Source organism: Tenrec ecaudatus, chromosome 16, assembly GCF_050624435.1.
Source record: "Tenrec ecaudatus isolate mTenEca1 chromosome 16, mTenEca1.hap1, whole genome shotgun sequence".
Classification (NCBI taxonomy): Eukaryota; Metazoa; Chordata; class Mammalia; order Afrosoricida; family Tenrecidae; genus Tenrec; species Tenrec ecaudatus.
In genome coordinates, this window is record NC_134545.1 from 7,584,011 (window position 1) to 7,655,099 (window position 71,089).

Sequence of the window (71,089 nt, forward strand, 5' to 3'; positions counted from 1 at the left end):
TTAAAGATAAGAAGGATGGGGGGATGGCTCAGGACCCGGCAGTGTTTTGTTCGGTGATGTAAGGGGGCCGGTGTCATCATGAGTTGGGTTTGGCTGGACAACAACCCAACAGCTGCCTCCATCGTTGTCAGATCTTTCCATCTTTCAAGGGCAGCAGATATGGGCGTGGAAGTCTCAATCCTCATATTCATTCATGGCCCACCCCCACACAGGGTTTACTCTGTGCAGACACTGTCCCAAATACCTTAAGTACCGCCGTAACATTCCGAGTGGGCTGATGTTCGGTGGTACAAGTTACAGCTCATCTGGGATAAGTGTGTCCCACTTGGAGGCAAAGATGCTGCCCTCTGATATCCCTCCCACACCAGTTACAGCTGAGGCTACCTAGAAGCGGTCGAGAGGAAGCGCACGCAGCTCCTCCACTGTTCGCTTGTGTGGGAGAGACGGTTGTTCATGGCAGCTGAGCTGATTCTGACTCATAGCAACCTCTTGTGATGAATGGGGTCCAGCTGCCCCACAGGGTTTTCTCAGCAGCACTCTGCTGAAGCAAATCGTCCTCCTGCAGATCCACTGCGAGCGTTCAAAGCACCAAGAGGTGTCCAGGCACATGCCATTCGCATCGAAGCCCACCGATGCGGGCAGAGAGTCGGTAAAGGGGCTCCAGGGGGTCCAGGCAGAGTATCAGCAGTGCTCACAGCACCTCATCAGTCCGCCTCGCAGGCTAGCGGTGTCACGTGGCTGTTCATGTCTGCACGGGGTGCTTGGGAATGGAGCCTCTTGATTTATTTTAACTGGGGGTGGGGGTGTAGATTTCAGAGATGAGCACTCAGTAAATCGCCATGCTCAATAAAAATAGGAAAAGGCCTGGAGGAAGGAGAGAGAGGGGACGTCAGGGAGGCAGACGGCAGAACCTGCCATGCCAACATTTCAATGTCCCCTTGAAGCAGAGGCCAGACAGAGATGGTCTTGCTTCAGAGCGCCGAGCGGCCTGGCGGGTACATAGCCTGCTCCGGGCACCGGGTCTCTGCTGCTGCCTCCAGATGGGCTGCCATTTGTCTTCAGGGCCTCCGGGGTCATGCCGTGACCTGTGCAGTCTGGCGTGCAAGGCCTGGACTGGAGAGGTCAGCTCCTTCCTTCCTCCTTCTCTCCCCCCCTGCCCTGCTCCCTGTGGTCCCCCTGCTCTGGCCTCCCCCAGCAGGGTGGGCCTGGGCCAGGGGGTAGTCGGTGTACAGGGAGACAGGCCTCTAGCTATGTTCTTTTTCCAGAAGATGGAACCGTTTGGCGCACCTCCTGGTGCTAAATTGAAATGAATGCTGGCTGCACTCCCAGGCTGCTCTCCCTCACCCCTCACAAAGGACAGTCTCTGCACCTCTGAACCCAGGAAGGTCACTTAGTTGTCAGCAGGAGGTTGTGACAGGCAAGACCCCAGAAGGCAACTAGCATCCAACTCAGATGGGTCAAGGAACTTTAAAGAAAGGACTCTGAACGGAGGTCTGGGCAGGGCATAGGAACAAAGAAGGGAGGTTGAGGCACCGAGAGAGTAGCAACAAGGTAAGTCACTGCCACATTTGTAGACGAGGCAGGTCTGGTAGCAGCTAGAGTTGGGGTGTATGACCACCTAGACAGGAACTGCAATGGTGGAGGTACCACCAGACACCCCGTCTTCATTACCTAGTGCTGCCACAACAATTAATACCACGAGTGAGTGGCTTTAAAGAACAGTTATGTTCTTAGTTCATAACACTAACAATACTTCCCTCTTATTTATGGCAACCTCATGTGTGCGCCACAGAGTTTTCAGTGACACCCACCCCCTTTTTTTTTTTTAGATTACCTGTCTTCCAAGATGCCTTTGGGTATAGATTTCAAGATCTAAGGAAACATACTGACTTAGATTACAGGCAATGCAGAACTAGTGTGGGTTTCAGGCATGGTATCATCAGGGTGTTAGCTTCATTGTTCTACATGTCTCTCTAAGCTCTTCCCTCCGTCATTGATTCTTCATGGTTACCAGGAGGCTGCCAACAGGAACAAGACAGCACATTTTCTTTCTCATAAGCAGGAAGCCAGTGACCATATCTCTCCTCTAACCCTAGATGTTAAATCCTACCTCTTTGTCTGGTTAGGCCACTATCCATTTTGTGTCTATTCCTGGACCAGTTTCAGTCTCTAAGAAAACAGCATCCCTGCATTGAGTTAAACCTCAGTGCTCAGTTCAGTCATTGACAAGGAGGTAGATGGCTATGAGTGGCTAAGACTAGTCAAGATCCACTTTAAAGGGTGTGTGATGTGGTCCTGGTCATTTTGACTAATGGAGGAGGGATGGTTCCTGAACAAATTGGGATAGGTGAAGCAGTGCTCAAGCTCTCCAGTGGTAATTGAAAGTCTGTGGGTTCAAACCCACTGACAGCTCTGAGGGAGAAAGACCTATCTATGATTTGCTTCCATAAAGATTACAGTATAGAAAACACTCTGGGACAGTTCTAATCTGTCACATGGGATCTGCATGCATCAAAATTGAGTCGTCATTCAAAGCTGCCAGTGGTGGGATAAGGTTCATATCCATATGCTTATAAAGAAGACTTCATAGCTGGACCGACAGACAGCATCCTGATTAACAGAACAGACTGATGTTGTCAAGGATTTCATTTTGCTTGGACCCATCATCAGTGCTCATGGAAGCAGCAGTCAACCATGGGACTGAGCAAATTTGCTGCACAAGACCTCTTGGAAGTGCTGAAGAACAGAAGGAGCACTTTGAGGGTCCAGGTGCATCTGACCCAAGCCATGGCCTTTTCCATGGCCTCATGTGCATATGCAAGGTAGACCATAACAAAGGGAGACAAGAAGAACCGACACAGCTGAATCACAGTTTTGGCGAAGAATATTGGCCAAAAGAACAAGCACATCTAAGTTGGAAGAAGTACAGCCAGAGGGCTGCTTAGAAGTAAAGATAAGGAGACTTAATCTCATATACGTTGGACACGTTATCAGGAGAGACAGTCCATGGCCAAGGCCATCATGCTAGAGGGTCAATGCAAAAGAGGAAGACCATCAAGGACATGAATGGACCCAGTACCTGCAACAATGTCGGTTCAAGTATAACAGGAATTTCAAGCATGGTGCCGGACCGGACAATGTTCTCTTCTGTTGTGCATCCCCTCATGATGAGTAGAAACCAACCCAACCAAACCTAATAGCAACCCGAAGACCAGTAAAAACAGACAGACTCGACAGCACGGAACAACGAGAGGCATGAGGAAGAGGAACAGATGCTGGGAAGGCAAATTATAAATAATAACAACATTGTATTCATCTGGGTGGGTTTCTGATCCTTACAACCACAGAGGCTCTTGGACAAGCAGCCTCCTGGGTCTGTGTCCAAATGCCTTCGCCCAACTCCTGTGCAGTGTGCCTCTGACTTCTGCCTGTTTCATAAGCTCTTCTTGCCAAAATTTCTCACGGATGGCTCATCACTTTGGCAAGCTAGCATCTCCCTCTGCGCCAAGCCCCACTGGTGGAAGCTGATGATCCCGTTAGCAGAACTGATTCTGGCATGTTCTAATGAAAAAACCTTGTGCTTCTCTGCTTGGGGGCTGCTGAGGTCTGCATCCCTAAAGGCAGAGGGAGTGAATTCTTCTGCGGAAGGTCTATTTTTAACAAGTCCTGAACTTAATTGTACTTAATCATTTTCCAGTCGTTGACACTTGAAATGTGTGAGTCACTGGGCTATGTAGGGAGCTGACTGCGGCAGCGTCCCTTTAAATTTCAAAGAGATGGCAGAAATCAGCTCCCAGAAGAGCAGCCGGCTTGCAGCTCTGATTTCATTCTGGATTGAGAAAAAAGCATGCCATTCTAGAGCCAGCCAGCCCTGTGCCCAGACCCTGGCTCGCCCGCTTTCTAGTTGGGTGATCCTACGATAATCACTGTTTCTCAAAAACCTCAGTTTCCTCATCTGTGGCATGGGGTGGTAATATTTGTCCCAAAGAGCTTTGTGTGGATTCTTTGGATCGAAGCCCTGATGTGAGACTGTTCACAATCCCATTCCCACTTGGCATGACTCTTGGTGTGTTTCTGCTCAGTGAGATTAGTGTGCTTGACTTTGATGTGTGGCCCAGGTGCCACGTGTTACAAATAGACTTGGATCGCACTCTGACTTCCCTTGAGGCTACACCAACATCAGGAGCAGCACAGGCTTCTGTTCTTCTCAGTGGTAGTGTGGTGGGTATCAGGTGCCGCAAGTCGATTCCAACTCATAGCCTACCCAACACACAATAGAATAAAACACTGCCTGGTCCTGGACCATCATCACCATTTCTGGTGTCTAGGAGCCCACTGTTGCCGCGACCGTGCCAATCCACCTGCTTGTCGGTCTTCCTGGTCTTCGCTGACCCTCCACTTTACCAAGCATGCTGTCCTTTTCCATGCCGACAATGGGTCCCAAAGTCTTGACATCCTCACTTCTAAAGACCCTTCTGGCTACACTTTCTTCCAAGAGAGATCTGTTTGTTCTTCCGGCCGACCACGGTACTTTCAATGTTCTTCGGCAACACCGTATTTCAATCATGGTGTTTATATGTAGGGTGCACCACATGACCGTCCTAACATGAGGCATCTGGTAAGTTTCACAGCTTGGGAATCAGGGGTTAGAATTCAGAGCTAGTCGGTAAAAACAGAGATGGCATGGAGTCAAAATTACTCCAGATGAATGTTTCTAGAATCATTCTCTTTCAGCCTTGGAATGAATGTGTATGTTTCTTCAATTTAGCCCTTCATCGGAGGAAGGCGAATGGGCTGGTGTTTGGGGGTCATTTGTATGAAAAATGTTGAGTTTTAAACCACCAAAATCGGTAGAGCCAGGATTCAGAGAGAGGATGATGGGTCATCTCTACATTGCTAATGGTACTCTCCCCCCTCTCCCCTCCCTGCTCCCCTTCTTTCTTTCCCCCACAGCACAAAGACCTGGGCTCCTTTGAATTAAACACGTAGTAGCTGTGTACCCAGTGGGGTTGTGGTGAGGAAGGCTGAGTGGGTGTGAGTGAGGGGTGAGGAGAGAGATGCTGGAGGGGACTGTGAGTGGAGAGTGAGCAGAGAGGAGGCCAGGGGCTGAATGGCCTCGAGAGCGTTGTCTGAGTGGGTAAATGACTCAGTTTTAAAAGAGGTCCAAGAGTGAGGTCAAGAGGCTGTTTGCTTAGCAGACTGGGAGTTCCTCGCAGCTGCTCCCCTCCTTTCTGCGGCCCTCCAAGAGAGAACTCTTTGTCTGTTGGGGTCATAAGGCCACTGTTCCGGGGGTTCTAGAAGGTCGGGGCGAGGCGCTCCGCGGCCGGCCGCACCGTGTGCAGCCCCCCCCCCCCTGGCCCCGCCGACTCCCCCTACTCCGTTGGAGCAGCGTGCTGCGCGGCCTGGTAAGTCTCGCTCTTGGCTGCTGCTCCACAGCGCCCCTGCCACGGAGGACCATGTGGGCAAAACCCGAGTGGGGTTGCTGCTTCCACTCCATCCGTGCCTTTAGCCCGAAAATACCATAGTTCCCCTCCGTCAAACATGAACAAATGGCAGAGTATAAAATGATGCAAAGAAATCCAACACGCTAAAAAAAAATTCCCTATCACAATTCCAATTTTATTATTTTTTGAAATTGGGATTGTTATGGAGTGGGGGTGGGGGTAGGATTCTGATTTGAGCTAAGCAGTTATTTACCACCAGGCTGCGCACCCCAGCTTCAACTTTTACAGCTCCTACCCCAGCTGGATTTGACATTTTTTAATACATTGCTGCCTGCCAGAGTGGCCTTTGCACAGTGCTTCCTGTTGGAGCTTTTCTGTCAAAATTTAGCAGCAGAGGATGCTAATTCAGTATTAGCCTGTAAAAGTAATCTCTGTGGGAGGAAAGCTTAGTCAATCGATCACTATCTGTCAAAAGTTTACCACGTGCCCTATGCTGTCCATGCTGGGGTGGCTACACTGAGGCACAGGGCCAGGCCGGGCGGGCAGTTCCCCACTGGTCCTGACCCGGGCCTCTGGATGTCTCAGAAACACAACTCATTTGCTTGCAAGGGATAGAAAATTCACCTTAGATGGTTTTACTGGAATATATGAAGGGACTGCAAAAATCTCGTGGGAAAGATAATGGAACATTTCCATAAACTCTTTGAAGCACCTTCCTATGGATTCATGTAAATGCATATAACTCGGATGTCTCTTCAGGCATGGCTTGATCCAGGCAGTGGATGATGTCCCCAAGATTCAGTCACTATTCCTCTGTTCCTTGATCTTGATTGGCTGTCTTCTCGGGCTTAGTGCAAGATGGCTGCCAGCTACTGCCAGCCTCATTCATCCAAATTCAACGGTATCAGAAAGAAGGGTCCGAGTGTTCAGGGTTAAATCCCTCCAGTTGTTTTGCTGGACTTGGAACGGGCCGAGTTCTGTCCTCATTGTGGTGGCATAGTGGTTCCGTGTCGGGCTGCTGCGTGAGACAGGGTTCTCTAGCGAAAAAAACCCAGAACACTAATAATTTTATATATATTTATATAGATAGATATATAACATAAGAAATAAACAGTAAATTAAATTATAAAGCAGTACAAATTGCTCAGTGCATTTCACTCCCATGAAACAGTTGTGAGACACTGGCAGTCTTTCAAGTCTTGAGGGCCACCGGGTAGTCCTCTGTAGAGCAATTCAGGCTATTTGGGCACAGCCAGCAAACAGCAAGGCAGGTCAGCCAGATGACAGGGTCTGACAGTCCCCAGCTCAAGAGATGTAAATTCCAATAGTGTGGCAAAGCAGGTCTTGAAGGAACCTCAAAATACAGCGACACAGTCCACGGGTTAGGCATCCCACAGGTAGTGCAGCTTGCAAACTGAGGCAAAGAACAAGCAAGGCAGCCGCACACTGGTCTGACAAGAAAGGCGAGGCTCACTGAGCCATTTATCTCTCTGCCCTTCAATTAATCCCACATGTGTTATCGGCCAGGTTGGCACAATAAACTAACTACCTCAGCTGCTAAGGTCAGCAGTTTGAAAGCACCAGCCGGCTCCTTGAGAAAACTGGAATTCTCTACCCCTGTAAAAGGTTACAGTCTTGGAAGCTCACAATTCTACCCTGCCTTACAGGGTTGCCAGTCCAAATTGACTCCAAGGTAGGTGAGTTTAGCTTGGAGTTTTGTCCACACCTCAGAACTTGTTAATTCAATGCAGGGGCGGGATTATGCAGATTAGCCAGGGACGTGACATTCTGATTGGCCCACTAGGGTCACATGCTCAGATCCAAGCTTTCCAGGAGCGGGGGAGGCGGTGCTGCCCCAAGGAAATTCTGCATAGAGAAATACTGGGTTACCTGTCACACCTTCATAAACATTCCTATGCTCACCTGTCAGCAAGTGGAATATAACATACCGCACTGACGATTGTTTACTGAACACTTCGTATGCGCTAGGCACCTTACACCTGAGGAAATCAGGCCCTCAGAACTGAAGGGATTTGCTCGAGGTTAGTCAGTTGTTGGTGAGATATTTGAGCAGAGAGCAAGTGATTTCCACACTCAATGTTTCTGGGTTGTTGTTGTTGTTTTAAGCCGCGTACAGCAGGACCTCTGAGTGGGTTGCAAAGTGGGGTGCAGTGGGTCCCCTCTGAGTACACACGGCCAGATGAAGGCATGTTATGAGGGTATAAAAATGCCCCCCAGGACCACGGGCTCCAGCCTTAAATGGGGGAGCCCACCCGCAACTGAAACCGAAATTGGGCAAGTTTTGCTTTCGCCCCATTTTGGGAACCGGGAGAAAGAGGAACCTTGCTACTCAGGTTAACGGTTACAGTCTTGGAAATGAACAGGGGGAACTCTACGCTCTTCGATTGGGTCAACTCGATGGCAGTGAGTTTGGTTTAGGTTGTATTTGGGAACACAGGGAGCAGAAGGGTAACTGGCACTCCAGAACAATCTGCCCAGTTCCTATTAATAAATCAGACAAACATTGCTGCTTAAAAAAAAAAAGTGCCTCTTTTCCCACCCGGGCAGCCATCTGCCATGTCCTCCTCATGTGCCAAGCTGAGGGAGGAAGAAAGGAATCCGAGAAGGTGGAGGAGGGAGGACGTGACATAGGACAGCACACAAGTTCTCTTCCTTTGACCCCCGTGGACAGGACATTGCAGAGAGAAAGAAGCAGTCACAGAGAAAGAAGCTTTCACTGAGCAGAACACGAGTCCGTCAAGATGCCGACGGTAATAATAGCTCCAGTGTAAGGGGCGCGGCAGTGGGTCCAAGTCGTATTGCCTCACTCAATCCTCACGACACGTCTAGGCATACCCATTTCTCTTTTTTTTAATCAGTTTATTAGGGGCTCATACAACTCTTATCACAATCCATACGTACATCAGTTGTGTAAAGCACAGCTGTACATTCATTGCCCTCATCATTCTCAAAACATTTGCTCTCCACTTAAGCCCCTGGTATCAGCTCCTCATTTTCCCCCTCCCTCCCTGCTTCCCCCGCATACCCATTTTTAAGGGACAGGAGACACAGCGATGGGATGGTAGGTGGCTTGCCCAAAGTCACAGTTCCCATAAACGGCAGAGCCTGTACTTGAACCCAGGACTCCAAAGAATACCCTCTTACCTCACCTAGCAAGGCTGCCTCTTCAGTACACGAAATGGGGCCCAGCTTCCTCCCACTGGGGCCACCCTGTGGGATAGCTTTTCTATGTAACAGAGTTGATCTTACTCAAGGGTGCTCTCCCACCTTCTCGCCCCTGGAGCTGACATGTGGCTTTCCTCAGTCACCTAACCAATAGCCTTTTGTCTCTCTCAACCAAAGAAGCACCGGAGAAAAGGCTCAGATGATGCCCAGGAAGTTTCAGAGAAGGCCAGAGAGCAACAGGTGGAGATGGAGCTTAAGAAACTAAGGCAGCAGTTCCGGAAAATGGTGGACAGCCGGAAGGCCTTTAACTTCCGCTCCCAGCAGAAGATCATGAACCAGTGGTAGGTGACGGCCAGAATTTTGTCCTGAGTGAACTGGGGGGACATTTTGGGTTTGGGGTCATGGTGCTTGCCTTCCCCTGTGGGGCCACCTCTTCCCTGATTTATTTTTAAATTGTATTGTGGTAACAATACCTAACTCTTGCCAGTGCATATGCCAGCGCCATCGTTTCCATGTTGTGCAGCCTTCATCACTGTGTATTTCCATCACCCCAAACTAGAGCTGGGTGTACATTGAGCCATAATTTACCTGTGCTCCCTCGGCACCCCTGGTGACCTGCTCTCCTTTCTGTGTCTGTGTGCCTGCCTCTTCTAGATGGTTCATGTGAGCAGAGTCGCCTGGCTTCTTTCACTTAGCGTAATGGTTTAAGATTCATCTATGTTGTAACATGTATCAGAATTTGTTCCTCTTTATAGGCTGACGAACATGCTGTGGTTTGGATAGACTGCATTTCGTTGCTCTTGCGCCTCAGTGGACAGTAACCAGCTGAGTTGACAGCTGCTCATGGCAATCCCATGTGTGTCAGAGGAGAGCTGGGCTCTCATGGCTGGACTTCTCAGACTATTATCTAAGGGGCCTCTTGACGGCCAACCTTACAGTTCACAAGGGAGCATGCCACCCATTCGCACCACCCAGTGACATCACACCATCAACCTCAGTTTACAAGTATCTGAGGCTCAGTCTTCACTTCTTTGGAGGAAGGAAGTTCTGAACCCAATCTGGGGACCTGTGGTCTTCTGTCTAAAGACATTGGTTTCAAGAGAAGGACACTTCAGATCAGATGCCTTGCATCTGAAGTTCTCTGCCCTTCAAAGCTTGGAACATTTGGGTTCTAGCCCTTTACAGGGAAAAGTTTGCCAGGGCCTACCGCTTTCTGCCTCCACTCCCAACCCCCACCCCCAGGATGTTCATGGCCATTCATTCTAGAGTGGTCCTTCTAACACATGATTGTGCATTCAAGTCTTTTGACCGTATTAAAAAGCAGGTCCTGAGTCAATAGGACCTGAGACTTTGCATTTCTAGAAGCTTTCAGAGGATGCTAGTGGCTGGTGGGCAAAGGGCACTGAACTGTGGGGCTGTTTCCTGCCGTTCAATTGTGCAGGCTCTCAAGCCTTTTCTTCACAATCCTCCTCTTTGCCCACCGTTCCCCTTTCTTGCCCATTCCCTCCTCATCTCTTTTCCAGAAGAGATTGGGGAAGAGGAAAGAGGAGACTCCTGCCAGTCATTTGAGCAAACAACGGGTGGAGGCGCCAGGGGACCTCACCGCCACCCAGGTTTCTGCAAACTTGAAAAAAAATCCTGTCTGATATGTGTTCCCCCTCATTCCCAGAGCTAATTGGCTGTCCGGTCTGGAGGGAGGTCCGCAGAGGCAGAGGCTGGGGGGGCTCCAGCCACATCTAGGGAATGGGTTTTGACAGGCCCCGTTGCAAATTGTTCCTCAGGAAAGCAGGCCCTCTCAGAGAAGGGTGGAGCTGTGGAAACGGTCCCAAACTAGGCCTCGGGTGGGGTTGTGGTTGTGTTGGCCTGCTTACCCCCATATCGAAACCACCGGCCACTCAATGGGAGAAAGGTGAGGCTTTCTACTCCGGTAAAGAGTGACAGCCTCTGAGACCCACAGAGGCAGTTCTACCCGGTCCTGTAGGGGCGTCGCTATGAGTTGACATTGACTCAATGGCAGTGTGTTGGTTTTGTTGGGTTTTGTGTGTGTTCTTTTGCAGGCAGTTGTAGTTTCAGGGATCAAAGGCTTGCCCTCCATGAAGGAGCCCTGGTGGGTAACAAATTGGGCTGCTCTGTTGGAGAAAGACAAGGTTGTCTGAAGGAGAAAGATTATAGTCGTAGAAACCTGACACAGGGTCACAATGAGTCGCATCCAATTGATGGCAGTGAGTTTGTTTGTTTGTTTGTTTGTTTGTTTATGCAGGACACCAGAGGTTCTTTTCCTAACCAATGCACTTCAGGTGCAGATCCCATCTGTTCGTGGAGGCTTGTGGATTTCTATGAGGCCAAATAGGCTTGAGTGGAGCTTCCAGATTAAGAGGGACTAGGAAGACAGGATGGAGCCTCAGTGGCATCGTGAGTGGCCAGCTGGGTTGCAAACCACAGGTCAAGCAGTTCAAAATGACCAACTGCTCTGTGGGACCAATATGAGGCTTTCTACTCTTCTAAAGATGTACAGTGTCAGGGTGGTTCTCTTCTGGCCTGTGTCTGTATGAGTTAGAACTGACTCCCTGGCAGTACAACTGAGAGGGTTTAAAAAAAAAATCATTTTATCGGGGGATCATACAACTGTTATCACAATCCATCCATCCATCCATCCATCCATCCATTGTGTCAAGCACATTTGTACATATGTTGCCATCATCATTCTCAAAACATTTGCTTTCTACTTGAGCCCTTGGTAGCAGCGCCTCATTTTTCCCCTCCCTCCCGCTTCCCCTCCTCATGAACCCTTGATAATTTATAAATTATTATTATTTTGTCATATCTTACACCATCTGACATCTCCCTTCAACCACTTCTCTGTTGTCCGTCCCCCAGGGAGGAGGTTACATGTAGATCCTTGTAATCTGTTCCCCCTTTCTCCCTCACCTTCCCTCCACCCTCCTGCAATTGAGAGTTTTGGTTTGTTTGAAGAAAGTGTGGAGGTCTGGTGGTGTAGTGGGTTATGCATATGATATTCTCACCCCAATATCCGCCGTTTGAAACCATCAGCCGATCCACAGGAGAAAGCTAGGGCAGTTGGCTTTCTGTACAGCCTTAGAAACCCTATGAGAAGGTTCTACACTGTCCTATTGGGTCTCTGCGAGTCGGAATCAACTTGGTGGCGTTATTTTTTGAGCTTCATTTCCCACCAGCTCTTTGAAGTCCCCTCATCAACTTGGCTCCTTGCCGCTCTTCTGTCTTCCTCCCCGAATCTCCTTGCTTGATCTGCTCTTTTACGCCAGAAAGGATCATGAGCTTGAAAGCGCTCTCAGGAACCACACAAAGCAAGCCTAGTTCCCAGTGGGGCCATAGCAGCAGGCAGAGGGATCTGGGTTTATGACACAGATTTTGGGGGCTGGGGGAGAGACAAGGAAGACTGGAGGAGGAGGCTCACCTCAGGGCACTGCTTCTCCCCCTCTGCCCTCCCCATCCCCCTCTGCCCTCCCCATCCCCCTCTGCCCTCCCCATCCCCCTCTGCCCTCCCCATCCCCCTCTGCCCTCCCCATCCCCCTCTGCCCTCCCCATCCCCCCAGCAAGAAGATCAAGACCTTGCAGGAGGAGCATGATGAGATCAACCTGCTTCTGGGGCTCATCAAATCCTCTAAGAACCTGAATCTGAATGAGAAGAACTACATGGAGCTGCGCTTCCTGCAGCAAACCCAGGAGGACTACGAGACCCTGAATCAGTCCCTGAAGACGCTGCTGGCGGAGCTGGAGGAGAAGGTGGGGCGAGTCTGTTCCCGCTCCGGCAGCCCTGTAGGACTGAGTAGAGCTGCCCCATGGGATTCCGGGGCTGTCATCTTTAGGGGAGCTCGTGAGTTCAAACAGCTGACCCTTTAATTAGCAGCCACCGGCTTTAATCGTGGTGCCACCAAGGCGCCTCAACACCCACAAGGCCTGTACGATGAAGTAGCTTCCGAAAGTCCAGGGGAAAATGGAACTAAACTATAATGGAATATAGATAGAAACACATATTTATATAGATATAAATGTTCCCATGGGCTTCCGGAAGCCCCTCTCCTACGTGAATTGGCATGCGTGCAGTGGAGTTGATTCTGACCCACCGCGACTGCCACGTCAGAGTAGAACTGCGCCCTTGACCGGGAGGAGCCAGTCACGTTTCCCTTCTGCAGAGCCACCGGTGGGTTCACTCCTTTTGGTCGGCAGCTGAGCGCTTAACCACTGCACTACCAGGACTCCTTATCTATAATTACCCCCCCCCCCCAATAGCAAACCAGCCCAAAGAACACCCAGTGGTGTTTTGATAAAGGCCAACTCCCCAGGAGCCTTGCCCACTCCCTCCTCTCCCCTCTCCACCTGCTCCCCTGCCCCTCCCTCTCCATGCTATGTCCTCCTCACTGGCGGCCTCCTCCTCCTTGGGGCCCACTGTGCTGTCTCTGGAAGTCCTGCCTGTGCACCTGCCCCGCCCTCAGTCTGGGATGTTCCTCTCCCTAGTTATCCTTCAAGGTCTCATCTCAAATGTCCCAGCATGTGTCCAGAATGCCTTCTCTCTCCTCTCCCCTAAGACTCACCCCACTTTATGAACTTCAGACCTAGTCCTGCACCCTCCCCTTTCCTTGCCCCAAGTCCTAGAGAGTCAGCTTTCTGAGGGTGGGGACCGTCTCCGTCCTGATGACTGTCACACTCTTGTCTTCTGGCACAGAGAGGGTGTTTAAGAAACATTGGGGCATGAGGGATGGGATGAATAATTGGTTGATGAATACAGGCATGAATGAGAAAGGAGGTGATCCAGGAAAATTGAATAAAGGATGGGATACAAGTCCTTAGAAGCATGCGGAAAAGGTCCCTAATTTGGAGTCCTCAAAAGAATCTCCACATCAAACCCTCTTCATCCCGATTTAATTCCAAAATGGGCAGATTCCAGAACCTCTCCCCTGACTCCAGGCCCAATACAGTGTCCACAGCCCCACCCTTGCAAGAGGTCACTGAAGGCTGGGACATCCTCACCAGGCCCCACCTGGCTTTACAAAGTAATCAAGAAGCCAACGGGGAAAACGGCAAGGTGCTTGGGCAAGACAGTTTTCTGCCAGCTGCCGCCTTTCAGCCAAATTACTCTCCGCATCATGGAAGCGGTGTTGACACCCAGACACCCAGGGAATCTGGATCTGAATGTACTCCCGGGAGTCATGGTGGACACGCTGATGCTACAGCTCTGCTTGGACACGGAACTGATTGATGCCTGAGGACTTGGGTCAGTTGTAGCCTGGTGGGGACACTGCCCTTGGTAAAATGAGGACCCGTCACAAGTCGAGTCCATCATTGAGCCTGTGGGGGTTGTGTTGAGGCTGCCTAGGAAGAATGGGGAGCTTGACTTTGTATATCAGGGCTAATGAAGCTCTTTATCCTAACCTTGAGGGAATTTGGGGCCTGGGGTGTTCTGGCTAATGTCCAAACCCTGGCTCCTAGCAGTTGTAAATGAAATCCATTTCCCTCTCCAGTTGGGTGCTACTCGCCCATTTCCACACCGCCTGGCAGTCAGAGCGGCCTCAGTCTTTGTTGGAGAACGCGTTTGGCTGCAAGTAACGGAATTTTTTGACTAAAAGCAGCTGAGGGAATGAAAGTTCTCACGGCATAAGAGATCTCTCTGGAACTCGGCCATGCCAGGGATGACTTAGCCGCTCTAAAAAGATGGGCTGGTCTTTTTCTGAAAGAGTCTCTTGGCCCTCCCCTCCTGATCACGAAGTGGCTGTCAAAGCTCCGTTGGCATCCATGCCTCACAGAATCGCGTTCAAGGATACGAACAAGGGCAACGTTACACGGTAGTGTCTTATTAGGAGGAGAGAATATTTCACAAACGACCTCAGCAGGTTTCCCCGCGTTGGAAAGTTACACGTAAGAGCAGACACTCTATATTGATTGCGCCATGTTTATCCTAACTAGCTCAGATGATGTCGAATCAAACAGACGTACCAGACAGAAATGCAAACTTCATGTCTAGGAAAAGAAAGGACATAGCAGTTTGGGGTTTGAATACACTTCAGTGAGTAAACTGTAGGATCGCACCCACACAGTTGTTAAGACAGCTGAGGTTATTTTAGTTTTTCATTACCCCCTCTCTCTTTCCAGATTTCTCAGGTAGAACAAAAAGTTATAAACCAAAAGCAGATCTTCACCAAAATGCAAGAGGCCAATAACCCCCGGAAACTGCAAAAACAGATCCACATTCTGGAAACCCGTTTGAATCTTGTACGTATGCTGTTCTCCCCAGCTTCGCAAGCAGCTGAGTTGCTGGGGGTGAAGAACGATGCCATCCCAGCCAGGGACAGAACATGCTCATTTCATGGGTCGGCTCCAGAAAAAGGCAGGATTGACTATTGGTGTGCACACACAGCCCAGGCAGCGGTCTAGAATTTACCACCTGCTCTGCTCTATCCAAGGAATTCTGATGGCCGTGTGGGTTAGGCGTTTTGCTGCTGACCACAAGGTCAGCAGTTCCAACCCACCAGCTTGATCAGAGGGGAAAAGATGAGGCTGTCTACTCCTGTAAAGATGCCCAGCCTCTGAAACCCTGTATCGGGGGTCTCTGAATCAGAGTGCTCTCCCCACTCTGGATGGCTCGTCGTTGTCACTCAGCTTGCCTTTCTTTTCCTTATTTTCTGGAACCGCAGAACAGTGTGTTGTCCCACCTCCCCAACATGCTCTGCGTTAGTTCCCTCTCCCCAAACTCCTGCTGGTTTTCAGAAGCGGAGGAAAAACAGCCCTCTGAGAAAGGATTCCTTGCCCTGCCGCTCGCCCTGTGGAACCTGCTCACACTTCTGCTGGGACGGACCCATTTGCCAGGGGGCGGATTCTGATTCCTAGCGCCCCTAGAGGACGGAGTAGAACTGCCCCATGAGGTTTCAGAAGCTGTCCCTCTGAGCAGGGCCAAACAGCCTCCTCTTGTGGTGTGGCTCACGCTCTGCCCTCCAAGCGACTCCCCTGTGCGGTTTCAAGACGGTAACTGTTCTCAGGAGTAGACGGCCCCATCTTTCTCCCAAGGAGCGGCTGATGGTTTCGAACTGCCGGCCCCGAGCATGACAGACCAGTGCATAAGCACTGCACAGGTGGGTCTGAACACCTAACTCACAGTGCCACCAGGACTTTGCTCCTCTGCTAAAATGAGACCCTCTTTGGTGGTTGTGATGTTGCCTCTCAGAAAACTTCAGACATATATGCACGTGTATATTTCCTGATGACCCTCCATCCACGGTGACTTTTGCGTGAAGCAGCATTCTCTAAATTAAGAACTGGCTTAAAACAAACAAAAAAAACAAACAAACAAAAAGGATTTTGTTGGTCATAAACAAGACAAAACACCCCACTGCCATAAAGTTCCTCTTGCCCCTTAGCAACTTCCTACAGAGTTTCGAAGATGATAACCTTTTCTGAGAGCAGACTCATTTTTCTCCCACAGAGTGACTGGTAGGTTTGAACAGGCAACCTTGCAGTTATCAGCCCAATATCTCATGCAAATTCAGGGGTGAAAATGGGACCTTAAAGGCATAGCTGGATTTAGGTGGTCTAGGTATGTCTTTAGGACATTTTTTCTATCCATGTCACCTCTGAGTGGATTTCATTTGGGGGCAGTACCCATGGGAAGGTGGGCTAAATAGCTCTAGTCTTCCATCTTTACAAACATTAGGTGTGTGTGTGGGAGGGGGGGAAGCTAATAATGAGTACAAGAATGAAGAAAATTTCTAAAAGTAATTGTGGCGATTTCACAACTGTTTTTAATATATTCAAACCATTGAATATATGTTTAATACACATTTTGATCCACCCAGTTACAACCTCTAGGCGGGCGAAGGCCCAGGATCCTGCTCTGCAATTAGTTACCCCGGTGGGGTCAGGAGTCCCCTCAGTTAGAAACTGAGCCTCCGAGTTGGTGCTCAGCAAACTCCTGTGAGTCCAGTGATTGAAGCAATGAATGCAGGTATGGATGGCTGCTGTTTGAGGTTTGCTGCTTGGCTCTAGTTCTGTTCAGAGTCCCTCTTTCTTGCGTGCCCTCAGCAGTCTGTGTCTCCCCTGGAAGCTCGCCATTCCATGCTAACTTGTCGTTGTGCCATTATTCCTGTTGTTGGCGGTGCCATCTGGTCTCGTCCCACTCCTAGCGGCCCTCTGCACAACGGAACGAAGCACTGGCTGGCCCTGCACCATCCCCACAACCGTCCATTTCCTCTTTGACTTTGAAAATTTATTATGAATTGGAAGTTAATACCTGTGTCATTCCACAGTTCAGTCACATACAGCAGAATTGTACCATTGCTACCACAGTCAGTTTCCAAGCATTTGTTTTCTTTCTGGATTCCTTGACTCGTCTCCCTTTAACCCCACGGAAGAACTTGTTCTTACGTTGGAGCCAATTGTGGCAGCCACTGGGTCCATCTCTCTCGTCAAGGGCCTTCCTCTTTTTTGCTGCCCCTCCACCTTACCAAGAATGGTGTCCTTCTGCAGGGACTGGTCTCTCCTTTTAAGAGTCATAGTTTTGCCATCCTTGCCTCTAAGGATCATTCTGGCTGTACGTTTTCCAAGACGGATCTGTTTGTTCTTTTGGCAGTCCATGATAGTTTGAATATTCTTTCTCAGCACCATAGTTGAATGCATCGATTTTTCTTCTGCTTCCTTATTCAATGTCCAACTTAGAAAAAATTGAAATGGTTTTATGAGCACTTCATCCACCTGTCGTACAATTCACTGATTCAATTGTATCACGTAGAGTTGTACAATTATCACCACATTCTGTTCTAGAACATATTCTTCTTCCTGTACACATAGTTATTAATGTCTTCTTTTCTACCTTCACACACACACTCCGATCTTGTGTGTGATTGAGTTGAACTTCCCCACAGGGACTTTTCCTAGGCTGTAATCTTTCAGGAAGCAGATCACCAGGACTTTTCCCGCAGAACTGCTGATGGGTTTAAAGCGCTGACCCTTTAATCAGCCAAGCACTCAGCCATTGTACCCTCAGGGGTTACCTGAGGGTACCCCCAGTCTTAGCCCAGCAGAAGCCCAGATTGCAATGCAGCTTGAAAACCTTGGCTCAAATTGAAGCCTATAATCTTAGGATTGTGTGTGTAGTTATTTCTTTTAAGTGTATGAGAGGTGGCAGAAAATCACCTTTCATTTTTTTAAAAAACTAAGACAAATTTATTAAGACATGCAGAAAAAAGTAGAGGGAATAAAAGGAACTCCCACATACCCATCACTTAGATGTAGCAATTGTTAATGTTTTTCTATAACTGTATCACTCTTCCCCCAAAGGTATTTTAAGGCAAATCACAGACATCATGACATGGCACCCCTAAATACTTCAGTTTGCATCATTAAAAAAAAATCTGCCCTAACGACATGATCTTACAAAATTAACAGCACAGTCTGTCCCGCAGGTCACCGTCCACTTTGACAATATGTTGACCACCAATGCCAAGCTCCGGAAAGAGATTGAGGACCTCCGGTTCGAGAAAGCCGCTTATGACCATGTCTACCAGGAGCTGCACAGACGCCTGTCCGTGCAGAAGAAAACCATGAATGTGGCCATCGAGCAGTCTGCTCAGGCTTACGAGCAGAGGTGGGGTAGGGGAGAGACACCCCACCCCAAAGATACTGCTGGACCCCTGGCTGAGTGTCTAGTTTCTTAGCCTGAGGCACCTCTGCCCTTGTGCTTAAGTGGTGAAGGCATGCCAGTACCACCGCAATATTCCTGAGCTCCACCTAAGTACCAGCCTTGGTGTGCTAAGCATTATTTTAAAACACTTGATTGTGGTACATACGAAAACACGCTCCCTTCTTTAAAAAAAATCTTTGAAGAAGATACCCAAGTCTTTCTTTTGAGGCGCCTCTGGGTGAGTGCAAACGATCACACTTTTGGTTAGTTATGCTAAACTTATTCTCCCGGCTTCCCAGAGGCCACGAGTCTCCGTGAAAGTAAAAAAGTAAAGCATTTTTTAGTGGCAAAAAGGGGAAACCAGAGTCAAGAAGCTCTTGACAACTCGCTCCTTGCTCATTTAGGAAGGCTTGTAAAGACAAGCAGAAGGGCACAGTTAAAATGCCCGTGATTGGTTGGTATTGACAGAGACTAGAGGTGGGCTAGAACATGGTTACGGAAAAGCACAGGGCTTTGTAAGGGCCCAGGCACAGGTTACAAAAACACCGGAACAAAGAGGGCATTTCCTGAGACTCAGTTGACCATAAAATCATGTGTTTTATAACTGCACTAGTTGAATACCTTTTTTTTTTTGGCATTAACCATTCTTAACTATGAACTCAATTTCTTAGAACTTGTGGATCAGCAGAATAGGGTGAGGAAAACTGCATTTTCTGTCAACTTGCTTGTTTACAGGTCATAAGTACATTGTACATTTTACGGAAGCGATAGGCTCCATTGTGTGACAAAAGGGAACCGATGACAAGGATCTCCCCATGACCTCCTCCCTGGGGGACGGACAACAGAAAAGTGGGCGAAGGGAGACATTGGACAGTGTAAGACATGACTAAATAATAATAACTTATAAATTATCAGGGTTCATGAGGGAGGGGGGAACGGGGAAAGTGGGGGGAAATGAGGAGCTGATACCAAGGGCTCAAGTAGAAAGCAAATGTATTGAGAATGATGATGGCAACAAATACAAATGTGCTTGACACAATGGATGGATGTATGGATTGTGATAAGAGTTGTATGAATCCCTAATAAAATGTTTAAATAAATAACTAAAAGGATTAAATCCATTAATTAAAATGCAAAATGAAGCCTCTAAAGACAAAAGAGAGAATTAGCGTAGACCTTAGATGTCTCAGTCATGACGAGAGTCATTGTTTTAACATGTCGCCCCCCCCTTTGATTTAGAATTTGATGATCACACTTCAGAGTATCATAATTTGGTTGATCTTGGCTTCGCTTTGCCAAGCTTAGTTCCATTTGCAGAGTGGGTGGCTTTTTAGATTCATTTTTCTATGAAGGAATATATCTTCCCTGCAGGATTTGGTTGTGTAAGGCGCCCTTTCCTGCTCTGCCTCAGTGATCATGTGCGGTGAGGAGACACACAGAGCAAGACTGGGGGACACGAACACCTTGACCAAGCGAGGCTCCTAACTAGAGCACAAAACCAGACTGCTCTGGGCAGGTGACCTTCCAACTACAGCATCGGCTGCTTAATAGGAGACATGGTTTGGGTGAAGAGTCTAGAAGTACACTGAATTGTGCATTTTATAATTCCGAATATAGTGATAAAAGAAGAATTAACACTGATTCATCACAGACTATAGAGGATAGCCAAGTGATAATATTCTTTAGGAAATAGTTGCTGAAAATATTTAAGGAATTGAGGGAAGAGGAACTTGTTTCAGGATATTCATGTGCAATCAGGTGGCCTTCTGGTGCATATAAATAAATAAATAGGTATATATATATATATATATATATATATATATATATATATATATATCCTGTTCTAGCTCTAGCAATTAGGTGAATGTATTTGCTGGCTGTTTTTTGAGTGATTAAAAAAAAGAAGAAGAAATTATTTTATCGGGGGCTCTTACAGATATTATAACAAACCATAAATCAACTATATCAAGCAAACTTGTACATATGTTGCCGTCATCATTTTCAAAACATTCTCTTTCTACTTGAGCCCTTGGTATCAGCTCCTCCTTTTTCCCTGACCCCCGCTCCCACCCTCGTGAACCCTTGATAAGTTATATATTATTATTATTTCATATCTTACACCGCTGTGTCTATTCACCCATGTTTCTGTTGTTCATCCTCCTTGGGGGGAGGCGGTGGGCTATACCTCCATCATTGCTATCGACTCCCCCTTTCTCCCTCCCCACTCTACCCCCCCTATACCCTCATGATGTTGCTATTCCCGTTACTGTTTCTGAGGGGTTTATCTGTTCTGGCTTCTGTGTGTCGAAAGCTCTTATCTGTACCAATGTATATACTCTGGTCTAGCAGGATTTGTGAGGTAAGAACTGGGGTGTTTGAGTGACTTTGACAAAGGTGTTTTATACACACACTGCACCACCAGGACTTCTGACAGTCTACTCTCACTGCCATCGAGTGGATTCAGATCACGGCAATTCTACAGGGCAGAGTGGAGCTGCCCCTTTGAGTTTCCAAATCTGTCAATCTTTACGGGAGCAGGGAACCTCATCTTTCTCCCTCGGTGTGGCTAGTAGGTTTGAACTGCTGACCTTGCAGTTAGCAGCCAAACACAAAATGCGAACAGGGCTACTTTGGGTGGTAGTAAGGATTAAGCACTACTAGCTTATGTGAGGGCGTGCCTGGGACCTGGTAATGGACAAGTGGTGCTGATGATGTTGATGGGAGAGCAATTTCCTGGGTATGGTCTAGTGCTTGTAGCTGGTGGTGTTTAGGTAAGCAGAATTCTTGCCCACCGTGAATGTCCATGGTCTTAAAAGGTGATGGTAGTGGTAGAAGTGCCCACCAACAGAAGAATGGATAAGCAAAATGTGGTCTAGCCATGCAATGGAATATTACTCAACCATTCATAGAATAGAGGTTCTAATACATGCGAAGACCTGGATGAACCGTGAAGCGACGTTGAGTGAAGTTATTGTTGTTGTTACTTGCAACAAGTGAATTCAGACTCCTGGTGGCGCCATGTGTACAGAGTGGAAGTGTGATCCTTAGAGTCTCCTTTGGGCAGCAGAACGCAGGCTTCTCTTCCGAGATGCTCTGAGTAGGTTCAAAAAACCAACCTCCCAGTCAAGTGCTTAGCTGTTTGCACAACCCAGGGGCTCTCAAGTGAAATTAATTAGACACGAGTGGATAAATATTGTGTGATCTGGCTGCCAGGAACTATCCAAAGAGGCAAACTCATTGAGATTCAGGGTCACCTTGGGGGAGGAGGAATGAGAAAGGAGGATCAAAAAGAAGGAAGTGGCAGTCTTTGGTTGGGCAGGGAGAAAGGTGGACAGAGGAGACCCGTGGACGCTCAGACACTGCTGTGTCCCTCCTGCCCAGGCTGGAAGCCATGGCTCGGATGGCCGCCATGAAGGACCGCCAGCAGAAGGACATCTCTCAGTACAACCTGGAGATCCGGGAGTTGGAGCGCGTCTACGCCCATGAGAACAAGCTCAAGTCCTTCCTGCTTGTCAAGCTGAATGACCGCACCGAGTTCGAGGAGCAGGCCAGAAAGGAAGAAGGTACCCTCTCTGGGCTCTGGTGGCATAGTGTTTGTGAGTTGGGCATTTCACAATTAGCAGCTGCTCCTCAGGAGAAAGATGAAGCTTTCTACTCCAATGAAGAGCAACAGCCTGAGAAACCCAAAGGGGCATTCTAGCCTGTCCGACAGGGCCTCTGTGAGTCGAAATCGACTTGGTGACAGTGAACTTGGCTTTGCGTCTGGGTGCCACCAGTCTATTTTGATGCATCACAATCCCATGTGAGATAACAGAACCAACACATAGGGTTTTCTTTCTATTTTTTTAAATCATTTTATTGGGAGCTTATACAAGTCTTATCACCATCCATCCATCCATCCATCCATCCATCCATCCATCCATCCATCCATCCATCCATCCATCCATTGTGTCAAGCACACTTGTACATTTGATGCCCTCATCATTCTCAAAGCATTTGCTTTCTACTTGAGCCCTTGGTATCAGCTCCTCATTCCCCCCCTCCCTTCCTGCTCCCCCTCCCTCATGAACCCTTGATAGTTTATGAATTCTCATTATTTTGTCATATCTTACACTGTCCAACGTCTCCCTTCACCCACTTTTCTGTTGCCCATTCCCCAGGGAGGAGGCTATATGTAGATCCTTGTAATCGGTTGCCCATTTCTATCCCACCTTCCCTCCACCCTCCCAGTATCGCCACTCTCACCACTGGTCCTGAAGGGATCATCTGTCCTGGATTCCTTGTGTTTCCAGTTCCTATCTGTATCAGTGTACAGTCTCTGGTCTAGCCAGATTTGTAAGGTACAATTGGGATCATGATAGTTGGGTCAGGAGGAGAAGCATTTAGGAACTAGAGGAAAGCTGTGTTTCATCATTGCTACACTGCACCCTGACTGGCCCCTCTCCTCCCTATGATGCTTCTGTAAGGGGATGTCCAGTTGCCTACAGATGGGTCTTGGGTCCCCAGTCTGCACTCTCCCTCATTCACGATGATATGATTTTAACACATAGGGTTTTCTCAGCTGTGATCTTTATGGAAAGGGATCCTAGTTAGGGGTGCACTCAATCACTCACTGAAAGCTTGGTGGTTCAAATGTACCAGCTGCTCCATGGAGAAACCTGTGGCAGTGAAAAAGCACAGAGAGTTGTGCACACCCAGTCTTGGAAGCCCTCTGGGGACCATTCTGTGAGGTCACTCTAAGTCATGGCCATGGGTTTCGGTTGGAATCTTTGTGAGAGCAGATCATCAGGTCTTGAACCACCCACCTTTCAGTGAGTAGCCAAGGGCAAAGCCACTGCACCACCAGGATTGCTACCAGGAATATAAGAAATGGGTAATGACGGGATCAAGGGAACAACAAGTGATCCACATCAGTGCCAAGGAGGGTGTAAGAGGTCTGGCAGGGCTGGATCAAGGGCAGTGTAACTGAGAGGAATTCCTAAAACCCAAATGAAGGCAGAACATGATAGTGGGACAAGAGGAAAGTACAAAGAAACAGAGGAAAGAACTAGGAGGCAAAGGATAGTCATAGAGATTTAAATATAGGCATATACAGATGTAAATATATTTATATACAAGGAGGGACTAGATCTATGTACTTATATTTATATACAAGGAGGGAATAGATCTATATACTTATATGGACAGTGGCCCCCTGCTCAAGTACTCCCTCAACACAAGAACACTTTTTTCTAACAATTTGGCAGCCTGAGATGCTCACCTTCCTGGCATGATCGCTGAAGACCATGGATGCACAAGCAAATGTGGTGAAGAAAGCTGATGGTGCCGGCTATCAAAAGATATAGCGTCTGGGGTCTTAAAGGCTTGAAGATAAGCAGGCGGCCATCTAGCTAAGAAACCACAAAGCCCACATGGAAAAAGCACACCAGCCTACCCCAACATGATAGCTGAAGACATAGCGGGTACATAAGCAAATGCGGTGAAGAAAGCTGATGGTGCCCAGCTGTTAAAAGATATAGAATCTGGGGTCTTCTAGGTGGGAAGATAAACAAGGGTCCATCTAACTAAGAAACAACAAAGCCCACATGGAAGAAGCACACCAGCCTGTGAGATCACAAGGCATCGAAGGGATCAGGTATCCTGCATCAAAGACAAAAAAATAATAATAATAAAATCATAGCATTGTGAATGAGGGGGAGTGTGGAGTGGGGACCCAGGGGCCATCTGTGGGAAAGTGGACATCCCCTTGCAGAGGGCTGCGGGGAGGTGATGAGCCAGTCAGGGTTTAGTGTAGCAATGATGAAATATACAATTTTCCTGTAGTTCTTGAATGCTTCCTCCCCCCACTATCATGATCCCAATTCTACCTTACAAATCTGGCTGGACCAGAGGATGTACACTGGTACAGACAGGAACTAGAAATACAGGGAATCTAGGACAGGCAAACACCACAGGACCAGTGTGAGAGTGGCAATACTGGGAGGGTAGAGAGAAAGTGAGGGAGATAGGGGGAACAGATTACAAGGTCTACATATAACCTCCTCCCCGGGGGAAGTGGATGAAGGGAGACGTCGGATGGTGTAAGATATGACAAAACGATAATAATTTATAAATTATCAAGGGTTCATGGGGGAGAGGGGAAGCAGGGAGGGAGGGGAAACATGAGGAGCTGATACCAAGGGCTCAAGTAGAAAGCAAATGTTTTGAGAATGATGATGGCAACATATGTACAAATATGTTTGACACAATGGATGTATGTATGGATTGTGATGAGTTGTATGAGCCTCTAATAAAAAAGAAAGAAAAAGAAATGGGTAATGAAATGTTTGTGCCATGCAGAGCTAGGCAAAGTTTCCATCTCATGGAAGATTCCAGCTCCCTGCCCGAGGCATGAACTGTCTGCCTGGTGCTGCTCTGCATGGCGGTGTCCTGCTCACTGTGGCTGGGTGTTCCCTTTCTAGCCCTCAAGGCCAAGAAGCATGGGAAGAAGCACAAAGGGGAGAGTTTCGAGAGCTACGAGGTGGCCCACCTCCGGCTGCTGAAGCTGTCTGAGAACGGGAACCTGGACCAGCTCATTGCCGAGTTCCTGGCCAAGGAGGAGAAGAACTTTGCCCGGTTCACCTATGTCACAGAGCTCAACAATGACATGGAGATGATGCACAAGAAGACCGAGAGGATCCAGGTCTGCATTCCCCTGGGCTCCTTGGGCCGGGGATGCCCACCCCTGTGCCCCTAAACCGTCTTTCCACAACATCCCTGCCCCAAGTGGCAGCCTTGGGATGCTCCATCAGGTGCGCCACCGAAAAGGGTGTCAAGGTCGAGTCTGTTTGAGAAACTCAGCTGTATTCCCCAGTGTCTCCTGACATTGTAGCTTTTCTGAAATTGATGCATATGTTGAAGGTGGCCATGCCTCCACCACCCCCCAAAGTGGCATTTAAGCCATGGCAAGTGTATTATTTATACAGTGAGCTCTGGTGGTGGAGTGGATTATGTGTTGGGCTGCTAACTGGAAGGTCAGCCGTTCGAGCCACCAGCTGTTCTGGGGGAGAAAGATGAGGCTTTCTATTTCAGTCAAGACTCACATAGTCAGAAACCCATGGGGACAGCTCTACTATGTCCTAGAGCAGGGCTCCTCAAACTTTTTCAACAGGGGGCCAGTTCACTGTCCTTCAAACCCGTTGGAGGGCTGGACTATAGTTTTAAAAGAACTATGAACAAATTCCTATGCACACTGCACATATCTTATTTTGAAGTAAAAAAAACCCAAATAGGGTAAAACCACCCGGCGGGCTGGAAAATGTCCTGGGCAGGCCGCATGTGGCCCTGCAGGCCATAGTTTGAGGATGCCTGTATAGGGTTACTATGAGTTGGAATGTACTCAATGGTAGTGAGTTTGGTTTAGGAGTTTTGGCTATAACATAAACCACCGGAGGGGCGGGGGCGGCTTTCACAAATACAAGTGACTTTTCTCACAGTTCAGAAGGCCAGGAGTCCCAATTCAGGGCACCAGCTCTGGAGGAAAGGTTTTTCTTTCCTGGACTCTGGGGAAGGCCCTTGGCTCTTCAGCTTCTATCCCTAGGCTCCTTAGCTCTCCTCACATGGTAGGGCCTCAGTCTCCTCCCCAGCTCCGCCTCCCAATATGTGTTTAATCTCTCTACAGCCGCTGTGTAACCCTCAGCGCCACCAGGGTGAGTGTGCAGGCAGGGAGGCTTCTCAGCACCACTGACCTTGGCCTTTCTTGGCCATCACCAGGATGGGGCCCTACTGTGTGTCAGAACCGGAGGGTCTGATAAAAGATAACCACCTTCCTGCCCTTTCTGATCTCCGTTTGCCATCTGTGGAATGGCATACTAGCACTTTAGAGGGAATTCCTAAACTTTCACTAGTGAGCTGCAGACACTGTTTGCTTAAACCTAGGCCAGGAGGAAAATGCACAACCCGGGCGAGTTGACTGGGACTCACATGGGCCCCGTAGCATAGGGTAGAATTTCCCTGCAGGCTTCCGAGAGTGGCACTGTTCACAGGAGCAGAAAGCCATGAGGGAAAACTACGCTAAACACAAGTGGCATTGCTTGCCGGCCTTTTAGCTAAGATCAAGTGTCGTGAAACAAGCGGCGTGGTCCTGGATGAAGGTGGGATGGGGCTGTGGTGGGGATGTCTGGGACCCTTACTTATTTGCTGTCAGTGCCCACTGCAGTTAATGAGAAAACAAATAAAAAATTAAAAAAAACAAAACAGGACGAGGATTCTAACATCGTATTTCACCCCCAGCTAAGGGGATGGGGCCATACCCCAAGAGGTCTGACGGAAGCCAGCCTTCTTTTGCTTGCCCCACCCTTAGGCCAGGGGTGGGGAGGAGGGAGGAATGAAGAAATTCTGAAGTAGTTGCCAATATTCAAACAACAGGAGATTGCACCTGAAAGTCTTCATGTCTAATTTTCTATGAAAATGAGGCATGTCTGCCCTAAGTCACCTTTGTGAGAAGCTGGCTGCAGCTGCCCCTGTAAAGAGGTCCCAGTCCCCCCACCACCCTGTTCACCTGCAGCCCCGTACATTCCTTTCCTGCTTCCCTATGGGGGGCCTTTGAGCCTACAGGGCCCTTTGAGCCGACTGCCTTCCGTTCAGCGTGCCACCACTGTCCTCTGGTAGCCATCTTCGGTACTGCAGGGAAGGTCTTTGCGGCAGTCGGAAAGCAGGACCAGGTGGGGCTGGGAGTGGGCAGGGCCCTGAACTTTTATTGTTCAGGAGGGAGCACTTTCCTAATCCCAATGGGAGGATGAGGATCAGCTGTACCAGAAGGTTGTACAGACGCCCCCAGTGTGGAAGAATCTCATCACTTTGACATAGCATTACCCCTCCCCCCAAAAAGGATCCCCTTTCCTTTAGTAGATTCTGATCCATAGTGACCCTGTAGGACAGTGGAACTGCCCCAGGGGATTTTAAAGCTACAATCTTTCTGGAAGCAGATGACCAGCTGTTTCTCCTTGGGGATCACTGGGTGGGGTCAAACTGCCACCAGTTAGCCGTTGTTGCACCTTTCCCAGGCCTGCAGTCCCCGATTCTCTGAGCACGGGCCAGGGATCAGCATTTTAAACATAGTGCTACTCGAGATCCCTTCCCTAATTATAGGGCAATTTTATGACTACAATGGATATAACCGATTTCCACTAGTAACGATGTAGGTTCTTTTAATTAGGGGGGATCGAAAGCAATTCATTGGACAGCCATATTTGCTGACCTGCCCTCTTTCCTTACACAGGACACATTCTCAGAGGTGATGTTGTCAAGGAGTGTGTGTGCCTTTATTTTCAGACATGTTGCCCTAGCTGGCAGTGCTCAAATTTGGCTGTCAAGCAGCAGCAGCAGCAGCAGCAGCAGCAGCAGCAGCAGCAGCAGCAGCAGCAGCAGCAGCAGCAGCAGGGGTCCCAGGGAACTTGTCAGAAATGCCAAACTGGGCCCAACCTAGAGCTGCCAAGTCACAGGCCCTCCGGGGGTTTCTGATAAGAACCCTCTGCTGCAGAGCCCCAGTGTCTAATCCACACCCACTCACCTACTCACTCAGCACTGACTCGGAGAGACCCTAAACGACAGGGCAGAATTGTCCTGTGCGTGTCCAAGACTGTAACTGTTTATGGGAGTAGAAAGCGCCGTCTTCCCCGGTGGAGTGGCTGGTGGTATTGAACTGCTGACTTTGCAGATTGCAGCTGAACATTTAACGACTCTGCCACCAGGACTCCCTCACAGCACCTATTAACCACCTCCAGATGAAGTACGACTTTGTTTTTCTACCCTCTCAGTTACTGTGTTGTGCTGATGCTGACTTGGCGGCCACCCCTCCTTGGCCAGCGTAGAACTGTGCTCCACAGCGACCCCAGTGACGGATTTATGGGAGGAAGTTCTCCAGGCCTTTCTTCCTAATTGCCTCTAGGTAGACATGAGCTGCTTACCTTTTGGTTAGCAGCTGAGCGAGTTTGCTGTAGGCACCTCCCAGACAGACCCACACCGTTGATTCAGTCTGTTAGTCACAGTGACCCTGTAGATCGGAGTCAAACTGGTTCATAGGGGTTCCAGACCATAAAGCTTTATGGGGTCGACCCAGTGGCTCCTCATTAAAATTAAATTAAAAATTCAAACGAGCCCCTCCAGGGAACTAGCCACGTTTGAAGCTCAACGTACACACAGGTGGCGATGATAGTGGGGAGGGCAGTGAGAACATTTCCACTCCTGCCGAAAATTCTACTGATTGTTCTCTTCTGGAAAATTGAAAGAGGAACCACATAACCTCACCCTCCTGTTAATTAAGAAACATTCGGAAGGACCTCCATAGGCATGATTGGGGGCCCAGGGATTCTGGAGCTCTGCTTGACACCTCCATTGTCTCCTTGAGGCACCGGCTTATTTTGAGAGTGTGCTGGGGGCAGGGAGCGCTCATTGCCCCTTCTCACCCTAACAGAACGAGATCATCGACTTGCAGTCCCGGCAGAAATCATTCCACGAGGACCATTGTTCCACCCTGAAACAACTAGAGGTAAGAGCAGGGCAGGGTGAGAGGGATGTAGGTGGCAGGGGTCTATCTGTTTGCCTGCCTGCTGGCCTGTCAAGAGCAGGAAGATGTTTATTCTCTTAGCGGCCACGGGCCTAGCTGTGTTTGTACATGTCCCAGGCAGCCTCTGGACCAGGTCTTGCTGCAGAATTTTGTCCTTAGGAGTTCTCAGTCCTTTGGAAAGCCCTTCTTGCTTCTCTGCCAGGTCCTTGGACTGGCTTCTACAAGACCTGTCTCCCTAGCTGTCTTTTTCTCTCTGTCCCCGGGACCTGGCTGTGCCCTGTTGTCTGTCAGGAATAGTTATTGGGAGCATTGCTTGTGCGGCTACCACCTGCCAGGCACTGGGTCAAGTGCTTCATTTACACCATTGTAGTTTACCCTTACAACAATCCTGTGGGGATCTCTCCATTTTACAGAGGAGGAAACTGAGGTTCAAGAAATAAAGTCACTTGACCCATATCATGGAGCTCAGAGAGCATATGAACATTGGAATGCATGCAGCTGCTACAAAAATCCATTGCCAATGAGTCGATTCTGACCCCTTAGGACAGAGTCAAGCCTCCCCAGAGGGCTTCCAAGGCTGTAATCTTTGCAGATGCAGACTGCAACATCTTTGTCCTACTGAGTTGGAACCATTGATCGTTGGGTTATCAGCCAAATGCCTTAACCACTGTGCCACCACAGCTTCTTGGGACCAAAGTAACAGTGACTTGAGCAAGTTAGAAGTTTGTTTTGTTCATTGACTTTGTTAAGAAATAAGTCTGGAGAGGGACACCCCAGAGCCAGTGACAAACCAGAGTTTTAGTATGAAGTCAAAGGAGAGAATGGGTGGGGCGTAGCACTGTCTGCCAGGGACGTGGACCTAGAGAGTCAGACTCCGAAGTCCTGCCCTCAGTGCATAGTTCCTAGCCCTGCCTCTGTGTTCCTGGCTGGGTTCTCTCTGGCTTGTCTTCCTGGATAAGCACCTCGTGCCTGGTGATGGGTTTGCGGTGCCGTTCTCTAGAGCACCACTAGGTGGCAGCAAAGTTTGTGCTCAGCCAGGTGCCTGCCAGGGGCCCTGGGCACAGGCTTCAATGAGACTTTTCAGACCCTTTCTTGGGACTGGGCCGCCTGGTGCTGTGAATCATAGGGTTTTGAAGGTCTAAGGAGGAGCAGTTTGGGGAGGCTGGCTGGGCAAATCCATTTCTGCCTGTGCGCCCCCCCCTCACCCCCAACCCCAGTCCCATCAGAATTGCTCCTTGGCTTCAGCAGGAATTGGGGGCCGGGTGTGTGTGTGTGTGTGTGTGTGTGTGTGTGTGAGGCTCCTGTTTTCAAATGCATTCATGCAGGCTGGCTTTGTCTGAATAGCAGTACCCCTCCCCACCTTCCACCCCTACTCCCACCCACCATGTTTACTGGCCCTAGTTTCCTAACAAGGCCATGGTGAGACCAGGTGTTTTACTCACTTGCCTCATCAACAAGTACCCAAACAGCTCGGGCTACAGCTCTCTGAGCTGACTATTCCTCATCTAAAGACTGGAGTGATGGTGGGGTTGAGCTGAGATGATATGGTAGCATATACAGTGTTTGGAACATCGACGATGGTGGACACCTCACCCCTAAACAAAATACAGCCCAAATCAACCCCTCATAGGGGCCCTATCGTGGGGAATTGCCCCTGTGGATTTCTGAGGCTCTTTACAAGAGCAGACGGTCTGGACAGGCGAGTGGATGGAGGGTTTGAACTATTGATCTTGTTAACAGCCCAATGCTGCCTTAGACAATTGCTCTACCAGGCTCTTTTGTACACAGAACCAACCCCCAAAAGCCAAACTTGCTGCCGTTTTGAGTCAATGCCGACTCATTACGTCCCTAAAGGACAAGGTGGTACTGCCCTTGTGAGTTTCCGAGACAGAAACTCTTCACAGGACTAGAAAGCCCCATCTTTCGACCTCACGCTGGCTGGTGGTCTCAAACTGCTGACCTTACAGTTAGCATACCAAGGAGTAGCCACTATGCCACCAGGGCTCTTGCGTACATACACATACCAGAAGTTACTGTTTCTGTCACATCAGGATGACATGTGACCTTTTAAAGAACTGTGTGGTTTCTTGTGAGGAATTTAAATTTTATTTCTTTTATGTTCTGAGAACTGCCTGTCCCAGTAGGCAGCAGGAGGAAGCCACTGGGCGTGGTGTTCAAAAACTAGGTTCAAGTCCTGCTTTCCTATTTGGGCGATGATGTGTCGCAGAGCCCCAGTTTCTCCAGCCAGACATTTCTTTTCTCTCATTCATTAACAATGCTAATCGAGGCCTTTTCCTGTGGTCTCCCATCCCCTCAGACTGAGGCCCTGGTCCCAGAGGGTCCCCAAACCCCCTTTCCACTGCCAGCCCCGCTGGTGGGCTGAGCCCAGGCCTCCAGCCCAGCTGACCCTGTGGGGACGGGAACCGGGCTCTGCCGGCAGGAGAAGCTGAAGAAGACCACGGAGGAAGCAGACTTGTACGAGAACAACTACAAGGAGATCAGCAAGACCTTAGAGAACCTCAGGAACTCGGTGGAGGCTCTGTTCACGAAGATCAACTGTGATGCCACCAAGGTCCTGGTGCAGCTGGGGGAGACGGGCAAGATCACCAACTCCAACCTTCCGCAGTATTTCTGTGAGTTGAGCAGGGTGCTGGGAGGCCCTTGGCTGGCATTTCCAGGGTGTTCTGTGACAAGGCATGGCAGCGGTGGCGGCTCATTCTTTTGGAGGCAGGAGACCTGATGTGACACTTGGGGGCCCTGAAGCCAGCTAGGCTGGGTGCAAATGCCAATTGGAGTGTAAGCCAGTATTATTCAACCATGCTTCGTCCTCCTTCCTTTCCTAGGGATTTGTTTCAGACACTTTTTCTCATGGCCCCTCCCGAAATCTCAATACCAGAGAGATGTTGTGCTGATTGCTTAGGTACTGCTTGGCTAGCTGTACTTTGTCCTCATAAGCAACACATCCTATCCCCTAGGGCTGATGGTGGAGACCCTGGATGCTGCAGAGGGTTAAGTGCTTAACTGAGTAAAAGGTTGGAGGTTCAAATCCACCCCGGGGTGGAACACAGTTCTAGTCTGATATGCATGGAGTGGCCTGGAGTTGGAATTGCCTCCACAGTAACTAATAGGGGTGTATGATATTGCCCTTTTCCCCCTAATTAAGAATACCTGGAGTAACTTTATCATTTTAGGTGCTAACCCTCTGTTGGTGAGTGGACTTCGATTCACAGTGACCCCGAAGGACAGAGTAGAACTGCCCCATAATGTTTCCAAGGCCATGGTCACATCTTTCGACCTTGGAGTAGCTGGTGGAGTTGAACCACTGACCTTTGGATGAGCTCTCAACCACTGTGCCATGGGGCTGCTTTTTACAAGTGTTAAGTGAAACACCATTGTTTCCTGTGCCTCTCCAGCAGAGGCACACTTCCCACAATCCCCCAGGGTGGGGTGGGGTAGGGGCCCGCCTGCCCTGGGCCACCACCTTCGTCCTACTGTGTCTCTCCAGCCATCATTGAAAAGAAGACCAATGACTTGCTGCTGTTAGAGGCTTGCAAACGGGTCTTCGATATGGAAGGGGCAGAGACCGAGGTCCCACCAACCTTCGCCAACCCTTTCTGGGGTGGCTCAGCCCTCCTCAAGACGTCAGAGGGCATCAAGGTCTTACCGCCTGTATTGGCATTGGAGGCCGTCAGCGAGAAGCTGGATGAAGGTTCGTTTCTACCCTCCCTCACCTGTGCACCTGCTGGGTGGCGTTACCTTCAGGCCTGGGGACGCCATCCCCAAGCACCTAAGGTGGGGCTGCACGCGGGCCACCATTTCCCCCATCAGCCCCGTTGGGTACCACCTTGGCCGTGGCCATGTGATGGGGTCCGAGTGGGGACCTTTCTCCTTGGGACGCCACTAGTGACCCAGCCACATGTCCTGCCTGCCCAAAGCTTAGATATCCTGGCTTTATTAATATTATTTTCAATCACAATGACTTTGTGACCATTTGAAATGAGCTTTCAAATATCTAAATGTTATCAGTTGTTGAAGAACCAGCCACGCTAGGTTCTCGGATCCCATCTGTCACCCTGTGCCCTTGTATCTTATGCCATCCTTAATCCTTTTGGCTGCTATGACCGCAGCCACACTTGGGCCCTCGGCCTTGGGCAGTCGGGAAGGGGCCCTCACATTCACTGCAAGTATGGTCCTTGGGGAGGACGCACTGATCTCCCTGTGTCTGCAGTGGATCAGCCACTGGACCACGGGAGCCTTCGGCAGCTGGTGCTGGACAACTTAAAATTGAAGGAGGCTCGGATCTCGCGCCTGGAGAGTGACACGAGAAGGAAAAACTAGCAGGCTGGGGCGGTCGGCGTGGCACCACCAACCAGTGAGAGTAAACTATCGTTCTGTAACTGCACTGCCTTGGCCAGCTCTGTGCTAGAGGACTTGGTGCTGGGAGCCCCCTTGGGGAGGGTGGAGAGCCAAGGGTCAGAGCAGAGGTCCAGCTGGGAGAAGGGCTGTTGTTATTTTTGAGCTTTGAACACTTGCTCTGGTCTGACTCCTCCTGCCACCTGCACCTCTCTGTGGTCTCAGAAGCCACTCCCAGATCCCACGTGGGCTCTTTATCTTAAGTGCGTCCTGGGTTCCTTGGATTCTGGGAACTCTTGAACATGTAAAGAGTACCAGATATCCACTCCCTCTTCTTCCAGAATGTCCTGGAACTGTCTCACTCCGAGGCATAGTGGGGGAGGGCGGGAGGGAGCAGTTTCAACCCCAACCTGAGGGCTAATCATGTGCCTTAGGCTTGTCCATCAGAGCACCACACCTACCAGCCCGCAGTGATTGGTTCAGGCTTGTTTCAGGGGCCCTGGAGAAGGCACATGAGGCCTTGTGCTGGGATTTGTTTGGCTCTGGAGAGAGCGCTGAGTACTCTTTCCACTAGGGGTGCTGAGGGGATAGTCAGGAACTGGCAGCAGAGCAACATGAATGAAGACAGAGGTGAAGAGGCCTCTCTAGGTCTGATGGCACTATCTGAGCTCCTGGATCCAGCTGTGCCTGAAGCCCTGGGGCTCCTTAATTGTGTCAGCCAGTTAAGTTTGAATTCTTGCAACCAAGAGAGGCTGGTGGATTTCAACAACGATGGGCAGTCCGAATCTAGAGTCCACTCAGGCCCAGGTCCACTTCCTGCACCCCGCAGCCAGATCCAGAAATCATTGCACATCCCTCCCCGAATGAGTCAGATAACTTCTTAAAAGGAAATCAGAAATCAATCTCCACGGATTGATGAGCGTGAATTTTGAAAAGCGAGTCCTCCGTTCAGCATGTGAGGGTCCTCCTTCCCTCTATTTATTCTGGGGTCAGTCTGCTAATGCCCATATGAGCATCATGCCTGGAGGGGAGGCTGTCCCGGAAGGAGGCCAGGTTCTCAATGTGCGTGAGCTCTTTGGGAAGGACTGTGACCATGCAGCTCACGTTCTAGTCCAAGGTGCCTCTCCCTGAATGGCTGCTGGGGGTTGTTACACATAAAGAGTCAGGGGTTCAGTAAGAACGACCCCAGGGCCCCGGCCAGCTCACACTGCCTTAGTGGGAATGAGCACATGGCCTCCCTTTCTTATGGCGCTTCTCCCTGCCAGGAAAACAGCACAATTCAGTGCACAGCCTCCGGTTTATTTGACCTTGGCCTCTGGGTGGGTAGCCATCTGCGAGCATGGGTCAGCCACCAAGCGGCCCTGATGGAGGTGGGCCAGGTGGGGGAAGGGGGTGTGATCCTGCTGGGCAGCGCGAGAGGCAAACAGAGACTCTGCTCCCCGGAAGTCGGAAGTCGAGCCCAGGGAGGGAGGTCCCCTAGTCCTTCTCTTCTCCGTGTGTGATGATATGCACCAGGTTCTTGTAGTCCAAGTTGCCAGTCACATCAGGGGGGAATGCGGCGAACATCTGGTCAATCTGCAACGCACCAGAAGACATGCTGGGGACAACGAGAGGGGCGAGGCAGGCCCAGCCGGGCTGGGGCAGGTGGTGGGCATCGATACGGATGGATCACCTAGACCACCTCTGAGAAAGGGCTTGTCCTTACGTTTCGGAGAGGGCATCAGTCAAGGTCAGTGTCTTCCTGGGGCAGCCCACAAGGCAGGGATGGGTGGTACAGGGTTGTACAGGCCTGGCCACCACAGGGACTCTCCAGAGAGCAGGCCGTTCTGACTTCCCAGGGCTTCCATCTCTTCCCACTGTTCCCTTTTGAGCCTTTGCCCTGCCTCCCCGCATTGTTGATCCCCAGGGTCCCTAAATAAACACCCGCGTGTGTGTCCCGGGGAGGAGTCCAACCTCTGACCACAGGCAGAGCGTGTAAACTCAGGTGTCCAGAGGGGCCGGGCAGGTCATGTCACTCACGATCTAGTCATAATGTTAGCTTGCCCTCAGGGAAGTGGCCCCTTCTTCCAGACACATTATTGCTGCCTGTGGAGGGCTTCAAAAAGTTCATGGAAAAATTCTGAGATTTCCCGTCCCGCCCCCAGTTCTGTGAACTTTGTAAAGGCATCCCCAGAGATAGTGGTTTAAAAAAAGACCGAACAAGACACTTTACTGCCACCTCTTGGACAACCAGCGCAACAATTTATCAATCCAAGAGTCGGGTACCAGAAAGGCATCCCTGAGAGGTGCACAACCTACATCACAGTACATGGCTTTCTCAGCCGAAGCTCTAAATACGTCTAGGAGATTTCCACAGAGTGGCCGCGAGGGAAGTACCTGATGGGTCTGGGTTTAAATCTAAGAAAAAAAAATTCAGTCCTGTTGCCAGTCCAACTCCCAGTGGCCCTGTAGGAAAGAGCAGAGCTGCCCCATGGGCTTCCCAAGGCCATCATCTTTACAGGAGTGAATGGCCTCACCTTTCTGCCACAGAGCAGCTGCATGGTTCAAACCCCACCAGCCTTCTGCTTAGCAGCCAGGCCCTTAGCCAAGGGTCCACCAGGGTACCTTGGAATCAAATCTCTGCTCAGCATTGCAGCACCATGATTTTAAGGCAAGTGATATTACTTTCCTGAGACTCAGCCTCCCCAGCTGGAAATGAAACTACTACCAGCCCTTACGTCACGGAGTGGCTGAGAGCATGAAATCAGGGCTCTGTAAGCAGCCCCCAGCTCTCCCAGTGTGAGGCCAGGGGAGCCCCCTTGAGGCGAGACTAGGGGATTTCTGGGGTCCTCTCACCTCTTCCTTGGAGAACCTCTCTGCCTGGGTGGTCAGCATTTCCTGAACGCTACAGAGAAAGAGAGGAAGGGGTGTTGGTGCCAGTGGGGCTGGAGGAGCAGGGCGCCCACCCCTCCTCCACAGGCCCCACCACTCACTAATTAGCCTTCAGCACCCCTTTGCCTTCGGGGTCAAACACCTTGAACGCGTTGAGGATGGTCTCCTCTGGGTCTGCTCCTGAAAGGGAACCGGGACTCCGATGTTGCTAAGCTGAGTGGTTTTAGGCAAGTGCCTGTCTCTGAGCCTCAGTTTCCTCATCCATGGATTGGGTATAGTAATCGAGTCCACCTGACAGTACTGTTCAGTGGGGTCTAAACTCACTGCCATTGAGTCGATTCTTACTGATGGCAACCTTACAGGACACAGTCAAATTGCCCCTTTCAGTTTCTGAGAGTGTACATCTTTATGGGAGCAGACGGCGTCATCCTCCTCATCCTCACCAGCCTCATTCTTGGGTGGTGGGGTCCAAGAGCTGACCTTGTAGAAAGCAGCTCATATTACATGGGGGTCAGACATGCAAGTGGTTGGGTCTGGCTTAGGGAAACGTGGAGCAATGCTAGCTGATAGTATTATTTTCCCATCACACTTCTGCTCCCCTGAAGGTGAGATTCGGCCAACCCCTGTAAGGTCTGTTCTTGCAGAGTTTCTGTTAACACCACAGATGCAGACACACAGACACAGGCAGGCGCAGGCAGGCCCGGCCTTACCTTTCAGTTTCTCTCCGAACATGGTTAGGAACACGGTAAAGTTAATTGGACCTGGAGCCTCTTTGATCATCTCATCAATTTCTTCATTTTTCACGTTCACACGCCCTGAAGCAAGAAACACAGCCAGTGGTCCTTAACTGGGAGAGAAAGGGCCAATAGGATACTGGCAATTGCCTTCCTGGCAACTAGTGTAGGGAAACCAAACCAGGAGCCCTGGTGGGGTAGTGCTGACTCCGTGCCGCTAGTAGCAAGGTCAGTAGTTCAAAGCCACCAGTGCTGCTCAGGAGAAAAAGGAGTTCCAGTCGAAACTCACAGGGGCAGTTCCTTGTCTTATTGGGTCGCTATGAGTCAACATCAACTCAATGGCAGTGAATTTGGCTTGGGTTTGAGGGTAGGGAATAGTCAGATGGGTAGGGTCAAGGGCACACAGGGGAAGATCATCTTAACAGTATTGTTCAAAATCCCCAGAAACGGGTACCGATCAAATACCCAAAACGTAGAGGGTTAGTTATTCAGGAGATGGCAGCTTTACAACTGGGAACACTTTATGGATACATTTCTAATCCAGCGGGAAATGCACATACTATAAACAAGCCGTTCTCAGGTGGAGGTGGGGGAGCGCGATCAGAAAGGGGAGAACTTTTTCATATGATTTCTGCTCTCAGAGATTATAGGGGATTCTGCTCCCACCTCCAATCAGCCCATTTAGCACCTTCGTGCAGATGAGAAAAAGCCACCCCTCACTAAGAAGACAGTTATGTTCTAAATATAAAAGTCCACAGTGACTACAAGGGTAGCCGGAGTCCTGGAAAGTTGTGCAGTGTGCGACCTCCACCACTATTCATGGTGGCCCTGGGCTCCTAGAGACGGGGGTGGGGGGGCAGGTTGGACTTCTGTTATTTGCCAAAGCTCCGTGCACTCATTTCCTCACTCACAATGTTGATATCAAAATGTGAGAAATGTTTCCTTGAAGCACGCAAACAGAACCCCAGATACATCAAAAACAGCTAGAGCACAAAGGGATGAAACGTTAAGGGTAGAGCGGGGCTTTATGGGGTGGTTTCCCCTTTCTACATTTCTGAGTTTTCCAAATTATTTGTGTGTGTGTGTGTGAGCTGGTATGACCTTCAAAATCACACAGATGCTATTTAACCGAAAAAGAAAAGCTATTTGTCTTCAGGGCGAATGTCTTGGGAAACGACCAGCTCTTGAATGTGCCTGGTGGCCCCACCGCTCCCCCTGCACAAGCAGGAGATGAGGAGATTCTTGGGGTGGGGGCTGGGGGGGGCAGGACGCACCGAGAGCTGCGAAGGTGTCCCTCAGGTCGTTCTTGTCAATGAAGCCATCTCTGTTCTGGTCCATGATGGTGAAAGCCTGCGAAAGAAGATGGGAAGATAGGGGCAGCGGGGAAGGGGAGGCAGGTTAACCCAGGAGAACTATGGCAGGGGCTCCCCCGGGCTGGACCCCGGGCTGGGGGGATTGAGTGGGATCTTCAGGCAGCCTTGTAGGACATTAGCTAAAAAAATCAAAGACTGAAAACCATCTGGCCCCTGGTCAAAAACCTTAAGCTTTACCCAGGACCACACGAAGATGCTGTTGCTGGATGCCCTAGAGTCAGCTCTGACTCAGCGACCTCAGGTGTTCAGAGCAGAACTGCTAGGGAGCAGTGTGCCAGGCTTACATGAAGGAAAGGAGCCAGGCCCGATGGGCCGGGTGTGGTATGTGTCAGTTTCTGGGACATGTCCAGGATGAGCAAATCCACAGAGCGAGGCGATCAGTGGTTTTGCCTAAGGACTGGAAGACTGAGCTGTGGTGGCGTCCGTGTAAGCTGAAGGGTGAAGACGCCGTCCGTGGGCCCTCGCTGCAATGCTCACCTCCTTAAATTCCTGGATCTGGGTCTGCTCGAACATGGAGAAGACATTGGAGTTGGCGCCCTCTGCTCTCTTCTTGGCTTTCTTGGGTGCCTGGGAAAGTCCGAGGATGGAATGAGTCCGAGGGCACAATGAGACAACCGAGTCAAGTGAGTTCACCTGGCGGAACGACCCACACACTCGGAACACTCAGGGATTAGAGGACACAAAGTAAAGTTTCTCCAGAGCAGCCTGGTATCTCTCCAGAGACGGAGGCCACAGGGTGCAGGAAACAGCCTGGACAGGAGCTGGACTCTGCTTTGATCCAGGCATGTTTTCACAGAAAGTGATAACACCCAGCAGAGAATTGATTAGGGGGAAGAAAGAGCCATGCTCACTGGGAGGAAATGGCAATTTTCAGGGTGTTAAAACCCAACAGCCCAACATTCCCTTGACCCAAAGGGTCGCAATGTCTCCTCTGTCCCCACCTCATGTCTCCTCCACCTTTAAATGATAGCAGCTAGCACTTAGACGCATCCAGCGCAGTGTCCTAAGTACTTCATACAGTTTCATTCCATCCTCACACCTGCTCTGTCAAATAGATGATGCTCCTCTTATTTTAAGAAGCATCGGCGAAGGCTCAGGGAGGCTAAGTCACTTGCCCAAAGTCACACAGCCTTGCAAAGATGGAGCTGGAGTTGAACCTACAGTACTGGCATAGAATATTGACTCTGCCACGGATGGCCAGACGAACCCACAGATCTATCTTGGAGGAAGTGCAGCCAGAAGGCTTCTTAGAAATGGGAGTGGTGAGACTCCATCTCATGGACTCTGGATGTGTTCTCAGAGGGACTGGTCCCGGGCTTGATGGTAGAGAGAGGGAGGCGGTGAAGAAGACCTTTGAGAAGATGGACTGGCACGGTGGCTGCAGCAATGGGCTCCCACACACTTAACAGCAAGTCCGGCTGCGGACTTCCTTCCCTTAACTGCTGTCCAACACTGGCCTGCCCTTAGGTGTGGCCTGCCTGGTTTGGGACACCCAACTGAAACAACACAGGAGAAAGATTTTCTATTTGCGAGTTCAAAAGGTGAACACACAAAAACTCCCCCCCACCACCACCAGCTGCCTGAGCAAGAGCACAGAATTAGAGCGTGATCCTTAAAAGTGCTCGATCCCATCGGTGAGCCCTGGGAGTTATTGATTCTGCAAGAGGTCAGCAGGCAAGCCAGAAAAAAGCCCGCTCTTTGGTTCTGCTTCTGCTTCTGCGAGTCCCGCCTGATGCTATGGGAGGCTTATAATGGCATTGATTGGGTTTCTTTTGGGGGCATGCAGCAAACCCTGTTTGTCCCACAAGGGCCTGGGGTCCCTGGCCAGCGTTCTGCTCCTTTGCATGTAGGTAGCATTTCCTCTGCCCTCCCCCCCAGCGTCACTACTCACCATGGCGAAGAGGACAGAGTGACCCCAACACTACCTCAGCTCCCAGGCAGAACTCCACTGGCTGCGTGGCTCTCCTCAGCCCAGGAACAATAAATACTTCCTCTCGGGGTTTAAAAATAACCCCATGACCACTTTTGGCAGTAATAGGTGAGGCAGACGCCACCTAAGGTCCCTTCCACACCCCCTCCCACACACACCCCATGCCTTTCTTCTGAAATAATGGCAGCTCGCTCATTGCTGGGTGACACGTGAGACCCGAGAAGGCACTCAAGGGCAAAGAGGCTGCTGCTAGGTTGCAGGGGGAGATGCTGCAGGCTCTGGGCAGCGCGGAGCCACACTTGTGCTTGTCAGTTTGGGGATGGAAAATGTCAGAGGTGCAGGGCCCTGCAGTCTGTGGTCTTCAGGCTCCAGGCCCACCCCAGGGCCTTTGCACCCCTGTCCATTCAACTTGGAGTGCTATCCTCCCAGTTGGTCCATCCACTCCCTCCCTCCCTCCCTCCTGCAAGCCTTTGCTCAAATGCCACTTTGAGGGTGAAGCCTCTTGACCACCACCCCACAACACTCACAGCCTCCCTGCTGCCCTCCAAGCTCACGCTGTGCCCTTTCTCTGCAGGAACAGGGCAGTAGGCTGGAGGGAGGCATGGCTAGAGAGGCAGCTAATTCAACCACTGCTGATTCCCACACCTAACAACCCTGCAGGACAGAGTGGAGGTGCTCCTTAGGGCTTTCCAAGGCTAGAAATCTTTACTGGAGCCCTGGACGGGCTGGTGGGTTTGCATCACCCACCTAGTGGCTAGCACTCCAGCCCCTCACCCGCTGTGCCCCCAGACCACCGTTAGATGAATCACCTGCAGACCAACAAGTGGGTGGTTTAAGGTCACTCAGAAGCACCTTGGAAGAAAGGGCTGGCAACTTCTACGGAGAAGAGAAAGCCATTGACACCCATGGGGAGTATGTGAGCAATAGTCAGAATCGGCCTGGCACCTCTTATCCTGAATCTTTAATAACGACAATGGTGTTTCCAAAAATTTTTGAAAAGCTGTCTTTTCTTGCCCATTCACTCAAACGTATGCACGCACGTACACACACACACACACACACACACACACACACACATATTCGTGCTCACATGAACAGATGCACAAACCAAAAGGAGTTTTTCTGAACCCACCAGCATGCGTGTTTCCCTGGTTAATGGGCACAGCGTGGGTTTTTGCTAACACCCAAGTGAGCGGTCAGCACAATGGCCGTGCATGGGGAGGGTGGAGCGCTCCCACACCCCTGTCCCTGGGAAGGTTCTGGGATTAGGATGTGGGTAGGGCTTTTTGTTCCACTGGGGCTGGGGGAGCACGGCTCCAGGAAGTGGGTAGGGGCTCAATAAGGAGGTGGGGCCTCTAGCCAGCAGTGATTGTTCAGAGCCTCTGTTTTAAGTGTGGAAAGCAGAACGCATGGTGGTGCGACGGTTATTACTGCGCTCGCGACGCCCGACGATGACCATGTGAGGCCACCCTGAGTGCCTTGGAAGAGAAGCCTGGTGGTCTATTTCCAACAAGGAAGCCATTGAAAACCCTAAGGAGTACAGTTCCCCGGGGTACCGTGGGGTCACCGTGCGTCTGAAGGACCCAACAGTCACGGGTGTGGACGTCGAGGGGAAATATATTTCCGGGTCAGCTTCCGCCGGGGAGAGGGGCCGGCGGCGGTGGGCAAGTGGATGAAAAACGCTCCCCCAGGGGCTTCCGACGGGCGGCCATTGTTTGTCGCAGGCAGGGCCAGAGAGCATCTGCTTTATCCCCCCAGCAGGCCGTCTACACCTAAGATGATTTTGGCAACCCGAGGCCCACTGTCCTGAAGCAAAGAAAAGATAAAACAAAAACCTCCCGCCCGAAGGGCTTGGAAGCCTGAAACAACGCCAATCCAAACTTCTAGAACAGCCAGAAAATAAGTCGAGTATATCAGGCTCCGATTGGCCCTGTAACACAGGACCACATATTTAGAGGCTTTAGAACAACACAGATGTATTATTTTGCAATCCAAGAGGTCAGATAAGCATCTCTGGTGGCGCAGGGGGTCACGGGTTGGGCTGCTAACTGCGGGGGTGGGCAGTGTGCACCCACCACTCAATCGGAAGGAACAAGGACGCCTCCATCAGCTTCAGTGGGTTTTCAGCCTCCAATGCCCTGGGAAGGGGGGTGGGAGAGGGGAGCAGGTCTTCCTTGCCCTGTAGGGTCACTCTGAGTTCAAGTGGAGATCAAAGGGTAAAGTGGAGGGCAGTGAACAGACCCTCCAGGAGGTGGATTGGCCACCACCAGGGGCTCAGCCTTCGCTGTGAGGATGGGCACCGGACTGGGCAGGGTTTTCTAAGGTTGTGCAGAGGGTGCTGTGAGTCAAATGGACTGGAGGATACTTCTCAACAAGTACAAGGGGTTGGGAAAACAAAAAACATGCTCCCAGCTCCTGCCTTCGTTGGCTGGAGGCCTCTGACGCCAGCTTCTCCCCGTCCACGTTACAGGGGCTCTTTCGAGGACTGGCCCTCTGGGATCATTGAGACTAATCACCCTCCCTCAAGGTCCTTAATCACATCTGCCAAGCCCATTTGGTCAGGTGGGGTGACATTCTCATAGGTTCTGGGACTTGGACTTAGGTGCTAAGCCATAGTAATTGCAACAATAAATGTACATGTGCTACAATTCATTGAGCTGGGCACTCCAAAAAGTCAATTTTACTTAATGATAGTTAAAAATAAAATTACCCGTTGAGCGTTTGAAGAGAAGGGATAAGGAGAAAGAAAAGAAAGGATCGACACATGATCTACAGGTGCGCTGTGCTTGAGGCAAGTTGGTCATTATCGTGACCAAATTCTAAAATGTCCAGTAGCTCAGATGCACTCTTGTGCCCTTAGCAGCGTCGAGTACAGAGTTAATCTGGTGGCCGGCGATACTTGGAGCCGAGCCCTGCGAGGACTAGAGGAACGTAAGCTGGTCTATCTGGCCAACTCGTGGAATGTCCCTCTAAGTGGGGTGGTGAAGTCAGCTGTCTCCTGAAAGAACAAAGGCACATGGGACCCTGCCAGCTCAAAGCCAGGTGGCTGATGGGCTCTGTCACCAAGTGATACTGCCTATCTCCTCCTGTCAGGGCCCCCAGGCCTCAGTGAACGCCGCCAAGCAGGGAGGTGGCTTTTCCAGAAATTGCTTTAAAATTGAAAGTTGAGTGGACAGGGGCCCTGTGCCCAGCAGAGATGGGTCAACAGCACTGCTGGTCACCCACTGGGCACAGAGTGTGACTTGGGCAAGTAATGGCAGCGCCCTGTGCCTCTGTTTTCTCTTCTGTGGTATGGGGATAGAGGTTTGAATGAGTCATTCATTCTTGGAAAGTGGTAGGATATTGCTGGGTATGCACTAGGTGCTCAGTCAATGTCCGCTAGTATTCCAGTCCGCTGGCCAGCATGTCCAGGGAGACAGGATGGAAGTGACCCGTGGAGATTAGTTTATTTTCTCCCTGTCCCTATCCTTTTCCCACGGATGATATCACTATCCTCTTAGGCACCGGGACCCAAATCCTCAGCTCTCTTTGATTCTGCCCTGTTGGTGACAAACTCTGTTTATTCTGCCCCTATACTGTCTTGCACATCCATTTCTCCAAGACTATCACAGTTCCGACCCCTAGTTGATTTTGGTCTTCCCTTTCTCTGGCCTATCCACCCCCACCCATCACACACTCCACCCCACCCTTCCCCCAGGCCCAATTCCAATAATGACCTGCACTTTCTCTAGAAACCTTAGTGAGTCCCTGCTACTGGTTACCTTTCCAGTTTCATGGTCTACTCCCATCTCCTCCTCACTTTTCTGCCCTCTCCCTCATAGCATCTTGGGAGCAGCTGCTGGGCAGTCCCAGATACTCACTGGTACTCCTCAATGAATGCCTGGTGGTAGAGATGAGAGCTGGCTGCGTTACAGTAGACATGGGCTGGGTTAGAGTACCCAAGGGCTGGGTCCTGGAGGCAATGCTAACATTGGGCTGGATCCTTGTGGGTTAGTGGTAAGGACTGAGAGAAGCAGGGCCACCCACTGAGGTCACCACTCAGCACCTGTACCATGGGCTCACCAAACTGAGAGCACAAAAGAAATGCACGAGTCCTCCTTATCTTAAACTTCCCCTGGGCCAGGCACTGTTGCTGAGTGCTTTGACCTTCATCTGACTTAGTCCTCACATCAGCCTTAAACAGAAGAGATTAACATTAGACCCATTCCCCAGAGGAGGGCACTGAGGATCAGTGAAGAGCAGTCACTTGTCAAGACCCAACTAGTGCTGCCAGAGCTGGGATTTGAACCTAGGCTGTCTGAGACTACCATCTTCATTTTTTTCTTGCTGTTTTCTGGACTTGACAGGAAAAAATGAGGCAGTCAACTTCCCATAAAGATTTACAGAGTTGGAAGCCCTCTGGGCAGTTCTACTCTGTCCTGAAGAGTCACACTGAATTGGAATCAACTTGTTGGAATCAATTTGATGGCAGTGGGTAGCTGACATAGGGGTCTCCGTCCTGGCTCTTGCTATCTCCAAAGACCCAGTCCCGGGCAACCAGACAGCTTTGGTATTGTAGCCCTTGGTCGTTTGCCTCCTTGTGTGGGGCACAGAGGCCCCCCAGACTGTCCCTGGTTTTTGCCATTGTCCTTGAGATGCCCGCCACCCACCTACGCCCGCCTGCCCTGTGGCCCAGCTGTCTCGGTGGCATTCCTGGCCTTTGCATTGTACCCCCTGTGATCTCTACATACCAACAGCAGCTGCTGTCCCCACAGGCTCTCCCTGCCCTGTCTGCCTGTGGGAGCCCCTTTGTGGAAGAATGTGGCACGGTGACAGCCCAGCCTGGTCACCCCTGCCCCAGTGTGGAGCTATATAAAGGCCACACTCTTGATTTACTAGTCATCTGACCCACCATTCTTGGGTGAAGGACCTTTGGACCTTTCAACAGGTCTGCAGCTAGCCCTTGAGCTTTGCAGGGACGGCCCCATGTCCCTTCCCCAGTGCAGACAGCAACACGGAGTTTTGATTCTGGGATAGCTCTCTCAGCCTTGACACCCTGGATATTTGGGATTGGACCATTCTTTGTGTGGGACTGTCCTGAACATTGTAGGATGTTGAGCAGCATCCCTGGACCCCCTCCACTTGATGCCACCCTATTGTGACAATCCAAGGTATCCCAGGGATCTCCAAATGCTTTCTAGGGGAAGAGTTGGGCCTGGGTAAGGACCGCTGTTCTGGCTCACTTTGGGTTCACGGTCCCTGACTCCCAGACCAAGGGCTCCCAGGAACAGCCCTCTTCTCCTTCCTATCAATGGCCACAATTGCTGTTTGCATTTGTCGGTCTTATCAATGATTCCTTGGCTGGAGTGGGAGCTTGGCCTTGCAAGGTCTGCTTTGCTCAATATGGCTTTTCCCCAACACTCAGTATGGAGTCTGACACTTAGTAGGGCCTCAGTAAATATTTGTTGCACAGTGGAATGATCCCCCCCTATGGCAGCATTCATTGCATTCTGCCTTGTCCTCTTGTTAGTCTATCTCCTCTTCTAGAACCTTCCACCGCTGGCTCCTATTTCTTTGGATCTTGGTTCTGGCACACAGCTGGTGACTTGTTCCGTAGAATGGAATTCACCAGGATCCAAGGATGGCTCTGGAGGATGCCCAGTGGGATAGGCCTGGGCAAAAGTTCCTTATGCACAGTGAGTGTCTCCAGGGACAGAAGTGACTGAATCATTCTCATTCCCCACCACCCGACCCCAACTCAGGGTGCAAATTCTGCCCAAGACTCTCTAGATCCACCTCCTTTGGGAATGAATCCTGGGAAGGCATGGCTGATCAACAGCATCAGGATGATCACTCCAGGAATCTTTTTTATTTGACTGTGGACTTCACTGTTTATCTCCTACCCAATCATGCTAGAGAGAGCTAGGATTCCATGTCCTCTTCCCTGCCAACTGTACCTGGCTGCTGTGATTGATTAACATTGTCTGCCATGGGTACTAGACAAAGGGTGGTGGCATACATGCCATGCATTTTCTAGTGTCCTTTGAGAAATAGGACAGAAACGAAGTTCTAGGGCCATGCATGGTGAGAACAGGAACAATCTGGGGGCGGGGAGGTGTTGGGGCCAACAAAGGATCAATTCTATTTCTCCAGGAAACACTTCAGTTGGCCCCCTTCTCCTGGGTGAGTTTGGACACAGGAATAGGAGCCTGAAGGATTCAGGGAGAGGGTGTGCTAACATCTCCATATCCTGGCCAAGGACCAAGGCATTTCATAGGGACAAAAATAGGCAGGAGAGAGGAGAAAGACAAAGAGGGATGGATTAAGGAGTCTGTTCTGGAATGAAGGTGTGAGGCCAGCGAAAGACTCTGAGGTGAGTCATGGTTTCACAAAGGGAACAGGCTTCGGGGATGGGTCTGGGTGCTGCCAGGTGCCATGCCCGGAGACCGTCCTCAAGGTGAGCAGGCAAATAAGTTTTTGTGCCAGTGCAGTCGCCAGGCCCAGGAGCAGGAGAGTGGATTGGTCCAGAGTTGTTCAGCAGCTCGACACGCCTGGAGGGCCTGTGGCATTTCTGAGATTTATGGACTCTCTTCTCAATGGTCCCAAGGTGGCAGCTGCAGTCTCAGGAGCATGTGCTCACTTCTCCCCACTCAAAGCAGAGGATAGCCGGGGTCAGCGGCCCTCCTCTAGACCAAACCTGACCTATGTCCTTGCAGATCGACCGCTCTCTGCCCAATTCCTGAACACAGCTATGTTCTGTGAGCAAGGGAAAAGATGCCCAAGAGATTTGGGCTAGGCAATGAATCAAAACCAAAAAAGAAACCACCGTTGTGGGGTTGGTGACCCTACAGGACAGGGGAGAACTGCCTCAGAAGGTCTCTAAGACTGCAGCTCTTTATGGGAGCAACAGCCTCTTCTTTCTCCTGAGGGGCAACTGGTGGGTTCACAGGGCTGACCTCTGGGCCAGCAACCCAATGCTTAACTCACTGTACCACCAGAGCCCTGACAAATCCTTCAAGCCCCCCAAACCAAACCCATTGCCATCTCAAGTTGATTCTGACTGAGTGATCCCATGCAGGGTTCTAAGACTGGAAATCTTCAAGGAGCAGAAAGCCTCATCTTTCTGTCAAGGAGCAGCTGGTGGGTTTGAACCGCTGACCTTGTGGTTAGCAGCTCAATGCCTGACCCACAGTCCACCAAGGGACACAAAATGTTCTGCAATCTACAGTTCTGCAATGAATCGCTTCCATAGCTGTAGGGCTTTTCAGAGTCGTTAGCAATCACGATGACTGTTAATGGAGCACTTTTTAGTTGCTGGACCCCGTACTCCAAATCAAACCAAACTCACTGCTATCGGGTCAATGCTGCCTCATAGTGACACCCCTGTGGGTTTGTGAGACTGGAACTATTTACTGGAGTAGAAAGCCCAGACTTTCTCCTGAGAAAGTGGTGCTTTTGAACTGCCGACCATGAGGATCGCAGCCCAAATTGTAACCACGACACCACCAGGGCTCCCGGCACTGTACTAAGTGTTTCATAAACATCATCTCGTTTGATCCGCACACAGGCAGAGCTCAGAGACATTTCAGGCTCAGAGACAGACCACTGCAACAAAGTGAGTCACACCAATGTTTGGGTTCCCCAGTGCCTATGAAGTAACGGGTACACCGACGGTGGTCTATGCAGTGTACACGGTGTGCAATTGCAGGTTAGAAAGGCTTGGACTGTCATGAGATGGACTCAAATGGGACAGGCACACAGTGAGCTGGAGTGACTTGGAGAAATGGCGCCGACAGACTCACTGGACGCAGGGCTGCCCCACACTTTCCATTCGTAAAAAAAAAACGCAGCATCTGCCAAGTGCGAGACAGCGAGGTTGGTCAGTGTGCATTGCTGTGTTGGGCAAAGGAAGTGGAAGCCAAGAGCCAGGACAGAGTCAGGACTCTGACACTGACCGCAGAGCAGAGTGACTGAAAGGAACAATCGACTGTACCTCGCTGAAAGTTGGAGACTTCTCACCTCTCTTGCCATCCTTGCCTCTTCCAAGGAGACCCTTTTCAATACCAGAAGAAGAATTCTGCTTCAACACGGTGCACTCAGTGTGACTTCCTCAAATCGAAGACTACTCCATTCTTCTTTTCCACAGCACCCAGCTCTTTCAGAACACTGACCCACCATGTATAATTCCATACCAGGGGCTTAAAAATGTTTGTGGAAAGTGAACGAAAACATCACAGAGTTTTTCCACAAACTCTTTGCAGTGTCCTTACATTTGTATGTTGGATTAAAAATCACATTTACCATATACACCCCTCCACTAGAATATCAGCTTAGTGAGACTGAGATTTTTGTTGTTCACTCCTGTACAAGTGTTGCGCTCCTAACGAAGGTCAGAGGTTCAAACCCACCAGCCACTCTGGGAAGAAGATGAGGCGGTCCGATTTTGTACAGATTGACAATCTCAGAGATCCTTTTTGGGTTGCCCTGAGTCAGAATGGACTCCGTGACAGTGGGTTTGGTTTGGGTGTGTTATCCTGCCATGCTGAAAGTGCCCGGTCAAAACGGAGAGCCGGTGCACAAATGCCACTTGACCATACACTTCCTCTTTCTGGGATTAGCCCTGCATGGTTAATCTAAAGTCTGGGTAGGACGCTGGGTTTGAAAGCCTGTTTCTGTAAGGTGGGTTGGATAAAAGGATAAATGCTAAGTGCAAGCGCATGCCTGCGTGTGTGGGGACACACACACACACACACACACACACACACACACACACACGAAAAAGCCTGGCTTTCCCAGGAGTTCCACAAAGATCCCCAAGCACTTAGCCTTACTTTGTCAAGGTCGGTCTTGGCCAACTTTTTCAACAGGAGAAATTCGTCTCCTCCCTCTGCCTGATTAGGGGTACCAGGGGGCGGGTACTAGTTTCTATTCAGCTTGTCTTCAGACTGAAAGGTCCCCACAAACCCCAACACACAGAGAAAATACGTGCCGCCCCCAACCAGCCATTTTTTCTATGTTCCTTTCCAAATTCCCAGGTTTAAATGTTTTGGGGTGGGGATGGGGAGGGAATAATGGGACAACTGAGTTTCTATACTGCAGTTCTTCCAACTTGCCAGAAGAGGGCGATGGTACCTAGGGCTCAGTAAGGCCAAGTCTTCTCGCTGGCAAACCAAAGCAAAAATCTGGAAAGAGAGAGAGACATCTTTTCTCACACCTGTCCCTTGCCAGGCCTGCCAGACCCACTTCACCAGGGCTGGAAGAGGTGGAGGACGCCTGGGGAGAGGCGTTTGAGGCTGAGACCCTGGGGTGGGACCATGCATGACCGGTCTGCTACAGTAAGATCCCTCAACTCTGGAACCTGAGGTAAGACTGGCACATGTCAGAGCAGGAAAACACAAATGAAAGGGGGTTCCAAAGAGCTTGAGGAGATAAATAATTACCTCCTGATTTCATTTTTACACAGACGTTGTGAAGCGTCCTTGTATGTTCCACTAAAACATGCAGTAGAAAACAGGTCAGACTGCTCCCGGCCAAAGGTGGGACACATGTGGAGCTCTAGAAACACAAGGCTGAGTCCTGGCTCTCAAAGGGCTCACTGTACTTCGGTGTTAGTCCTAAAAAGTGACAAGCAGCCTACATCTAATACAGAAGAGTTGGATATTGAAAAATAAAGAGATCAAATACAATAAATAACTGTAGCTATTATTCTGATGTCGACTTCTGTCATTCACACTTTCAATTACACGTAGGTGAGGGAACTTCAAAAAGTTTGTGGAAAAGTGGAAGGAAAAGCTAATGGAATTTTTTTCCTATGAATTTTTGAAGCCTTTTGTCCTTATTGTTACAGATTGAAGTGTGTGTCTCCCCTTTGCCCCTCTCACATATCTGTGAGAGTCCTAACCCCTGGTACCTGTGAATGTGCCTGTGTTTGGAAATGCGGTCTTTGAAGATAAGATCACTTAATTTGAGGTCAGACCAGGGTAGGGTGGGTGCCAATCCAATGTAAACCAGTGTCTTTATAAAAGAGAAGAAGAGAAACAGACAGGGAAGACCCTATGGGCAATTCTATGCTGTCCTCGTTGTTATGAGTTGGAATGGACTCAATAGCAGTGGGGTTTTGGATTTCTCTTTATGGGAGGAGATTATCACTTTAAATATGATGGGAAATCACCCTGACTTTGACCAAGGTCGGGGGATGATTGACTGAGAGGAACACAGATGAGAAGTATGACAGAGAAGAGAACAACCGCACTACTAGCTGCTGCGAAAGGACTCTTCCCTGGGCCAAGCCCAGGGTTTGTAGACATGATAGAACCCCACAGGGACTCTAGCAGGATCACGTTTATCTGCAAGTCACAAACAGCAAAACAAAATGCTGTCTACTCTTCAACGTAATAAAGGTCAGGACAGGCAGCCCACCGCTATGCAGGGCATCAATGAAGCCATCAGTTCCTGTTAGCACATTTTAGCTTCCCTTTTGGCCCCAGGACAGCTGATGGGTGCAGCTCCAGACCGGAGACCCACATCCCAGTAACAAGCACTCGCTGGAAAGGACAAAGGGTAAAGGGATTTTCCCCAGTAAGAACCTTCCAAGGACCTCCCACCTCTCTCTAGGTGGCCACCTTCCACTCTCCCAGGGGGCTGTTAGCTACACAGGACCAGCATGACAATATCCAGAGAACTACAGAGTAGATTCTTCCAGGAAGAGGCTGGCTTCTAGGGGCATCGTTTGACCGTCTCCCAGGGGAAGGCAGAGGAACGGGAAGCCACAGGAATGAGGGAAGCAGATGCCCCTGCAGGAGCCCAGTCCCATCCATGTAAGGCAGGCTCCAAATGGCAGCGGGCTGAGGCGTGTTCAGAAAGCACCTGCAGGTACAGGCCAGGGGCCGTGACTCTCCCATGACGACACGCTCAGCCACAAGACCTCCATGGGTGTTCTCTGTATGCTCAGAGACCCTTGGGGATGGAGACAGCTGTGGGTTCCATAGGAGCTGTTGCGAAGAACCAAGAAAAGCTGTTCTTTTCTTTCTCCATGTGGCTGTTAGAGCCACATCCGGGCCTTTTGGTAGCGGTGCCAGAGAGGTATCTCAGACGTTTTCTAGTAGAAGTAACCCATGCTCAAACCCAGAAGAAAAATTGGAACACACAGATGACTATAAGGAAGAAAAAAGCAATCCGGAGTTCCAGCACCTAGATAGGAAGCCTGGCTAAGGTTCTTTTCTGACTCCTAATGGATTCAGGCACACACACGCCCCGCCCCCATATTGCATATACTGCTTATCCGTCTGCATTTTCCCCATTTAAAATATGTCATGAACACTCTGCATGTTGATAAATATAACCGAAACCCATCCCCTTTAAAGGCTATATTTATTATATTTATTTATACATCTCCTTTTAATGGGCAGCACTTTGAGGTCTAAGGGTGCCTGACCCCATGCAATTGGTATTTTCAATAACCTCAAGTGCATGTGAAAGCTGGATAATGAATAAAGACGACCGGAGAAGGATTCATGACTTTGAATTATGGTGTTGGTGAAGAATATGGAAAGTTTCACGGGCTTCCAGAACTACTGACACGTCTCTCTGGAAAGAAGTACCGCTAGTGTGCTCCTTTGAAGAGACGGTGAGACTTTTTTGTCGCGTGTACTGTGGCCATGTGATCAGGAGGCCAGTTCTTGGAATAGGACCTCATGCTCGGTATAGTAAAGGCTCAGCAAGAACGAGGAAGCCCCTCAACGAGATGGACTGAAGTAGTGGCTGCAATCGTGGGCTCAAAGTACCAGTTGTGAGGATGGCGCATGTAGGGCAGTGGCGGGTAGTGGTTGGCCCTGAAGTGGGAGGGGCTGCTATGAGTCGGAACTGCACTTAACAACAAATGACAGCAAGTGGATTGAAGTATTCGTCAGATGATGAACCATTCTCTTTTGCTTTCTTTGTGCCTATCTGACTACCTCTTTAGGATTCATTCCTAGTAGTGCAATTTGGGGGTTATGGCACTAAAAACAAAATGATTTGATGTACAGAACCAAACTGCCTTCCTGAAAGATGCTAATTTATCCCAACACTCTCCAACAGTCTATGATTATCCCAAGCTCTCCCTAAAACTGGTGTGTCTCTCCTTTTTAAATATTTATTCAAAAAGTTCTATCTCGCCTTCATGTTTCTCTCATTTTAGAGAGAAAATGTATTTTCAAGATGTCTTTTAGCCATTTTTACTTCTCCTTCCCTTTTTTGAATTTTATATTTCTATCATTTACCTATTTAAGAAGGCAAATTTTTAAGAGAGAGAGAGAGATTAAGTCAGTCTCTGGGTGGTGCAAATGGTTAACTCACCACCCTATCAAAAGACCGGAGGTTTGGATCAATCAGAGTGCCTTCAAAGAACATCTGGGCAATCATTTTTCAAAAATCAGCCATTGAAAACCTTGGGGAACCGAATTCTTTCAACTCTGACACACATGGGGTCTCCAAGAGTCGGAATCAACCAGAAGGCAATTGATTCACTCACTCACTGCCATTGAGTCGATTCTAACTAAGTAATCCTATAGGATAGAATAGAACTGCCTTTGTGGGTTTCCGAGGCTATAAGTCGTTATGGGAGTAGAAAGCCTCGTCTTTCTCCAACAGAGTCGCTGGTGGATCTGAACTCCTGACCTTTGGGTTAGTAGCTTAAAAAGCAGCCCACTGTGCCACCATATATTCATATACACACAGACATAAAGTTTATGGGAAAATCCTGGGTTGAGAATGATGATGGAAACAAAAGTACAAAGGTGCTTGACACAATGAATGTATGTATGGATTGTGATAAGAATCATACGAGCCCCCAATAAAATGCTTTTAAAAAATCCCATATCTTTTCATTCTTCTCCACAAACTTTTCGAAGCCCCCTCATATGTGGATGATTTAAAAAGGACAATATTCATCACATACCAGACCCACTGCTCGACTCACAGCAACCTTAGATAGGGTTTCTATGGCAGAAAGATGACCAGCCTCATCTTTCTGCCATGGAGTGATTGGTGGATTTGAACTGCTGGACTTCTGGTTAGCAGTCCAATGTCTACCTGACAGCACCACTAGGGGGCCTTAAATGTGAGCATGGCAAGATTTGGTCTCACATACTTTGGGAATGTTATCAGGAAAGACTAGTCCCTGGAAAAAGCACATCATACTTGGTGAAGTGGCGGGGGAGAAAGCAAGAGGAAGACTCAATGAGACGGATTGACGCAGACATAACAATTGTGATAACAGCACAAGAGCAGTGTTTCGTTCTGTTGTAAGTAGGGTCACTGTGAGTCAGAACTCACTCAACCCAACACAATATACACTGCACATATGTGCTCTGTCATATACATTGTAAATACTTACCCCCAATTTTCTATTTCTGCGGGTCAGAAGTCTGAAATGAATGAAGTTCAACACATACACATACACACACACACACACACACACACACACTTTTTTAAGGGCTCATGCTTTTGGAATTGTATTTGAAAGCCACAAAAAAAATTGTACTTGAAAGCCACAAAATCTTTCTCTTTCTTCAGGAAGTTTTCTAGTTTTAGATTTTACATTAGGTTTATTTTGAGTGCAAGCAGTCCCTGGCTCACTGCGTGGTTCCCTTCTAACAATTCCTTCCATTCTGATGTCAGTTGAATACCTCTGTCTCTCAAAAATGTTTTCATTACTATGGTAATTTATCATCAGTATCTCTATAACTTTAATTTTTACTTGTCTTTGGGGATTGGAAACATTATATATAAATGTAAAGATGTATTTTAATGCAAATGTACTCTGATGATGAAGAGTTGGACAATGCTGGCATTTTGTCCACGGTGGTAAGAATGCCACTTGTGGAAAGTTCTAGATCATCTGAATTATTGTTGAATTAAGTCTGGAAGTGGGCATAGTATTTCTAGTCAGAAAACTAGTGAGAGTTGTGTGTTTGGTCCTTTTTTGTTGTTGTTGTTGTTCTTCATATATTTCACTGAAGCCCTTGATATAGTTTAGAAAAGAACTCCAGTTGATTAACTCACTTGCTACCAGCGAGTTGATTCTGACTCAGCGATCCTGTAGGACAGAGAAGAACTCCTTTGTGGGTTTCTGAGACTGTAAATCCATAGGAGCCCTGGTGGTACAGTGGTTATTTATTTAGGTAGAGTGGTTATGAGTTGGGCTGTAACTCTCTTGCACAGAAGTTTGAAACCACCAGCAGCTCTTGGAAACATGGGCTTTCTATTCCTGTAAATAGTTGGTCTTAGAAACCCACAGGGGCTTGCTAGGATTCAGCATTGATTCAACAGCAGTGAAATTGGTTTTGTTTTTCAATCCTTTTACTGTAAATTTCCCCCCCCCACAACTTATTTCCTTTCTTTTCCTCATTATATCTCCTTTAATTCAGAGTTCTTGCAATATGGATGACTTTTCCATTGGTCTCATCCATCATAGTATCCCAATCAAATGCTTGGAGTGTGTTCGCATAACTCATCATTTTTTTCCTGTTTTCCCTGCATGTGTTTTGCCATAACTTCCTCTCAGGAAGATGTAATGTTTCACATATGGCAGTGTTTTAACAGTAGATTATAAAAATGAACATCTGCAAGTGAACACCTGAAAATGATAATGTCAGCAAATTACATGCTACAACACTGCCTGTAGTACATCTTACTAGGGAGAAGATGTACGTTCCCCAAGTCAGAACAAAACGAGCCCTCACTGTAACTTCAACTGTTCGGGACTTCCTGTATATGGGAACAGGGATAGGAGGCGTGCTCTCACCATGTTCAGCACCACACTAGCAGTGATTGCCAGTTCAGGAAGGCAAGGGAAATAAATAAAAGGCATTAAGATTGGCAAAGAAGAAGTCAAATTGCCTTCATTTGTAGATGATATGGTCATTTGTGCAGAAAATCTGATGATATCTGAAAAAAAAGCTACAAAAACTAGTCAGTGAATTTAGAAAGGTTTCAGAATGCAAGATCATTCTACAAAAATCAATTGCATTTCTAGATGCAGACAATGAGCAATTGGAAAATGAAAATTAATATATATATACCATTAACACGAGCATCAAAAATAAATACTTAGCTCCCTAAATCTAACATAAGATGCGTACGACTCATCAAAAACTACAAAACACTGCTATAAGAAAAAAAAGGTCTAAATACATGGAGAGGTATATCTTATTCAAGGGCAGAGTGACTCAATTTTGTTGCGATGTCAATTCTTGTCAAATTGGACTACAGATTTAAGGCAATCCTAACCAAAATTCCAGCAAGGATTTTTTGGGTAGACATTAACAAGTTGATTCTAAAATTCGTATGTAAATGCCAAAGAACCTAGATGACCCAAAGCAATGTTGAAAGAGATGAACAAAGTTGGAGAGCTAATACTAAATTGATTTTAAGTCTTATTATGACGCTTCAATCCAGTGTTGAAGACAAGTTGGTATTGGCATAAAGGAAGACAAATAGGTGAATAGAATAGAGTCCATAAATAAGTTACACTTAAAGGATCAACTGATGTCCAACAAAGATGCAAAGGCAATTTACTAGGGGAACAGAGTGTTTTTGCCCATTTAAATTGGGTTGTTTGTTTTACAGTAAAACTGAGTCTGCTTTGAAAATTGCGTTTTGAGAGTATCAATAAATATCAATAAATACTGGATACTAGTTCTTTATAAGATATATGTTCTTCATCTATTTTCTCCTAGTATGTAGCATCTTGTCTTTTCATTTTCTTAACAGCATCTACGAAGAGCAGACATTTAAAATTTTTTTGAAGTTCAATTTATCTTTTGTTTTACCTGATTTGTGTCTTTGTGTCCTACATAAGAAATTTTTTATTAACTCGGCCCACTGACATTTTCTCCTGTATCACACGTTCTAGAAGTTTTATTGTTCTAGGCTTTGCATTTAGGTCTATGATCTATTTTAAATTAAATTTTGTGTAGAGAGCTAAGTATGGATTGAGGTGCTTTGTTTTTGCATACAGATATCCAATTGTTCTAGTGCCATTTGTTCAAAAGGCTATCTCCCCCACCCACCTGAATTGCCTTTACATCTTTGTTGAAAATCAATGGGCCATATGTGAGAGTGGGTCTATTTCTGGCCTCTTTATTCTGTTCCATTGATCTATGTGTCTATTCTTTCACCAATACCACGCTGTCCTGATCACTGTGGCTTTATCGTAAGTCTTGAAATCAGGTAATAAAAGTCTGAGGTCCTTTCTCAGTTTGACAGTAACAGCTCCCCCCCCAGTCTGGAGAGGCTTGTAGGAAAACAGGGAGCGATTTTGGTTTCAGGTTCATTGCTCTTTTCTATCTAATAGTTTCTTCTGTAGTTCATCTCTCTCTTGAATTTTGTCACAGGTAGCCAGAGGTAACTGTCAATTATTCTGCTATCTTACTGAGTTCATTACACACATTTTCTCTCTCTCTTTTTTTTAAACTTTTATTTATTTATTTGGTTTGTTTTAAACGTTTTATTAGGGGCTCATACAACTCTTATCACAGTCCATACATATACATACATCAATTGTATAAAGCACATCCATACATTCCCCGCCCCAATCATTCTCAAAGCATTTGCTCTCCACTTAAGCCCTTTGCATCAGGTCCTCCATTTTCTCTTTTTCATGTGACTGAAATTGACAAACTTTCTGCCCTTGTGTAACAAAGATCCCTTTTCATCCAGTTCCCAAGAACATTCTTCTTACTTGAAATCATCATGACATTTTTTTTTTAGTATCCTCAAATCCCTGGGAAGGCCTCTGATGTATGATTCTGGCTTGGGGAAGTGGGGTCTTGTGTGTTTCTAGTAAACTGGTGGCTGGAGCTAGAACAACTGTCACCTCTCTTTCTTCCCATGTAATCTAAGGGCCTCGCTATGTGACCTCTGGGCACAGGGTACCTTGAGCTTCCTCCCAGGATGGCTGTGTAAGGCCATCGGATTGCTTAAGTGATGGTTGAAGACATCAGGGGTGAAGATTCTAGACCACAAGAGGTACCATCTTTTATGACCTAGCCTTGGAAATCACATAGTGCCACTCCCAGCCTCTTTAGGCAATCCCAAGCTACCAAGGTCAAGGGGAAGGGCCACTGAGTCCATCGCTTGATGGGGCAGTGGCAAGTTTCTAGATGAGAAATGGAACATATTTTTACGGCCATCCTTAGAAAACACAATCTAGCATAGTAAGGGGATCTCTCACTTAAGGGAAATCTTTCTTTATGCTTAGTTACAAACTCTCATGTATGATATTCAATGCATTTCCTTATTTTATTTTGTGAGGCTTTCTCTGGGGATCTAGATAGCATAACAAGTAGCATGCCAGAAGTGTCTCACATTGTCTTGTGAGAACTGACTGTTTAGTTTTCAGAAATTTTGCAAACTAGTAGTTGAGCACAGCAGTGAATCAAAGTTAAATGATAGGGTCTCACACATGAATAGATCTAATTAAAAACAAAAGTAACAAATGCTCAATACTTACCACTTCTTAATGTTTTATGTATTTTGCCATCTACCTATGATCCTCAGGTTAAATGGTCTATTGTATCTGTGTGGTGGGACTACTCTACAATGGGATGCCATTGTGTCTTTCCAACACCACTCAAAGACTTTGTATTGTAGCTTGAATGCAGTTTGGTGGGAGTATTTACACCACAGAAATTGGCAAACATTACAAATCAGCGTTTTGTTTGATTGACTATCTAGACTTAAATAAGAGATGGAGAAAGATGTTAATAATGCACATTAAACATGTGTTGTGTATTCCTTAGTATTCAAAAAATATTAGGCTCTCTGTGTGGACCTGGATCCTGAATCCTTAAGTCATGACTGAGGTTTTAAATGATGAGAAAACCAGAGGAAAAAATGGTCCAAGACCATATATGAGAAACTGATACCAGGTCTTTTCCAGGGAATTCAAGCTTCCCAAGTTTTTTTTTTCTTTTCACTCTATTTATATAAGATATGCAGGACAAACAATACCAAGGAGAAAACAATAGGACCAGAGGTTCTGCTGGGTGGAGGTTGCGGGGAGACAAGGGATTGGACAGGGTGGGGAGCCAACAAATTCAGGAATAAGGGAACAACAAGAGATCCAAAATTGATGGCAAGGAGGCCTGGTGGGGTTTGATCAAGTACAATGTATCCAAAAGGTATTACTGAGAGCTGAATGGAGGGTGAGCATGACAGTGGGGCAGTGGGAAGGTGAAAGGCAATAGAGGAAAGAAATAGGAAGCAAAAGCTATTTATAGAGGTATAGCTATAGGCGTGCATATATGTAAATATATTAGTTTATAATGAGAGAGATAGAGGCCAATGTACATATATTTATATGTTCAGTATTAAGATAGCAGATGGACTTTGGGCCTCTATTCAAGGTCTCCCTAAACACAAGAACAGTTTATTTTAATAATCTGGTACTCTTTGATACTCACCTTCACAACATGATCGCTGAAGACAAATTGGTGCATAAGCAAATGTGGTGAAGAAAGTGGATGGTGCCGGCTATCAAAAGATATAACATCTGGGGTCTAAAAAGCTTGAGGTTAAACAAGCAGCCATCTAGCAGGGAAGCAATAAAGCCCACATGTAAGAAGCACACCAGCCTGTGTGATCATGAAGTATTGACAGGATCAAGTATCAAATGATCCAAAACAAACAATTATATGTATATGAAAGAGGGGGATTGGAGACACAAAGCCCACCTGTAGATAATTGGACATCCCTCCACAGAAGGGTTATAAGGAAAGGACAATTCAACCAGGGTGCAGTATAACACCGATGAAACAAACATCATTGCTCTAGTTCCTGAATGCTCCCCTGCCACCCCCACTACCATGACCCCAGTTCTACCTTACAAACCTGGGTAGACTGGAGTATACACATTGGTACATTGACACATGGAATTCAGGACAGATAAAACCCTAAGGAACAGTAGTGGGAGTAGTGATATCTTGAGGGTAGGGGATGGTGGGGGCCGGCAGGGAGGGGGAGAAAGAGAGAACTCATCACAAGATTGGATATATTTCCCCCTTCCCAGGGGGACAAATAACAGAAATGTGGGTGAAGGGAGACAATGGACAGTGTAAGACATGAAAAATGACAATAATATATCATTGATCAAGAATTCACGAGGGTGGGAGGGTGGGGGAAGGAGGGGAAAAAGAGGAGCTGATACCAAGGGCTCAAGTAGCAAGAACATGTTTTGGAAATGTTGATGGCATCATATGTGTGCTTAATACATATGTGTGCTTAATACAGTTGAATGATGGACTGTAATAAGATTTGTAAAAGCCCCCCAACAAAATGATTAACAACACAAAATATTAGATCGTTCACATATAGTTCCTGGAGTCTTAAAGACTTGCAAATGTTCATTCAAGGTATAACAATTGGTCTTTATTGACCTCCAGCACAGAGCAAGGAGAGTCAGGATTATTAGGAAAAGGAATGTGTGGTTAATTGCCTCCACAAACATCTGCTTCCTTTGCCACGAGATCAGAATTGGATGGTGCCTGCCTACCATTACTGAACATGTTGATCAAAAGTTCCGTATAAGGATCTTAAACAAAAGGGGCAAAATGTAGGGAAGAATTTAAAATTCTCAAGGAATCCAGGTTCTCTGGAGCCATGGAGGGTTGGATGAACTTCTGTAACTACTGTCCTGAAAGAATATTTAAAACCAAGCAATGTTGCCATTGTTGTTAGATGCCATTGAATCGGTTCCAACTCATGGTGAGCCTACACACAACTGAATGAAACACCGCCTGGTCCTGGACCATCTGATGAATGTTCCTACGGCTGAACCCATCGCTGCAGCCACTGTGTCCACCTCCTCGAGGACTTCCTCTTTTTTGCTGTCCCTCCACTTAATCGAGCATGATGTCCTCTCCAAGGACTGGTATGTCTTGTTAATATGTCCAAATGTATGTACGGTGAAATCTTGTCACCCTTGCCTCTAAAGAGCATTCTGGCCATACTTCTTCTAAGGCAGATTTGTTTGTTTTTGACAGTCTTTGGTACTGTCAATATTCCTTGCCAGGAGCACAATTTAGCTTAATTAGAAAATAATATCTGCCTTGAGTATTGTACCCGCTTAAGATCTATCTGTACTGGACCAAATTGACAATGACAACTTGAAAGGTTAGATAGGGCAATTAGGGGACAGTGAGTTTATATTAAAGGGGGAAGAGCAACTCCCCCGTTAGGAAAAGGAGGGTTAGAATAGTTACACAGCTCAGAGACTTCAACCAATGCTTCTGAATTGATGTGGAATTGGTGTATATTTTGTTGTGTATGTTCTCAACAGCAACAACATAAAAAATGAACTATATTTAAAATGTTAGTTATAGTTCAAAAACAAAAAAAATTTGCACACATCACTGATGGAGCAGTGGAGTTCCAACCTATGTCTTCATTGTATCTTTTTTGTCTTACTCTTTACTGTAATCGAAACTATCAACTAACAATCATCCCAGAACTACCCTTGTGGCTGGGATGCAACTCTATGAATGAACTAATGGTTGGTTTGTAATCGTCGATGGACTACAGATCCAAGGCCAAATAAACAGACCAAATCCATTGCCATCTAGTTGATTCTGGCTCATATCGACCCAATAGAGGGTTTTTGAGACTGTAAATCTTTACAGGAACAGACAGCCTCATCTTTCATCCTCAGAGTGGCTGGCGAATTAGAACCAAAGACCTGTGATTGGCAGTCCAGTTCTTACCTCCAAAGAACCACCAGGATGCCTTACAGGTACAAGAGTTTGTAAAATATCAATACAATCAATTCACTTTGTTACAATTTTATTATTGCTCGTACATGGTGTGCTACACATCTCTTTAAGAAACAGATCAAACCCATTGAGTCAACTCGGACTCATAATGACCCTAGTAGGGTTTTGGAGACTGAAAATTATTACAGGAATAGCCAACTTTGATTCTCGCTCAGAGAGGCTGGTGGGTTTGAACCACAGGCCTTGTGGTTAGCAGCCTGACACTTATCCCATACCATCAGCAGGGCTCCTGATACATCTTTTAATTCAGGAAAATTCAGTATAAATGTATATAGACACGTGCTGTGTTAGTCTGGGTAGATTAGAGAAACAAATTCATAAATATGCATATGGATATAAGGGAGAGGTTTATATACAAGAGGAATTGAACACTGAGAAAACATCCCAGCCCAGTCCAGTCCAAGGCCATGTGTCTGATATTAGCCCATATGTCCGATACCAATCTATAAATTCCTCTTCAGATTCGCGAAACACATGCAATGAAGCTAAATGCAGGAAGATCACAAGCCAGTGGGTAGAAAGTCTTTGGGTCCAGTGGCGTTGTAAGCATCTCAGTGCTGGCAGGGGTCTCGCTGTGGCTTCTCCAGCTTCTGAGGTCTGGTGGTGTCCCTGTGACTTGTCTTCTGCAATGTCCCCCAGGGAGTAGCAGAGAGAGAAGTGTCTTCCACCTCCAAGGAGGAAGTTCCAGATTCCCCAGAATTCTCAGGAGAAGGCCATGCCAACACAGAAGTCTCATTGGCTATCTCCAGATTGACAGGCTAGACTCCACCCCTACACTCTTCATCCTTAAATTGACACCAGATTAGGTGACTACCACACATGCCAACATTTTCTTAAGGAGCGTTGACACAATAGGGCAGTTCTATTTTGCCCTATACAGTTGCTATGAGGCAGAATCCACTCGATAGCTTTGTTTTTATGGTTTCTACTAACCAACCACTGATCAAAACCTAACAATTACAGCAGTGGTTCTTAACCGTCCTGATGCCACGACCCTTTCATACAGTTCCTCATGTTGTGGTGACCCCAACCATAACATTATTTTCATTGCTACTTCATCACTGTCCTTTTACTACTGTTATGAATTGTCATGCAAGTATCTGATATGCAGGATGTATTTTCATTGTTACAAATTGAACATCATTAAACATAATTAAAGCATAGTGAGTAATCACAAGACAATACATAATTATATATTGTGAAATATTTATGTGTTTTCCCATGGTCTTACGCGACCCCTGTAAGAGGGTCGTTCGACCCTCAGAGGGGTTGCGACCCACAGACTGAGAACTGCTGAATTACAGGAAGGCAGTTTTCACTTTCTGAGTGTTAAGTGGGTGCCAGGCAGTCATCATAGGTAACATTCTTGAGTTGTAGCTCTGCACCGGGGCAGATCTATGCCCTCTGCAGGCCTTATCCCATTGATTCCTCACAATAGCCTGGTGGGATGGGTACGCCTGTTATCTCCATTTTCAAGATCCACAACCTGCAGCACAAATAGAGTGTCTTTCCTAAGGTCACACAGCTGGGGAATGACAGAGCCTGGGTTGAAAGTCCAGGAGACTGGATTCAGAACTTGTGAGCTCACCTCTTAATGCTGCTTCTCCAAGGGCAGCACACCAAGTGCCCTGCAGAGTCATAACACACTGTAATGACTCTAGTCATGAGAACAATAACGGGGGTAAACTGAACTACAAATGGCCAAGTGCTTACTTGGTACCAAGTTCTGTGGTTTCCATGAACCGAATGTCCTCGAGTAACTTCCCACTCATAACCACCCCACGTGCAACAGAACGGAACACTGCCTGTCCTGCACCAATTGCTGTGAAGTTTGAGCCCATTTGTTGCAGCCACTAGGTCAATCCATTTCATGGAAGGTTTTCCTCGTTCTTGCTGCCCTTCCACTTGGCCTCCACTTCTCCAGGGACTGGTCTCTCCTGACAATATGGCCAGAGTACATGAAATAACACCTCACATATCTCTTTATGTCTCTAATGATCTAATTTCTACCGTGACATACATGTTATAGGAGGAGAAACTGAGATCCACAAAGATGGAAGTCAGTCTGAGCAACTGGCGCTTGGGATGTGAACCTAGGTCTGTTTGAATTTAAGGCTTCAGGTCTTTTACATACATTTTTGTCCCAGTCAGCTTGTTCAGAAATGATTAGCTTCCCCAATCGGAAGCTGGAAAGATTATGGAACATGGCTCAAAACCTCGTCACTGACCTTGACTAGGTGTTCTGACTGTGTCTCTTGTTGGACCATTTGCCTGTCAGGGTGCTTCTGGAGTTGAGGCCAGGCTTGGCCCAAGGACTTCTTGTAAGTCCTGCGGTTTTCACAGTCCAGCAAGGGCCTTCTGTCCCTTTCTTAGCCCGCTTCTGTGTGTGAGGAGCTGTGGAATCCGTGGGGTATCAGTGGAGCTGGTGAGGGAGCGAGGCAGTGAGGCAGAGCGCGGCGGGCACAGGCCTTTATTAATTAAGGCAAGATGCTTAGGAGGGCGTAAACCACTGAGGACGCAGCGTGCCACCTCATGTTTCTGGGTCACTTTGCCAGTGATGCCCCAAAGCGGTAGCACCTCGGTCTGTTGCCTCCTGACAAGCAAAAGTGAGTCCTGGGGCCAGCCGGGAGGTGCCCCTGCTTGGCTCACAAAAGAAAGAACTCCCTTTACAAGGATCGTGGGGCAAACTTTGATGGGCGTGCCAGCTGGTGGCTCTGGAGCCAGGCTGCTGGTTCCAATCACCACTCCACCTGGTACCAGTTGGGAGACCTTAAGTGAACTTGTTGACCTTCAGTGCCTCAGGAGCCTCCCCAGTGAAATGGGAGGCTTGAACATTTGGTGTGAGGCCAGATGGTGCCAACAATGAACAACTGATGGGTGCTCGGTTTTGTCTCAGTGACCCTGTGTATCTGGGAATTGCCCCAGAGGGGTCTCTAGGCTGTAATCTGAATGGAAGCCAACTGCCAGGTCTTGTTCTGGAAGAGTCAGTCAGCCACTGGGTGGGTTCAGACTGCCAACCTCTCAGTAGGCGGCCGGCCCAATGCTTACCCATTGTTCCACAGACTGTATGAATAGAGAATAGGGTTCTGAGTCCTGGGTGCCTCAGTGTACCACAAATCCACATTTGATCTAAATGCCAGTGGGGCTGGGGGGGGGGTGCTCTCTGCCCTCAGTAACCTGGGCAACAGTGTTGGTTCCATTAGTTCCTACAGGATTAAAACACCAAACCAAACCAACCCACGACCCAAAGCCACTGCTGTCGAGTGATTCTGAGTCTGCTCATCAGTCGAATGGAACAAGGAAGTCTGATTGGGTCCCCAGGCTGGGAAACTTTATGGCAGCCAAATGCCACACAGCTTTTGGCAGGAGCTGCTGGTGCGTTCAACGCTGATGTTTAGGTTAGCAGTTGAGCACTCCACCACTGCGCTATCGGGGCTCCTTCCAGAGTTCAAAGCTCGGTGTCTTCCTCAGTGGGCTTCCTCCTGGGCCTTATTTTCCTCAAGCTCTATTTCAGTTCCTTTACGTGTCAAACTGGGTGCTGAGCTCATCTTCCTTGAGCGCTCTTCTGGGGACTCCAAGCACTTCCAGAGCGAAGTGTTTATGGCATCCCAGCATGCACTGCACTCTCTCTGAGCAACAGGGTCCTCCCCAAACAGCTAGGCTCACAAGGTCCTCCTGTCACAGTGGGCAATTTCAGCATAGTTTCTTCTGCCTATCAACATTCATTTGCCTCCTGGTTATGTCAGAAACAGCCATGGTTCAAGGGCATGTTGCGCTTTGCCCTTGGGGAGCTCACATTATAGTGAGAGAAGGCTATTAATCAGAGGCATGAGAATCAAGGTACAATTGCTGGTGTGCTGAAAGAGGGTGGATGACAGTGAAGGGCAAAGCATATGGGGTTGGGTGGGTAGGAGGGCATTTCAGACAGAGCTTCTAGGGTGGGAGGCAATCCCATGCACCTGTTCCTAGAGTGAGTGAAAGGGTGGAGGAGTCAGGTGGGAGAGGCCAAATGGACCCATATCTTGGGGGTCCAGTAGGCTGTTTCATTCAGATTTAAGAAGAAGTGACTGGAGAGCTTGCAACTTGAGGATTCGTTCAAATCTGTTGATGGCAGCAGCTTAGATCATGTGGAGACAGGGGAGATGGAGGTGAGATGCTGTGAGGGATTCCAAAGAAGTACAGTAAGCAAGACTTGGAAAGAGAGTAGGTGAGGAAGGTATTAAAGATGCTGCCTCCAGTTTTGATGCTTGCCTCTTCAAGGAAACAAGGACAGCACCAGGGGAATCTGGAAAAGTTTTTGTGAGGTCTTTCAGTAGTGGTTTCATAAAAAAGCAAAGCTTCCATCCCACAATCAAGATCTGGCTTTTGGGAGTCCTGGAAAGTTCACTGGATTAATTGGACTTCAGTACAATTATCTTAATTTACAGCATCAGGTAAAAAAAATCTATAAATGTCAAGACATGAAATGCAAGAATGTAATAGGGGTTGTCATCGAGGCCACAGCATCTGCCATGTTCATCCCCGGTCGCCAAAGAAGTATTTGACTAATGAGCGTGGGAGGGAGACCGGGATGGGACCTGCGGCCCAGGCAGAAAGGGGCAGCTATCATGCGTGTGCTGGGCAGTCCCCGGGCCAGTTCCAAACACTTGATTCACTATTTTAATACTTGATTCTACTATATATTAATCAAAATACTACAGATGCAGTCATCAAAATCCAAGCATTGGTTTAGCCTCCACAAGCCAAAAAGGCCTGCCTTGAGCACTGTGCTCTTCTAAGAACTATCTACAGGGGAGCAAATGGCCAGCAGGAGCAATGAGTGTATGTTAGTGAGGGGAGAACCAACCACCTGAGGTATTCTCAGGTGAGAATGGTTGCATGACTCAAAGACTATCAGCAGTGGCACTGAATTGTCTGAATAGATGTAGAAAATGTTGGATGGGCGTGTGCTTTGCTGTGTATAGACTCAACAGCAACAAAAAGTTCATATAATTTATGAAGAATGGTTGAAAAGTCAAGCAGCCCTGGATTTGCTATGGATTACATGCACATGGCTTGCAAGGAACAGGAACCTAAAGGGCTATTGCCCTAAACGGCAAGGGTTCATTTCAATATTTTCTATAGTTGTTCACAATCAGAGGCCCAGAGCCTTGTTAGCCTTGCGCCTCTCTTGACTTGTGCCCACCAATTAATTGAACTTTTTGACTCCTCCTGCCACCCCTCCCCCCCACAAAAAATAGGCCCAGAGGTGAGCAGTTGGTTAAGTGGCTCAACCACATCAGGACAGAGGTTTCTTTCAGTCTCTTGGTGTTTCTCTTATGATCACAGGACGGCTGCCCCAGCTCCTCAAGTTACCAATTGAAGCCCTGTTCCAGGCAGCGGGGGTGTAGTAGGCTCTCAAACAGAGTGACAGCCTCAGAGGCACTATAGAGTTGCTATGAGTTGGAATCAACCTGCCGGCAGTGGAGTTGGTTGGTTTACAGAAGAGCATGAGGAAAGGGATCAGGGTGGGGTTGAGGGAAACAGTTGTTAGTGTGTGCGCTGGTCTTCTTCCAACCCTCTTACCATGAATTGCCACTTTCCTGACACAACCACTTTCACATTCTCAGTGATCTCCATTCTTTTCTAAAGGAAATGTTATTTCTTGATTCTCCTTCTGTAGTAGTTACATAATCTGGTGTGAACTTGACATTATTGAGAGGGAAGGGGTAAATATCAAAGTAGCAGACAAACATTGGGCCTCTAGTCAAGTACTCCCTCAACACAAGAACACTTTGTTCTAATAACCTGGCATTCCCTGATGCTCACCTTCCTGACAGGATCGCTGAAGACAAAAATGGGTGCATAGCAACTGTGGTGAAGAAAGCTGGTGGTGCCTGACCATCAAAAGATATAGTGTCTAGGGTCAAAGGCTGGAAGATAAACAAGCAGCCATCTACCTGAGAAGCAACAAAGTCCACATGGAAGAAGAACACCAGCCAGTGTGATAATGAGTTGGTGATGGAATTAGGTATCATGCATCAAAGACCCAGAAAGTCATATTAATATGAATGAGGGGGAGTGCGGAGTGGGGACCCAAAGCCCATCTGTAGATAATTGGACAACCCTTACAGAAGTTGTGGAGAGGAGAGAAGCCAATTAGGGTGCAGTATATGGCACTGATGAAACATGCAACTTTTCTCTAGTTCTTCAATGCTATCGTGATACCAATGCTACCTTAAAAATCTGGCTAGAGCAGAGTGTGTACATGGGTACAGATAAGAGTTGGAGACACAGGGAATCCAGGACAGATAAACCCCCAGGACCAATAATGAGAGTAGTGATACCAGGAGGGTCAGGGGAAGGTGGGGGAAGAAAGGGGGAACTGATCACAATGATCTACATATAACCCCCTCCAAAGGGATGGACAACAGAAACGTGGGTGAAAGGAGACATCAGTCAGTGTAAGACATGAAAAAATGATAATAATTTATAAATTATCAAGGGTGAGGGAGGGAGGAAAAAGAAATGAGAAGTGATTACCAAGGGCTCAAGTAGAAAGAAAAGGTTTTGAAAATGATGATGGCAACAAATGTACAAATGCGCTTGACACAATGTACATATGTATGTATTGTGGTAAGAGCTGTATGAGCCCCCAATAAAATGATTACAAACAAAAGAGTGAAGGGGTGGAGCTTAGCTTGTCAATCAGGTCGCAGCTTGATGACCTCATTTGGAGGCGCAATGGAGATAAACAGCTCACTGGAGGCCAGACACACTCACTCTCTGCTTGACATTCCTGTTGACAAGCCACATGCAGCTACACGTGGATGGAGCCAGAGCCCTGGAGCTGGGGAGCCACGTGGAGACCCATGCCAGCGCTGAGATGCTTCCACCGCCACTGGGTCCACAAGACTTTCCACCCACTGGCCTGTGATCTTCCTGCATTCGGCATCATTGCATGTGTTGTGTGAGTCTGAAGAGGGATTTACAGACTGGTATCGGACATATGGGCTAATATCAGACTTATGGACTTGATCTGGACTGGGCTAGGATGTTTTCTTAACATACAATTGCTCTTTGATATACAGTTATCTCTTACACACATATGAGTCTCCCTGGTTTTGTTTCTGTAGTCTACCCGGACTAACATACCCCTCCCCTATACTTACTGCCTTTCAGTTAGGAAAGGTAAGGGTTTATCTTTTCTAAATCTACCCCCACCTACTGTATTAGTCTCACACACACACACATACAGCCTACCTATGTCATATTCCAAGCACAATTTGGGTACTATTTAATTTTTTCCCTATTTTATTTTTACAAGTTTAAAAAATATTAACTTGGCACAACCTCAGCTAGGTGACCACGGTTAAAGTCAACAGTGATAAATCATGTTAATAGTACGTGCCTTTGATAAGGTGTGAAGAAACTGTTATTTTTCTTTGTGGTGTCTTCCCTAAAATCCATAATCACAGTGTAACCAGGAGAAAACATCGGAAAAACCATAGTTGAGGAGCAACTGACAAAATACCTGCTCTGTATGCCTCAAAACTGGCAGATCATAAAAAACGAGGAAGGTTTAAGAAATCATCACAGCCATGAAGAACCTGAGGAAAGATAGTGAAATTTAGCATACAGTCCCGGATGGGATCCTGGAACAGAAAAGGACATTAGGTGATAAGAAGTCTGAATAAATTAGTCCCTGGCTGCTGTGCCCATGGAGTCAAATTAACAGCCATGTGCTTAACCCCTGTGCCACCAGGACGTCTCAAACTATGTAGTTAATCATTATGCATCAGTTGTTTCAGTATTGATCTATTAATTATAATAAAATCATCATATAAGTATAAATTATTAATAATAGGAAACATTGGCTGTGGGGTATGTGGGAACTCTCTATTAATCTTCTCGATTTTTCTGTACATGTAGGATTGTTTAGAAAAGAAAATCTAAGCTTGCCAACAATGTAAATAATGTGCGTGGCACCCTTGTGTGGAAGATAATGGATGCAAATATGGTAGAAAGAACCCTAAAGAGAGAACTGGTAGCAAGAGACAGTGGCATTAGTTGACTACAGTGGGGCTTGGATACCCCAGGGAGCTAAGAGTGTGACACTGGACAGAGAAGGCCCCACACAAGTAGGGGCCAGAAGCTGAGGGCAAGAAGAAGCTGTCTTAGTCTGTGAATCACAACCTGACTTGTTCTTCATGCTTTCAAGTTCATCCTGAACCCGAGCTGTATCCTTTGACTTCACAAGTAAGCCATTTAACTGTTGAAAAAGAAAATCTACTGAATATTAAATCAATATTCAATGTTGATTTATATTATTCAGAACTGGGCCACCTTGTGTATAATAAGTACACTTCTTTCTTACACAACATTTTGAGTTACCCAGAATTCTCCTCTTTTGGTTTTCCTAGCTTTTTGTGTTCTTGTCCATAGCTCCTCCTCAGACACTCTTCTGTAGTATAAATCTCTCATTTCATTCCAGCACATTGAGTAATTTGCCAGTTTAATTTTTAGCTCCAAGAATATTGTTCCCTGAATATTTCTTGGATTAGAAGGTAGCAGGTCTTTTATTTCTTTCTTTAAAAAATATATGCATATATATTTAATTTATAGTTCATGGTTGGGGAATGACTCATGGATTTCATCAGAGAAGGATCAGTACTGATAGCGCATCTCATTTCACTGCTATTGAGTTGATTCTGACTCTTAGTGACCTTTCCAAGGAGCCCTGGTGGGGTAGTGGGTTGCACGTTGGGCTGCTAACCTCAAGGTCATTACTTTGAAACCACCAGCTTGGGTGAAAAACGAGGCTTTCAACTCTCATAAAGCATCACAGTCTCAGAAACCCACAGGGGCAGTTCTAGCCTATCCTCCAGGGCTGCTGGGAGTCGGAATGGACTCAATGGCAGTGAGTTCTGAGTGTCACTGGCAGGCTCTTTCTCTCTAGTCACCTGGCTCTTCTCTTGTGGGTCAGGGCTAGGAAGTTAACAAGACATGGGACTTTCCTGGAAAGTTGGGAGTGACTCAGTTTAAAACAGTTAGGCTGACCAACAACAAAAATAACAATCACTGTAGCTGCTATTTCTTGAGCACCATCTTGGTGCCAAGCACTTACATGTGATCTGGGGAGCATCTCAGTAGAGCATAGATTTGCTTCAATGAGGTGCCCAGGATCGTTGTTTAGCCCTGCCAACTTTATTCCTTTACTTACTTGTCTGGCACCCTGTACTTAGTTGATTAGTGTGTCCCACTCCCTCAAAAAAAAAATATCATGTCTACCTGGAACCTGTGAGTGTGATCTGTTTTTGGAAATAGGATCTTTGCAGATGTGATCAAGTTAAGATGAGCTCACACTGGGTTAGGGTCCTAATTCCAATAGGAGTGGTGACCTTCTAAGAAAAGGGAAATTGAGACACAGGAGACATAGGAAAGAAGGTCACATGACAACAGAGGCAGGCATTGCGTGTTGCATGTACAAGACAATGAATGCCCAGAATGGCAGGCAACCACCAGAAGTAAGAGAAAGGCTTGGGACACAGTTTCCCCTAGAGCCAATATCTTGATTTTCAACTTCTATTATTCAGAACTATGAAAGAATACATTTCTGTTGTTTTACATCACCCACTCTTGGTATGGAAGCCCTAGAAAGTGAATACACTCCTTAAAGCCATCTATATTTGGGACCTCTTTGGCCTCTCTCTCCCAGGAAACTTTGACCCTCCACTTCACAAAGGGAAGGTCCTCTGGCCACACCAGTCCCTGTGGCCTCCAGTGGCAACTTAAAAACACTCAGCTTGCAGGACACTGCCCTGAGATCCCTCTTCTTTCAGCATGTTGGGTGTGATGATAATGTCAAGAGGGGTCACGCATTCGAGGTGGGAAGCTTTCCAGCCCCAAAGAGGGGATTAGAAGTTGCAGTTCTGAGTGCCAAAGTTGTCACAGGGATTGGCTTCTCTCACAATTATTACCTCTAAGGTTCCTGCTTCTATTAACGAACTCTAGTGGCACAGAGGTGAAGCACTGAGCTGCTAACCGAAAGACTAGTGGTTCAAATCCATTGGCCTCTCCTCAGCAGACAGATATGGCTATGTGCTTCCATAAAGATTTGTGGCTGTGGTAACCATATGGGGCAGTTCTCTTCTGTTCTCCGGGTCAGTATGAGTTGGAATTGACTCAGTGGCAGCAGGCTTGGGCTGTCATCTCCAGTGAATCTGGCACTTTAA

The 71,089-nt window shown here is 48.0% G+C and overlaps 2 protein-coding genes across 3 annotated transcripts; one reads left to right on the forward strand and one right to left on the reverse strand.

The window, feature by feature from the left end:
- Window positions 1-8,897: 8,897 nt before the first annotated feature.
- CCDC63 (coiled-coil domain containing 63) lies at window positions 8,898-33,163 on the forward strand. The gene is made up of 10 exons (XM_075534641.1): window positions 8,898-8,971; window positions 12,206-12,395; window positions 14,760-14,879; window positions 18,062-18,243; window positions 21,661-21,842; window positions 24,741-24,961; window positions 28,733-28,807; window positions 31,266-31,458; window positions 32,331-32,534; window positions 33,054-33,163. Exons 1-10 carry the CDS (start codon window positions 8,913-8,915, stop codon window positions 33,161-33,163), a joined length of 1,536 nt encoding a protein of 511 aa, XP_075390756.1. The 5' UTR covers window positions 8,898-8,912.
- Window positions 33,164-34,654: 1,491 nt separating this feature from the next.
- Window positions 34,655-38,717, reverse strand: MYL2 (myosin light chain 2). Of its 2 annotated transcripts, XM_075534285.1 has the most exons (6): window positions 38,634-38,717; window positions 38,058-38,133; window positions 36,760-36,864; window positions 36,151-36,229; window positions 36,014-36,062; window positions 34,655-34,753 (listed from the first exon to the last, which is right to left on the reverse strand). In XM_075534285.1, exons 1-6 carry the CDS (start codon window positions 38,667-38,669, stop codon window positions 34,655-34,657), a joined length of 444 nt encoding a protein of 147 aa, XP_075390400.1. In that variant the 5' UTR covers window positions 38,670-38,717. The 2 variants fall into 2 exon arrangements, with proteins under 2 accessions (XP_075390400.1, XP_075390401.1); XM_075534286.1 differs by lacking the exon at window positions 38,058-38,133 and having other exon boundaries at window positions 36,760-36,891; window positions 38,603-38,717.
- Window positions 38,718-71,089: the final 32,372 nt, after the last annotated feature.

Coding starts and splice junctions, on each gene's coding strand:
- CCDC63 (XM_075534641.1), top strand. CDS start 8,913: ATGGTGGACAGCCGGAAGGCCTTTAACTTCCGCTCCCAGCAGAAGATC. Junction 8,972..12,205: donor CAGAAGATCATGAACCAGTG/GTAGGTGACGGC, acceptor CCATCCCCCCAG/CAAGAAGATCAAGACCTTGC. Junction 12,396..14,759: donor TGGCGGAGCTGGAGGAGAAG/GTGGGGCGAGTC, acceptor CTCTCTTTCCAG/ATTTCTCAGGTAGAACAAAA.
- MYL2 (XM_075534285.1), bottom strand. CDS start 38,669: ATGTTCGAGCAGACCCAGATCCAGGAATTTAAGGAG. Junction 38,134..38,633: donor AGATCCAGGAATTTAAGGAG/GTGAGCATTGCA, acceptor CTTCTTTCGCAG/GCTTTCACCATCATGGACCA. Junction 36,063..36,150: donor GGGGTGCTGAAGGCTAATTA/GTGAGTGGTGGG, acceptor CTTTCTCTGTAG/CGTTCAGGAAATGCTGACCA.